Below are 72,089 nucleotides of genomic sequence, written 5' to 3'. Positions count from 1 at the left end.
TGTTTAATCCATTTCTCCAAACTTGTGGTATTCCTATCATTAAATAACCAATAATATCTGCAAACCATTCGAGAAACACATCAATTTGAAACAAAGAAGCATTTGGTGGGTCATCTTCTATTCCTTCTAGCTCTTCTCCTACCATCAATCATGACATATGATCTATAATGTAACATTGAGTTCTTTTCCTTACCATTATCTTGAAATGTTGTGATTGTATCTCCCAAGTCCAAGTTCCAAGGGTGTTAGTCAACTACAATCGTGTTGTTGCTCATTGTAGCATAAGTATTCACAAGCATAGCATAGGTCCTTGAGTTTTATTTTGGTGAGAGGTGAAGCGTGGAAGCAGATCTCATGTATGTTGGGTGAAAAAGAGGGCTTGATCACAACCATGGATGGGTCTCTCCCCTCCATGGGAGTTCAAGGGTTTAAAAGGGGTTGCATTGTTTAAAAAGTAGATAAGGTTGAGAGATCTAACTAGGCATTCTAAGGTTCAGAGAGGGCTCCAGGGTTTTGGAGGAGTTCAATGTTGAGGAATGAAGATATAGTCTCCTTCATGACTTCAAGGCATAAAGGGTTGAGGAGGAGGGAAAAGGGAGGAGGGGGGAGAAGGAACGAGGAGGAGGAGGATGAGAAAGGAGGAGGACGAGGAGGAGGGAGAAGGAAGAAGGAAGGAGGAGGAGGAGGAGGAGGAGGAGGAGGAGGAGGAGGAAGGGAGGAGTAGGAGGAAGGGAGGAGGAGGAAGAAGATTCAGGGGGAGGAGATGGAAGTAAGAAGTATAAGGGTAAGCTTAGACTACAAGGGTAAGGGCATGCTAGAATGCGGAAGTGTAAGGGAGTGTGGACACAATGGAGATCAATCACATGAAAAAACTAGTGAACTTGAACAATGGACCTCAAAGAATGGGAGCTTCATTCCATTGAGAGAGATTTATACACATTGTTCTCTACACAATTCATATAGGTACCTCCAAGGTGGGACCTATTTTATGGAGCGGACCGCTTGGACAGGACTCTCTCCACTTTTTGGGGGGGCCTCTTGGGTCTCTACACTTTGTGGTGGAACCTCTTGAGTCCCCCTACTTTGTATGGGGAACCCTGAGTCCCCCCACTTTGTGGTGGGACCTCTTTTCTAGGGGACCTCTTAGACAAGAGTCCCTCCACTTTTTAGGGGGGCCTCTGGGTCTAAACTTTTTGGTGGGACCTCTTGAGTCCCCCCACTTTGTGGGTGGACCTCTTATGTCCCTTCACTTTTTGGGAAACTTCAAAAAGTTTAGGCTTTTAGTCTTTCTCTCTCGAGTTTTAGTATTTCTCTCTCTAGATCTAATTTTGCAAGTATGATTGGATCTCTCTAGAGAGTACTTTGGCTATCCTCCACCTCTTATATTCATCATACCATCTTTCAAGCTCAAGATATTACAAGCGGAACTTTGCTACTACTCCACACACACAATGATCTCATCTTCATTGCTCAAAATTATGCTTTTGGCCCTTGTTGCTAACTATACTTCTAGCCCTTATTGTCACAGGGTTAATAGTATGATAAAATATGGAAGCTCTGATGAACTTGCTTGTGGAGAGATGGAAACATTTGCCCTTGATCAATGTAAGCCCTTACTATGCCCCATTTTTTTCAAATGCTTGAACTTGTTCCATTTAGTTGAATAGGAGGATGGAGACAAGTATTTGAATGAAGCCTACTAAGAGGAATGAGAAAGTGGATCCACTAGAGGAGGGGATGGTGATGATAGTAGCAACAATGAAGATGTCAAGAGCAATGGCTCAGAGGATGGGAACATCGACATGGACTAGTTTGTTGTATATAGGATATATAGGGAAATTTTGACCACAAATAATGTAATAGGTAAATTTTGTACTTAAGAAATGTAAACAATACAATACAATGGCCACTATAGTGTAATACACATCATTATAGAAAAGGGTAGATTAGGGCTTGGCCACAAGCCCTAGTCAACCGTTAAAATTTTTTGACTACAAATAAAAGCATCAAAACAACTTCAAATGTTGTACCAACATCGATATTAGAGTTGACAAAAAAGGCCTTTAAAAACTATGATATGCATTGATATTAGCATCAATATTACCGTTTCTATTAGCATTAAAAATGCCATGTATCGACAAAAATATTGATGTTTTTTGTGACAAAAAAAATGACAAAAATATTGATGTTTTTTTGCGATGATAATATCGGCACTTTCCTTTTGATGCTAATATTAACCCTTACTACCATGCTTTCCTTTGTTGGGAAAATTTTTTCAAATGTACTTTTCATCTAAAAAAAAGAAGCGAGCTCCCTCCCTCCCCGTCGTGCCCCGTCTACCCCCCCCTCGCTTTCTGCGTGGCCCCTCCCTCTCCCTCCACTAGCAAGCTATGCAACCAGCCGCCCCCTCTCCGCCTCGCTTACAAGCATAGGATCAAGCCCATGCAACCAATGGAGAGCTTGGCATATGGTGGTGGAGCAAGGAAACTTAGGGTGAAAGCTACAAGGTATGTACATATATTTGGACTATTTTGTAATTATGAAGCATTACTTACAAATGAGTCATTTATTTTTCTAATGTGATCATGATCTCTGTAGAAATTTTATGGAGGAGGTTTTTGGAAGAAATTTCTCTGACAAACTTTGTGCTGTAAAGAGTGTAATTAAGAAGAAAGAATTCATTTCTATTCTTAGGGACCCTCGTCGGCATGCATTGTGACATGCAATATTATTATGTAAATTGTAGCTTGTCCAAGGCCAAAACCAACTATGCCACCATAGAAAGGGAGGCACTTTGGATGAACTCTATTAATAAGTTTTGCCACTACCTCCTAGGCACTAAGTTCAAATTCCACATGGACCATTTGTCATTACTGTACCTAGAGAACAAACCGATCTCATAGGTAAATTGGACCGATGGATGTTGTTTCTACAAGGATTTGATTCTATAGTACTGCATACATTATGCTCCACATGTGTGTTAGCAGGTTACCTTTGCCATTTGGAAAATGGAGAAATCCCAATCTATACTAACTTGACTTCTTGCATGCAAATTTTTTCATATTCAAGGTGACATTCTCGTCTTAGTTCCAACATGGTATGATGAAATGTCTCGGTTTGTGAAAACTAGTGGCCCAAATGATTATTTATCTAGAGACCAAAAACGTAATCAGCTAGCTTTGCAAAGCCAAAATTTTTGAATTATAGCAAGATAACTTTATTACATGAGTCCCAACTTAGTACTTATGCACTATGTGCCTCCACATGACAAGGAAGAAGTACTACGAGAAGCACATCAGGGGCTATCCAGAGGACACTCACCAAGGATGTGACAAGTTGAAAGGTCTTGCAAGGCGATCTCTAGTGGCCATTGGGAATGGGTGATGCCTGCAAATTGCTCAACAATGTGATGTTTGCCTCAAAAGAGAAATGGGGGGAGGGTGTCACTTAGCAACATGTAAGATAGCATGTGCAACCAATTGAAGGGATTTTATATTTTTATGGAGAACTACATAAAATATACATTCATAAGGGGTATTTTAATTCAAAAAGTGAAAGTTTCCATACAAAAGGGATACTTTTATTATCTCAAAATTTATAGAAGGGGCGTAGAATAGGTTATAAAATCCTGTAGGTAGGGGTTTTTTGTAATACCACTTGATTGCACCTGCTATATGAAGTTTTATGTAGTGACCTCTCGAGATGTTTGCCAATAGCTAGAACAACCCACAAATCCAACAATCAATGCCATGTAATTCATTTTCACCCCTCAAGTAGTGCCAAAAATGGGGCTTCAACTTTGTTGGCCCATTCAAACTAGCAGTCCAACTTACCAAAAATAGGTACATATTCATGGTAGCTAATTATTGCACAAAGTGGCTCAAAGTGCATGCCATGCACGATAATTTTGCAGCATGAGTAGCCAAATTTCTTAGGACATGATCATGACCAGATTCCAATGTTCCATTGAATTGATCAATGATCAAGGTAGCCATTTTTTTAAATCAAGTAATACATGAACTGGTTAACCACCATATGATCATTCACAAGAAATCAATGACACATTATCCACAAGCAAATGGATAGGTAGAATCTTACAATAAAATCTTGCAAAAACATCATCAATGAATTGGTCAATGCAAATTAAATGGATTGGGATGAGAAGCTCTACTTCTCTTTATGGCCTTTTTGAATGGCACATAAGGTAGCCACTAGAGTAACTATGTTCAAGCTACTCTATGGTGTGGAGGTTATTGTCCCAATGGAGTTCTTGAATTCAAGTCTCCGAATTACCATGTCTAATTGGCTAAGCCTAGACTACCCCTTCCTTAGAGGATGGAGCATTTTCAATAAATGGGAGAAGACCACTATTTAAGCTCTTACATTTCAAATGTCATACAATTACATCGAAAAAAGTGGGTGGAGTGGCACTCTAAGATCTGAATCTTCAAAGAAAAAGATGCAGTTTTATAGCATAGAATGAGATTTGGGAGAGAGACGGCACTAATCCGATAATGAGCTCCAAGTGATCCATTAAGCATGCTTAGGCATTCGACGCTGTAATGTTCATAGCCTAATTACCACAACCTCAATGGTACAAATCCCTTTTGTACAATGGTGGGGCTAGAATCTAGCCCTATTGTCTTGACTTCCACCTCCACAACCTATCCAACCGCTTTCTCTTGTTGTGCTCCTGTTAATGATGGTGTCCTAAATCAATGACCTCGATGATCTAGAGAGATTCTCAAAGTCATCAGTAAGGTAGTTTGAGGGAACACAATTCGGAATGGATACAAATTCACAATTAAATATTTCTCATCCCCTAGCATTTCATGATCGCAGATTGGCAAGGAGACAAGATGAGTTAATATTAAGATATACTTCAGCTTCCAAACCTCCCAAATCCATTGTCTCCAGTAAAATAGCAGCATCCATTCCATATTCTTTGGTAAAATAATGGAATCTTTTAAGTCATTTTGTATTTGAGTCAACAAAGTTCCATTCCACTATGAGTGTCAAGTGTTGGATAGGTTCGAACCCATCAGATCATCACAAGCATTGCTAGCTATGTAGAATTGCAAGAAAGGGCATCTTAGCAAGTACTAGACCTGAGTATCATTAATTTGGGTTACCATTGGAATACCATTTAGCATTGGAATTGCAAGAAAGGGCATCTTAGCAAGTACCATACCTGACGTATCATAATTCTTAGCAAGTACTAGACCTGACGTATCATTAATTTGGTTGCCATTGGAATACCATTTAGGGGTGCAAATGTAATACCCATTTAGAGAGAGAGAGAGAGAGAGAGAGAGAGATCTTAAGAACCTATTGCTCAATTATAAGGGTTCTTGCTCATTCTCAATTTTAAGAATACACTCTGAGATTCTATCAGTCAATGCTCCATAGCTAGAATGTAACAAAATATCTATTGTATCAATTGAGAGTTTTGAACTAGATGAGTAGATGATTATTTGCTATTACATCCAATCACAAAACTATCTTGTTTCTATGTAGAAGAACTCTCTCACATGGCCTAGTGGAAGCAAGTAAGATCATTTTTATCCAATCATGAAACTATTTCAAGGATTCTTTGAATGGTAGTTAGTGGGTGGGATTAGCAAATTAATGGCAAGCTCATTGTGATGTGTAATAGTCCACAGCCTCATCGAATTTTTATCTAGAATTTTTATCTAACAATTGTCATCTCTCCTGCAAACTCCTTGACTACACAATATTGCTAGCATCATCAGATAAATTGTGGCACATGGATGCTATGTTGTGCACTATGTGATTCCATGGATAGGGTCCTTGATGTAGGAGATGTGGCACTATGTCAATCAGCTCCAAAAGATGAATAAGAAACTTACATGCAAGATCTCTCTTAATCTAACAGAGTAAATCAAGACAAAGGAAAAATTTTGATCCAACTTGCTCACGCTCCATGACTTTATAGGAGAATCCCACATAGTACCATTGAATTTGCAAGGTCAATAAGAGGCTTGGATTTTCATGAATGGATTGTCTTTTTTACATTCATACATTGCAATCATCCATACTATAGCAAAGTCAGATTAACGGAGGTGCCATGTCCTTTTGAAGAAGCCAAGGACAACCTAGATTGGAAATTTGCAATGGAGACATAGATGGACCTCATTGAGAGGCATCCAACCTAAGATCTTGACTTGATGTTCAACGTATGTACCCAATAGATAGGAAATAGGTGGGGACATGGGAATGGAGTGCAAGAGGGAATGGGGAGGATTCTGGAAATGGGATTAAGGCTTCAAGAGTCACATTTGGAGGTGGAAGCTCCTCATCTCTTAAAGGGTGAAATTTGCAAGCTCCTTCGTTTAGAGCCTTAGGCTGAGGAAGCTACCAAGATGTAGCTTTGGCTGCGTCCTCTATTTCCATGGGACTGCGTCAACCACTCCCCACCCCCCTACCTCTTTTTTCCATCTACCTACCACAATGGCTTCTCTACCCTCTAGTGTTTTCCCTCCCGAACCCTCCACCCTCCTCCTCCTAACCCTTGGCTCAACACCCCCTTGGATGACTTCTCCAAATGCTTGCATGTTGGCTCCACGATCAACTAATGCTTCTAACCTCGTCTTGCCTTAGGCTGAGGAAGCTACCAAGATGTAACTTTGGTTGCGTCCTCTATTTCCAAGGTGGCACTTACTATGTCAAACCTCCCCTCCCCCCCCCTTTTCCATCCACCTACCACAATGGCTTCTCTACCCTCTATTGTCTTCCCTCCCAAGCCCTCCTCCCACCCCCTCCTCCTAACCCTTGGCTCAACCCCCTCTTGGATGACTTCTCCAAATACTTGCATGTTGGCTCCACGATTGACTAATGCTTCTAACCTCCCTTGGCTTACCTCCGCCTCCTCTGCTTGTGCCTCATCATCTTAGTAGGCCAAGAGATAATCCATGGTTAACCTTGAGCTCCCCAACTTGGACATTGTCCACTTGTACTTGCTCGCCCTCCCTCCTAGTGAGAGCCTCAACTTCCTCCCTATCAATCCCATCAATCCCTTAGCCCCAACCTAGCTCTATGTTTTTCACAAGAAGATGTTAGATATCTCTGCATGGGTTGCACTATCAAGGTGCACAAAACTAACAAGCTAGATTCCCTTCTCCCATGCTCCTCCTCTAACCCTTGGCTTAGCCCCCCCTTGGCTTGACTTTTCCAAATTCTTGGATGTTGGATCCACCATGGACTAATGCTTCCTCTTCCCTTGGCTCACCTCTGCCTTCTCTACTTGTGCCTCATCCATCTCAGGAGGCCAAGAGATAATCCATTGCTAACCTTGAGCTTTCTAACTTGCACACCGTCCACTTGTACTAGCTCTCCCTCCATCCTAGCAAGGACCTCAACTTCCCCCGCTCAACCCCCTTGGCTTAGCCTAGCTCTACTCTAAATTTCAAGAGAAGATGTATATTTTTGGATGGATTGCAATGTCAATGTGCATGAAACTAACAAGCTAGCTTCCCATTACATGTACGAGGTTTGTAAGCAACCTCTTGCTATTTTTCTTGCAAGGCAAATGCCATGGGATCCCCTACCTTACTCATGCCCTACACTTTTGCCCATTAATTACAAAAAGAGAGAGCATGGTCCCTAAATTTGATCGCTACAACACCCATCAAAGAACCGTAAAAAAGAAGTGCCACCTTGTAAAAAATGTCACGGAGTGCTCGTCAATAATCATTGCAAATTTCTTTAACTAGAAGGATGACTTTTAGATTAATTACCCTTCAAAATGGAAGTCTAAGGGCTTGTTTCCACACACGCAAGATGCGATGGCAGTGTGGGCACCCACAGGGGAAGGTGGTTGAGGGGTTTGGAAATGGCTAGTGGCCGTCTAGTTTCCACTGTAGAAATGCAAGTCTGTAGGAGCAAAGTATATAGACTCTTGAATGGGGCTATGAAAGCAGACTGACAGAAGGCATGAGGTCTCCCATTGGCTACACATCGTGATCACCAGAAGTAGCACCCTGGGTGGCAAAATGGATGTAATGAATTTCATCAGATTTGTTCAACCACAGATGCTCAAAAAGCCCATTAGGAAAAGATAGAGCTCATTTTGGTGCCTTTTAGGTTAGACAAAAAATAAAGATCCTCTAATGAGAGAGAGGACATGTCAATGCTACATTGGAAATGCTTTTCAATTTTTTTTAATAGACTATATCTCTCTAGAGACTCCTGACACACTGACATTTTGAAGTTCCCGCTATTGTTTCCTAGTGCATCATAAATGCTATGGGTAGATGCACACTATGGTGTACATACTATATTGGCAAAAATATAGTACTAGGAGTTTAGTACATTTTTGAAAATAATTTATCTCGATTAGTGGACGGCACCAATTCTCAATAATCAAGTGTGTCTAGATTACCATTCAATACACATTCTTATGCAACACGCCACTCACCATCGAACAAATGACATTTTGGCCATGCTGTGATCAAGCTTTCTGTTTTCCAGTTTAAGCTATCACAGGAGGCCACTTATTGTTTTGCAATTGAAGTTATAGCATGCATGTTAGCAAGAAATGAATTGCTCTCTCTCTCTCTCTCTCTCTCTCTCTTTGTGTCTCTGCAAGCCGCTTATTATTTTGCAGTTGAAGCTATAGCGTGCACTAAGAGTGCTCTCAATGGAAGCAAGAACGGAAGAGGGAGAGAGAGAAACAGAGAGCCACACAAGTTTTGGTGGGTACAGAACCACCCTAATCTTCTTTTTCATTCATTTATATATGTATTTGAGTATTGTACATAACCAAGGTAAAGGCACAGTGACCTTTAACCTCCACAACCTCCCACTTAAAGGACAATGTGCCGTTAAGGGAGAACAACCAGTGAGCATACTATCCAATGCCCATCAATACATGACAATACTCAAACCGCTGACTAGGTAGACTCTTTGTTAGCATATCAGCAGGGTTATCATCTATATGAACCTTGACAAGCTCTATGCGCTTGTCCTCAAGTACCTCCCTGATGAAATGGTACCTGACCTCAATGTGTTTGGTCTTTGCATGAAAGACCGGATTCCATGCTAGCTGAATAGCACTCATGGAATCACTATGCAATGTCGGTACACCTGTATGAATCCCCAAATCTCCCACTAGCCGATCAAGCCATATAGCCTCCTTGCAACCCTCTATGGCTGCAACATACTTAGCCTCTGTGGTAGACAAAGCAATGCACTTATGTGCGCGAGACATCCACGACACTGCACCACCTGCAAAGATGAACACATAACCAGAAGTGGATCTCCTACTATCCACATGCCCTGCATAGTCTGAATCTGTGTACCCAAGTACACGCATGTCTCCTCTACCAAAGCAAATGCACATCTCCTTGGTACCCTTCATGTACCTCATGATGCACTTAACTGCCTCCCAATGCCTCTTTCCTGGATTAGCCATATACCGGCTAACAACTCCCACTGCAAATGCAATGTCTGGTCTAGTAGCTATCATAGCATACATAAGACTCCCAACTACTGATGCATAAGGAACCTTGGCCATCATGGCCCTCTCCTCATCTGATTTGGGACTATCTGTGTTACTCAGTTTCACATATGGAGGTAATGGAGTACTCACTGCCTTCCCCCCCTCCATATTGAAATGCTGCAATACTTTTGTAACATACTCTTTTTGTGAAAGCCAAAGGAGTTTCCTACTCCGATCACGCGTGATGCGCATACCAAGAATATGACCTGCAAATCCCAAATCCTTCATATCAAAGGCCTCATGCAACTTGGCCTTTAGTGCATCTAGCTCATAAGTATTCTTGCTAGCCAATAGCATATCATCCACATATAGTGCCAAGATTATCAGGCTATTATCCTTAGCCCTTTTAGTGTAGAAGCAGTGATCAATTTCACTCCTTCTAAAACCCTGGGACCGAATGAAAGCATCAAAATTCTGATACCATTCTCTAGGCGCTTGCTTAAGACCATAGAGACTCTTCTTCAGCTTGCAAACTAAATGCTCTTTGCCCTTTTCTTCAAAGCCTTCCGGCTGCACCATGTAAATTTCCTCATGCAAATCTCCATGCAAGAACTTTGTCTTTACATCCATCTGCATAAGCTCCATATCCTCTACTGCCACTAGTCCAAGCATGCATCTAAGTGTGGTCATCTTCACAACCGGAGAGAATATCTCATCAAAGTCCACACCCTTCTCTTGCTTGAACCCTTTAGCAACCAAACGGGCCTTGTACCTAGGCACATCATCACCTGTGACCTTCATTTTGTAAACCCATTTACATGGCAATGCTTTCTTTCCATGTGGCAAAGAAACCAAGTCCCAAGTCTTATTCTTCATAAGTGAACTCATCTCTGATTGCATAGCATACTCCCACTTGCATTGATCCTCATGCAGCATAGCCTCTCTGTAGCAAGAAGGCTCCCCGCAATCAGTAAGCATCACATAGTCTACCCCTGGAACAAACCTATCCGGTGGTCTAGACACTCTAGATGATCTTCTCAAAGGCATTTCAGCTTGTTGTCCCATTTGCATATCAGCCACATTTGGCTCATTATTTCCACCAATAGATGATTCATCATCTACCCTTGATTGTATACCTGTGGGAGTACTTGGTGGTACCATTTCTTTCACATTTGGTGCATGGACAGCTTGCTTTCTATCAACATATGCAGGTGGATTCACATCCTGGAAAGTAATTCTCCTCATTTCCACATCCCTCATGGGTGCCTTATGCATCTTCTTCTCATTAAAGACCACATCATGGCTGCGTATGATCTTCTTTGCTTCTGGATCCCAGAGACGATAGCCCATCTCTCCACTTTCACCATAACCCAGAAAGATGCATTTCCTAGACTTAGGATCTAGCTTCTTTCGAAGCTCTTTTGGCACATGTGCATATGCCTCACCCCCAAATATATGCAAATGAGAGTAAGAGGGCTTCTTGCCACTCCATGCCTCTTCAGGAATACCACCATCCAAACTCTTACTAGGTGATCTATTGATCACATGTACTGCAGTCTTCATTGCCTCAGCCCAAAACCCACCAGAAAGACTTGCATTGGAAAGCATGCATTGCAACCTTTCTTGAATGGTACGGTTCATCTTTTCTGCAACTGGATTTTGCTCTGGAGTACGAGGGGATGTGAGCTCCCTCTTAATCCCACGTGTATCACAGAAATGCTGAAAGTCATGAGAGAGATACTCTCCACCATTATCAGTTCATAGGCATTTAAGCGTTCTACCTGACTGATTCTCAACCAAGGCCAGCCATTTTTGAAATACTTGGAACACATCACTCTTCTGAGCTATAGCATAAGCCCACACTTTCCTAGTTGCATCATCAATGAATGTCACATAGTATTCAGCCCCGCCTAATGACCGTGTAGGCATGGGACCACATACGTCTGAATGCACCAAATCAAGCTTTTCAAACTCTTTCTTTCCCCTTCTTTTATGGGCTGATTTAGTCTGCTTTCCATAGAGACAATGCTCACAAAATTCAAAGTAAGAGAAACTCAAATGCAGTACATAACCCAAATGGCATAAGAGTTTCATTCCATTCTAGCTCATGTGCCCCAACCTACAATGCCACAAAGAAGTGCTTGGCTGCTCGGTTATTGCAACAACATGGTCAAATACCCCTGATACATGTAAGGGATACAAAGTCCCACACTTGGCACCCCTGGCCAAAAGCATAGAGCCCTTCTGAATTTTCCAACTTTGAAAGCCAAAAGTGGTGTGAAAACCAACATCATCTAGCTGACCCACTGAAATAAGACTCTTGGTCAGCTTAGGCACATGTCTCACATGTTTCAAAACAAATGCAGACCCATTTGCAAAAGAAAACTTTATGTCACCTGCTCCCACTATGTCACATGCATAGTCATTTCCAAGATGCACACAACTTGTCTTTCCACTGTTATAAGTGGAGAACCATTCCCTATGGGGAGTAACATGGAATGAAGCACCAGAATCCAAAATCCAATCCTGGGAATATGCATCATCTGAAGTGGTAAGCAACTCTGCAGATAAACTAGACATGAAGAGAACGTCATTGTCACTATCATGTGTGACTGCATTGATCTCCTCGATCTTAACTTGTCCTTTGTCCTCCCTTGGACTCTCTTCCTTTTGATTTGCACCCCAATTTGCATTCTTTTTCTTATCCTTTTGCTCTCTTTTTAGCTTGTAGCAATCCTTTTTCATATGGCCCTTCTTGCCACAATGGTAACACTCAATGTTTCGTGCCATGGATTTGCTACGAGACTTCCCTCTTTCTTGGGACTTCCCCCTGAACTGTGATCTACCCCTTTGCACATTTAAGGCTGCATCCTGCTTGTTGCCATCCATAGACTTCCATCTAATCTCCTCAGCCAACAAGCTACCCATAACATCATCAAATTTCAGTACTCCACCAGGTGCAGAGTTACTGACAGCTGTACGGAAGGTATCTCATGAGGATGGCAATGAACATAAGAGAAATATTGCCTTAGTCTCTGCATCAAAATTCATTTTTTGAGCCTGAAACTGGCTGAAAATAATATTGAATTCATTCAAGTGAGAAGCAATGGAGACCCCTTTCTTCATCTGCAGCTCCAACAACCTCTTCATGAGGTAAACTTTATTAGAGGCAGTTTCCTTTTCATAAGTGGCACACAGTTTCTTCCACAAATCTTCTGTAGTCTGCTCATTTACTACTGTGAAATAAACTGACTCTGCAAGATGAAGTCTAATAGTAGATTTTGCTAATGCATCCAACTCATTCCAATCATCCTCAGACATATTTGCAGGCTTAGCTTCAATCCTTGCCAAGGGTTTAATCTGCTTCTTTTGAATAAGCACATCCCTTATTTGTTCTTTCCAGAAAGAAAAGTTTGTCCCATCAAACTTTTTAATGCTGAAAAACTCCTTTTCAGACATGGAAGAGGATGCCACGATGCAAATGAAACAAAATCCCAAATGCTAGTACCTGCAAGAGAGAATCACACCAAATACCAGGTGCACCCAAATGTGTATGCCACAATAGAGTGAAATATCACCAAAACTCAAAGCTCAAAGCATCAAAAGATGCATCTGACTCATGTGCATATACTATGCATCCATACGAGCAAATCTAGCCCAAAAGAAAATGCCAATAAGTGCCAAATGACTCAAGCATAAACACCGTCCACTGGCATATGCATTAATAATATCTCATCCAAGAGAGCATAGCACTATCAGTGCATCACCTGCAATGTGTCAAAGCTGTCCCTTAGCATAAAATAGCATCCATGTGCAAAGCGTCCATAAAAAATAGCATCCCACAAGGCAATTTGGGCCTATCAGCGCATCCAATAAGAACCGTAATGCATCCAAATGGCCTATAAATCATCCAGTGCAACCCAATGCATACCACGAATGAGCGCACACTGCTCAAACTGCAACCAGAGTGATCTGCATAAGGTATGCTCAAGAAATCATAGTCCCACGGTAATGACCACTACTGAAAAATAGAACCTGAGATGCCTCAAAACATGGGCGCCATTACATAGTTAAACTCAGCAAGAAAATCTGCAAATATCTCTCTTCTATCGAAACTCCAAAATCCCAACCGATAAGTGAGATATGGGAGTCAACACTTATCCACTGCCATGTGGCATAAATCTAAGGTTTCAAAACCTTAGAATGAAAAATGCATAACAGAGAGACGAAATCAAATACACAGAGATCTATAACTCTGAAAATCCTCCACCAAATCGCGCAAGAACTGACAGGTAGGGGTTTTTGGGCGTCCGGAATGCAATGGGACAGACGGTTTTGGAAACCGTGATCTCAATCACTGGGTCCAACACACGGACTGAAAAACGTTTTTGGAAATAGAGCTGTTTGTAAACTCCACCGGAGTGCGAATGATGAGCAACATAGAAGTTTTAGGACCTCATGAGTCCACCGGAACTGACAGATCTGCAAATGGTTGCTCCAAACTTGAGTTCCAACACCCGGGCAAAAAACGCAGGAACTGACACAGTGAGTCAGAAATCCAATGAAATGATCCCAGATTCAAGAATGAAGGTGTTTCCATGCTCTTGAAGTGAAGTGGACACCAAAAGCAAGCAATAGTTGCCTCTACAAGTCAATACGGAGTCTCTGTCATCGAACAGAACAGGGAAAAGCTCAAAAAATGACTTTGTCTTTGAAAACTCTTAACAGGCTCTCAAAACCACTTCGCAAAGCCAAAGTGACTTTTCCAAAGGTTCCTCCAAGGTCTCTGCACACTCGGATGCAAGTAAAGTCACCCACAAAGCTTCCCACAGAGCTTCTCCTTCCTCCCACAGAGCTGCTGAGCTTCAAGCATTCACGCACGCTCAGCTAGATCACCCAGGCTCTGATACCAGTTGAGAGTGCTCTCAACGAAAGCAAGAACGGAAGAGGGAGAGAGACAAATAGAGAGCCACACAAGTTTTGGTGGGTGCAGAACCACCCTAATCTTCTTTTTCATTCATTTATATATGTATTTGAGTATTGTACATAACCAGGGTAAAGGCACAGTGACCTTTAACCTCCACATGCACATCAACAAGAGGTGAATTGTTCTCTCTCTCTCTCTCTCCCACTACGTTGCTCGTTTTTAACTTTTTCCCCATTCCACCTGGTTGCATACAATCTTTCTTATCTCATATTCATGTAACTTTGTTTGTGGACACTTGAGCAAGCATGTCTCCAAAGAAAAGCTTAAGATCGCCAGGAAAAAAGTCCCCAAAGAAGAGCTTTAGATCACAACGAAGACTAGAGAAGAAGAAGATTTAGTTCCAATCTCCAACAAGAAAAAAGTCCCCAAAGAAGAGCTTTAGATCACAACGAAGACTAGAGAAGAAAATGATCTGGCATGAAGGAAAAGGGGAGGTCGAAGGCCATTTGCATTCTAGCTGGGGTGAATCTTGGCTTCAAATTTTTCCTTAAATCAAAGCCATGGAGATATGGATGCAAGACACATGGGGCACCCAAGACAAAGACAGTCGTCGTGGATACCACATTGGAAGCCTGAAAAAGGATTTATATGACAACTTTATTTCTGTCTAGAGAAGGATATACGAGACAAAATTAGTCTTGAACAACGAGGTTGGCACAGTCCTAGCCCATGCATATATTGTAGCCCAACATGGCATTGAGGTGGATTGGGATGACTTTGCCCACCACTGTGAAAGTAATCTGAGGAGTGGCAGCCAAAACAACACTTGCATGAAGCAGGAACATGCACTGCCAGCAACAACGCCATTGGAAAATATAAAAAAGAAACCTCATGTCAAAGCAGAGTTGGGTGGTTCATTCTGCAAAACATTAAGTTTGGAGAAATAAACACTAAGTTTCAATACATATGCACGTGTGTTTTGTGTGGCCTTGGATTTACAACCGACTCCTTGGATGTTATCTTCGCTCCTTGCTTGCTCACATATCATATGTTGTGTGCTTCATAAGGAGTGTGTGTTGTTTTCTTGCAAGAAGACAACACGCAAATCATATGTTGTGTGCAAGTATACACTTTTTTAAGCATAAGGAGTGCGTGTTGCAGCAATGGGTGATTTTTTTTTGGGTGATGTGTGTAAATTCTAGGTGTTATGTCTATAGATGATTTGGCTACCATTAAGGTGCAAGATGCATCTATTGAAGGGAACTTGAGGAATCCAACTAAGAGCCCTGCAACTGAGAGCCCCATGAATTCAAGTGGCAAACAAATGTCAGAGATGCTTGACAACCTCATCACGGGTCTTGCAGCTGCTGGGTATACTGCCTCTGAGATTGCAAATACTGAATGTCAAGATGACTCTCCCCTAGCTCACTACTAAAAATTTTGACAAAGAATAAGGAACATGACCATATGACGAGACAAGAGTCTCTTGCAAAGAAATCCAAGGGCACATCAGTTGCATCAAAGTCCCCAAAACCCAAATCCCCTATGACAAAATCCCCCAAACCTCATGCATGCAAGAAAATATGAGGTTCATAGTTTCTTGGATTCTAAGAGGTGTCTTTTTGTAAGATCCCCACCTCTAGGAGGTGTGTTTTATAAGAACAATGATAGTGAAAACTCCATGTTTGTCAATCATATTTATAATAAAGTGTCTCTCTCCTATTTATGCATGACTAAAGATCTTTTATTTTTTTGCTTAAGTACTGCAACTTCCTATTTATGCATGTCTCAAGATCTTTTATTTTTGTGCTTAAGTACTGCAGCTTTGTTTGTAGGATGCTTTTCTCCATATAGCTGTACAATAGTTATCTGGCTACCTCCTTTCGTATGCATTGCCATTGATAGGTCAGCAGGGGGTCTTGTATCTTAATATTGTAATAGTACTATTTAGTACTATAATAATACTGCATAGTAACTATAATCGTACTGCTTAGTACTATAATAGTAATGTTTAGTACTGTAATAGTACTGCTTAGTACTGTAATAGTATTGTGATAGTACTATAATACTATAATAGTATTACTAGTTAGTACCCTAATATCACTACTTGGTACTATAACAATAGTACAAACATAGTATTGAAATAGTATAAAATAGTATAATGTTTGTAGTGCTACAGAAGAATTATAGTAGTACTATATTTAGTACTGCATTTAGCACTAAATAAGAACACAATCCTTGTCAATATGGCCCTTTCCCCTAAAGGGGACCCCTCAAGGTCCATATTGACCAGGACTGTGATCTTAGTACTAAAGGGGCATGGGCCATATTGACTAGGGTCATACAAATATCCCTAAATCGGTATACTGAAAGGACTCCAACATAGCCCTTGTCAATATGGCCCTTGAGGGGTCCCCTTTAGGGGCAAGGGCCATATTGACAAGGGCTGGTTAGAGTCCTTATATTTCTTTGATTTAGTAGAGTAAACTGAATCATAAAGAGCTATTTTCATTGTATAGGTGAACAATACAAACTACTACAAAAAGGTGCTATTTCATAGCAAAACAATGCCACGTAGGACTGCCAATTTTTGCATAACAGTTCATTTTTATAGGTTCATGTGTTGCCTTGTACATAACACTGTTAATTCAAAGTCAAAATGCAGACCTCACAATGAGATGTTTGCCAAGATTTATTGGTGCACATCCATCAGCACACCATACAATGCATTGTGGCCTTTAACCTTGTGCTTTACTTGCACCATATCTTGATGGCCATCATGGCATCAGCATACACTATAGTAGGTGGAGCATCATGACATAGATAATAACTACTTCCTCCTGTTGGGAGGTTTTCGTAGTAGACTCAATACACCACTTTGTCTCCAATGTTGAACACATTACCCCAACCATCCTTGACTTGCTCTGATAGGACTGTTTTGGGTTACCTGCATAGCACCACGTAGTGGTCGTCACCATTCATGTTTTCAAAGGCAGCGAGCGCTGCAAAATGGTCACCCATCTCAAGAAAATCTACCAACTTCTCTATATCCATCGAGTACACTATATCATCCTCTATGCCTGCTACTTTATCACTATTGATAGCCTCTAGCCGTGACAAGGTCCACACCCCTGCATGAGATAAATTGGTGCAGCTGTCCCTTTTTTCATCCATGCAGAATGAACAAAAGCATGATAACATTATGAACATTTCAAGCAGTCAAGATTATGCCATTCACTATGCTCATTCTTTGGACATACTACTAATCTCCACATGACATACAAAAGAGTAGATGTTTATATTGACAACATTTCTTCCTCCTTTGGCCTACAAACCTTGCATACACAATCGCATATGGGCCCAAGCAAAGACATCGTGTCTTTTCTCATGGAATTCACTGCTAGTCACAACAAATCCATCCTTGTATGATAAACATAGCAGTAAGTATTCCTTTCCTTTAGTTTTCTAACATAGTATGGCTTAAGATTTAGAAATGCATGGAAGGCAATGTTAACCTCCAGATTGAACTCTTTGAAATTCATGAACTCTGCCTATACATTCAATAACCAATACACGATTAATGCAGTGTAGAGAACTATTGAGGACTATTAAATACACCGTAGAGCCAAACAATACATCATAGCATGCATCAAACCAATGTTTCAAAGAGCCAAAGGGAGAATAGCCAAACAATGCATCATAGGCAATTCATTGAGGACTCTTAAATAGCTTACCTTTGTAAGACTAGAATATTTCTTTGACATAGGGCCTTTAGTATCTCAAGAAACACGACAGCTTTACCTAAGTAGTACTAAATAGTAATAAGGGCCATAGTACTATTTAGTACTAAACAGCAAATGACAATGGTTCTTAGCATTTCAGAGAATATGATAGCAGTTTCTAAATAGTACTAAATAGCATGGCCTTGCTTGATTAGTAGACAAGAGCAAACTAGTACTAAGGGCCATAGTAAGCAATAGTAGACACGAACAAAGTAGTACTAAGGGTTATAGTAAGCAATAGTAAACAAGGACAAAGTAGTACTAAGGGCCATAGTAAGCAGTAGTAGACAAGGACAAACTAGTACTAAGGCTTAGTGCACACAGCAAGTTTGGAGCGAGGTTGATGGTTCATTTGACATTCATCCATGTGAACTAAAGCCCCTTAGCATAAACTACATTGGATGAGTGTGCTGAGAGCTGCAGGGAGCTACAAAATGCCTCTATTTGCATCTGACTAGTTGAAGGGAGCTACACACTTTGTAGGTGGCACATGTTTTGGAGCCAAAGCCAATGCTAGATGGCTAAATATGATTGGATGGGGAAGCAGTGGTGCTCGATTTGGCACCCTCAAATTCTGAGTAGCACAAAATAACACCAGTGGCACTTCAAAACATCCTCAAAATCCGTGTGGAGGTTCAAAACCCACCACCACCGTCAAATTGCTGGCATCGTGTGCACTAGCCCTAAGGGCCATAGTAAGCAATATAAGTTAGTACTAAATAGCATATGAAAATGGTACTTATCATGTGAGAAAAAATGACACTAGTAGTAAATATTTCTAAATAGTACTAAATAGTTCTAAGTAGTTCTAAATAGTATATGTCAATGGTATTGAGCATCTAAGAGGACATGAAAATAGTAACTAAATAGTGGTATGTAGCATATGACTAGAGTCTAGTACTTAGCACTTGAGTGAATATGGCAATAGTATCTTAACTGTTTTAAAAAGTCTAGTATTTAGTACTAAACAGCAAATGACAATGGTAGATGACACTCCACGATAGCCTTGTACTTAGTATTCTTCTGAGTATGACTTTGGCGGAATAATGAAAATTGACAACATCTTGTTGTGTGCTTCGTCCATGATTGAGCACAACACTTAGGATTTTTTGAACTATGACTTTGTGGAAAAATAACACTGGCCACATCTTGTTGTGCTTCGTCCATGATGATTTTCTTTTGTGTGGAAAGATGTGTTGCCAAAAGACAATCTCCTCTTGTTTATGGTACAATTGCCCACCTATCAACATGTACTTCCAAGATTTAAGTGAGATCCTTCGTTTTTTGCCTATGGTTGCATCTCATGGAATGTTACCATAGAGAGACATTGCATGTGATACTCAGCTCAATCACTTACAATGAATCCAACGAACCACACTACAACATTATGATAATCAACTATGATCTATTTATGTGGCTAGTGCATGCTATAACTAAAAACATAAAATTAGAGTTTTTTTTAAAATGAAGCTAGGATGCTTAAAAGAAAATTATGTGGACCCATTGCTCACCCTTCCTCATGATTTTTTTTCCACAAGATTAGGAAGCAAAACTTAGGATTAAGAGATACAACAGAGGCATCATGAATCTTGATTCTTAATCCAAAATATTTGTTGAATAATGATGGTGAAGCATGAAGGTCTCTAGGTTGCCTTTTTCAAGTTATTAAATGCTTTCATCGCTGTGAATAAGGGACCTTGCATCTAGATTAACTAAGGATCCAAAGTTATATACCACACAAGACCCACATATGATGAGCCACGCATGATGCTACAAGGCGTGCCATAGTGCTTGGTATGCAATATACATAATGGATGCCATAGTGCTTACTCTGCAATCTACATCACGATGTGACATGGTTTGATAAACCATTTGCACTTTCTTATTTGATCTTGGTTTGAATTTAACTTTAAGAAGATAGTAAGAAGAAATGCTCTGAAAAGAAATAACTCCTTTCCTATGAATGTGGGCACAAAAGTATCAATTAATATAAAGTGGAAGCATAATGATTGTTTGGATTTGTCACCATGAATTTTGTGAAAACACGTATTGCCCAAAGAGCCAAAGAGCTAAAATGTAGATTTGATTCTTTTGCTTTTTTACCATATGGGATCCTTTCATAAGACAAATAACTTCGTGTCTACGTGATTGATTCTTCTAGAATCCTTGATTCTTTCACCAATTTATATGCCATTATTTTGTTGGACAAGCATAGAGTTTGTCCCGAAATCTTTGGCAAGGCAAGGGGACAAAGAAGTGAAGGACAAGGATGGGAATTTTCGTGGGGCAATACATTTGGAAGGGGACATGAATTTAGCAATGAGTTGATGATGCTCGACCTTTACAAGATTAAGAAGAGGAATTTTTTAATGGGGCGGGAAATCTTAGAGATACAACAATGGGAAAGCTTCTCTTATCATGACAAACCTTCTCTCAAAAAGAGGTGTATGCATGGGTTAATCATGATGTCAGAGATTTGTAACAACAATGCACAACATTTTCTTGATGTGATCTTGGTGTGATTGGGGCATAGATCCAAGATAACATACAATCTTCACCATGGAACAATTAAAATAAGCATATTCTTCTTTAGAAGAATCATATTATTCCACTTCCAATACAATTTTGGTTTCCCTTTCAATGGCAATCTTTTCCCTTTTAGTGATACATTGAGAAGTTTGTCATGACAGACATGCGTTATATTCATTTGTATCATCTCTAAGACCTTCATGAAATCTAGAATGATACATTATCCATCACATCACAATCAAATATGCTCTTTTATTGTCTAAAAGGTGCATACTACTTGAAGATGTCCACTTGCACTAACCTTTTAGTGGTGACCCTTTTTGCTTTTGCAAAAGCCCATCTAATTATGCTTTTGGAAAAAGAATATTTTTTAAATTGCAAGCTCAGAATAGGGCACATGGCATTTGTCAGGTGGGCTGCAAAGCGATAAAGACTTTGAGTATCTATTGAAGCTAATAAAGCCAATGAGACAATTGAATTTTAAGAAAGTGTAGTTTGTGGGCACAATGGTTCACACACACACACACACACACACACACACACACACACACACACACACACACACACACACACGCACGCACGCATACACACACATAGATGATGTGGGTTTCATAAGTGTTATTTGATGAAATAGGTAAACATTTAGTTTTCACGCTTGTGATATCACAAATGGAGAATCCATATTTTATAGACTTCCTTTTGCTTTATGGAAAAAGGGACGACATGTCTACATTGATGCTTTGATGCCTTAAGCGATTCATATGCCATTATTCTCCTAGACAAGCCACAAGATTGTCTTGAAGTCTATGGTGGGGTGAGGGGCTAAATCATACAAAAGGCATGGGAGGGCTGTAATTGAACCTTAAGGGGAGTGTGTAAGCTAGTTGAAGGAAAACATAAGGATGCATTTCATAAGGAAGCGAGCGTCTCAAGGGGGAGAGAAAAATGAAAACCTTACTTGCATACTATAAGAAATCCTAAAAGAGATGTCGAATATGGGCCCCTAGATTGAAAGAATACAAGAAGACTTCTTTCATCCCAAAAGATATGCAAAAGGTGGGCCCTAGATTGGAAAAAACCGATTAACTACTTGGAAGAGAAGAGGGGTGAAAAGAAACGCCCAAAAATATGACTAAGCATGGAAGGTGGAGATAAAAATGGAAAATTCTCCCTCATGTGATGAGAAACTTATCCTAACAGAGATGTATAATATATGCTGCTAGATTGAATGATAAAATTTCATACCAGAAGAGATACATAGGCCCTAGATTGCTTGGAAGAGAAGAGAAGAGGAGTGAATAGAAATGCCCCAAACATGGGTAAGCATAGAAGGGGCGGTTGGTGGGGAAAGCTTGCGTGGTCATATGTAGGATGGGTTGGACGACCAAGGGAGGTGATGGCGAGAAGAACTTATGCAATCTGGTGTTGTTTAGTAGGTTGAACTACACATGGCCAAGGCTGTGGGTGTCAAAGATGAAGACGAGGGTCACACGAAGTCTAATCATAGTTGTTTGATCAAGGACACTTATTTTTAAAAAAATGAGAGTTGGTGCCTTTCTATGTGGACATGGACACCACATGGGCGATGAAGAATGCAGTGCATACATGTCATGCCCGCCATAATCTGCAATACCTGCGCACGATAGTGTCCATTTGTATTCTTTGGATACATCGCTTCATTTTCCATTGCTGTTGATAATCTTGCCATCTTTCATTCAATCAAGGGCAGCTATTTCTAGAAAAATGAGATACGAACATTTGTTCGTGAATGTGGACACAACAAGAGTTGCGAAGAATGCACTTTGTACCAACAGTCACACATCTGTACTCCACATGCACTAACATGTCCCTTGTGTCATTCTTGCAATGCTGATTTGTCATTGCTGTGTTGTTGCCATTACCACCCCTTGCCATGCATCATAGGCCGAGTACGAATGGGGGTGGATGTGTAAAAGCCAAAGGAGCATTGATTGACGGGATTGGTTCATAGACATCACTGGGGGACCCTCGGCCCAGGCACCGGCCATCCTCCTTGTATTTAATCAAAAGAACTGGCACAGTGCAGTGATTATAGAATGTCCAATAACAGCCAACGGTTTGCAGGCGCAACAACATGGCGCAACAACATGGCCTCTGCCATGTGTGAACATCACTCAATAGTTTTGGCTGCCACCCTCGTTTGAACCAAGCTATAGGCTGGGCTCACACCACTTGCCGCCATCCTCCAAAAGGTGGTGTGAAGGGATGATGTCTTAGATGGCCCGGACACTAACACAAGATTTGTGTCCGTCCCATGAAGACTGCCCCACTCCATGGCCAATTCCTCTAACTACTACATGTTTGGTCCATCCGTCAATGGCTCTAAGTAGTGAGAGGTCGATACACATTATTGGATTGAATTTGATCCATAATGATAACCTTGCAACCGACTACTTTATCACCTGGTTGAAAATGACCAGCAGATTGCCAACCATTGACCATAAAAGAAGCACCAGTTTGTGCGGTTGATAGATGTGCGAGACAAGACTCCAGACAATTGTGGAGGAAACATGGACCATTAGATCCATGTGCATCTAACGATTGAAAGGTGTCACTATTCGGATCTCCAATTTGATCATACTGCTGAGAAACACCATTGCTCGTGGACCAATCGATCAGGTTTCAAATTGTGCGATTGATAATAATCTCTAAATTCACGTCATTAGAAAGCTCAACGTGTCGCACGGTGCAGGCAATGTGTTTTGCTATTGCCTGGAGTTGTGAGAACGACCGGAAATCATCGCCAATGGCGGGTTTCAGCTACCTCCTAGAGGCGATTACGTACTGCCGCCTGATCTACACGAGCGGGCGGGTGGTGTGAACCCAGCCCAAGTCCCCTCTCCCGGAGTATCTTTTTCCAAGCGTCTCGAGGGCCTTTTGCGACTCGACTGGATCTCTATAAGTTCGAGAAGTTTGCACCAGCAAGAAAGATGTGGGTTAAACCCGGGTTCCTCCCAAGAGCCGTCTACCGGAGGCGATTCCAGGCAGGCGGGCGGGCAGGCGGGCGGGTGGTGTGAACCGAGCCTTTCGAGGTCCTTCTTCTTGGAGCGCCATCGCTGGATCTCTCGGCCATAGCGCCATACTTTCCAGACCTTTGATCCACCATGGTTTCATCCGACCACAACACGTTCAAAAATCCGTTCTCCCATCAAACATCCGTTCCGAAACCATCCAAATTTCTGTTCCTGGCCTCCAACGCAGTGCAGGAATCCACGCATGCCGTGAAAATCTGTGCCGAAAACAGCGACGATCCGTTAAAAATATGTTTCTAGGAAGCGATCTGGATACGGCATTTCTCCGTCGCAGTCGGAAGAGCTTCATCTCTTTGGAAGCGGCGAATCCTTCCCTGTTGTTTTTTCCCTTCCACATCGCAATCAGGGACGCACATTTTTGCTGTCTCGCATTCCTTGCAGCTCCATTTTAGGTCGATCGGCAGACCTGCGAAATTGTGGATTGCTGCTTGCATTTGTTTTGCAAAGCCGGTAGCTTCTGAAGATTTGCGTTCTAGAGCTCGCATTGGCTCGAATCACTTCTCCTTGCACAATTCCACAATACCTCCGGGTCGGTAATCGGTCACTTTTCGAAGTTTGTGCCAATTCTGCGGGCACTTTCACATAAAATAGTCATTTGGTCGATCGGTGGTGGCTTGCATAGCATCGCCCAATTCGGCCCTGTTGTGGAGGCTTGTCCAGCAGATTTCTAGACAGTTTCCCTTTATCGAATCTCGCTTTTGGAGCCTACTTCTTTGTCGTTCACCGTTTGACGCCCAGGATGCAGTCTTAACAGAAGCGATTCTTAGAGTAGGGAAGAGACATCGCCAGCTCACGCCAAAACCAAATATTTGCAAATGTCTCTTGCAACGGAAGAGCGCGGCGACGCCTGTCTAGTCTCTAGTAATGGAGAGCTGATGACTCCGCAGAGGGATGCAGTCGACACTGATTCTCGAGAATCTACTCGGATGGCGTCGCTGGTTGCCCGAACAGGACGCCATCAACAGCGCTACGAATGTGGGTACCGGTTGGTTGCAGGGTGAGAAACTAAATCCCTTTCCATATACTGTCCCGAACTGTGATTTTTAGTTTATTTCAGGAGAAGACATCGTCTGCACCTGTGTAGCTGTTTGCATAACTGCATGCTTCTGCATACTTTGCAGTCACTTTTTTTTCTTCACAAGGAGTTTAGGATTTAGGGTATAGCTTAATTCTTACCATCTGTTGCAAACGTGAACAGTTGTGTACCTTTCAGATATAGATCTGACTGTGCCTGTAACGGTAACGTACAACAAATGCTAGAAGTACTTATGGTTACCACGCAGGGAGGGCCAGGTCTGCTATTTCCCAAGGTTTTTCTTGGACTCTTAACTTCTACGCCTTAAAAGTTTTCGTCTTTGGTATGCGAAAGTGTACCAAATTGGTAAAGTTTTTAAATCATTCCTGCTGTACAGACATATGCTTTGCTGGCCCAGCATGAGAAAATTCTATTATCTTTAATCTTTGATCCTATTTCCACTGACATTGCCCAAAAAGCTGCGAAATCGTGAAAAGATTAAAAACTATTCTTGTTTTGCACGATCATTCCATTTGAAACTATTACTCCTGTTACTATTTTTGTGCCTGGATCTTCTTGAAATGGTTAAGGAGCTGGTCTCGTAGGGGTTTATAAGCACGTTTAAAAGTAGGGTTTCGTTTGATGCACTTACCATTGCTGACGGATTGCTGTAATTATCAATTTGTCAAAAATGCAGCGGAGAAATGTCTTCCATGTTTTATGAATTCTCATATTTAACACTTTTTTGTGACTTCTATTTTAGGGGGGTTGGGAGACCGATGAAACTGTTGAGGAAGCTGCTTGCCGGGAAGCCCTTGAGGAAGCGGGTGTTCGTGGGCAACTTAAGGTGATTTTCATCTTTGAAGGAAACGATAAGCATGGCATGTAAAGCTGAAAGGGGCAAGGAGGGAGAGTAGAAGAAGGGAAGGAAGAGAGAGAGAGAGAGAGAGAGAGAGAGAGAGAGAGGGGGGGGGGGGGGGTAGACTGAAAGGAGCATGCAGGAAGTCGAAATAGATTGAGTCTTCCCCAAACCCTTCTATTAGCCCAGCAGCTAATTTCCCCCCCTTCTGTGCTAATACCGCTAAACTTATGATAACTTGCCCCTTCATTACAGTCATTTCTGAGTGTCAAGGCAGAAGTGCCTCAGATACTTCTCCAACCATTTGTTCTCTGTGTTAGAGTGACCGTCAGTCTCAGATGCTATGCTGTACTGAGAGTTTCTGGTGTCCCCTGCTACAAATAATTCCTGCCAAAATGACCATAAACTTGGCATCTCTGTCACTGACAACCTCGAGAGGAAATCCATGATGCAATCTTGGCAACCTGAGATGCTGAATACTGTGTCTTGGTGGGAATGAGATGGGCTTGTTTGGTAAGCCTGTTGACATAGCATATATGCTGTGCCGTCCCCTATCTGTAGAGATAAAATCCATGGCTGTGTGTCCATTTGGTGGGGAGGGGCTGCAATAAAGCCGCTAGGAGCTTGATATCCTCTTTGTGCTTTCAAGGCTAGCATTTAGTAACATAATATACTACATCTCTCCAAAGGCCCTGCCAATAGAAACTCTGCTTTATCCTTTGGTAGGGTCCATATGTCCTGCCATAGGGGAAGAACGCGTTTCCCTCAACAAAAACATCCATACATTGTGAGTCTACAAGCAACTAAATTTTGCTTGGAACCACAATAAGCCATTCTGCGATTTTAATTCAGGATGATCTTGATATGATGGGTCTTGCAGATGAAAATATCGCTGCTGCCCTCAAATTCTGCATGTACTCTTCTTTTCTTTTTTTTTAAAAATTACTTGTTTTTTTAAAAGTTTTTCCTTTGTTCTTTTGCTTGTTCTATAAAAGAATTTAATTTGTAAAATAGGACATATTCTAGTCTTATGAAGGTCTATATATACCTTCTTGAATGCCATATATCCAATCCTACTAGATGTGGAGATAGCAGACTGTGCGAGCCATTGGCAACCATGTTTACTTTACTTTCCTATATGCAATGTCAAATTCATATGATTGCATTGAAGCCAACCGCCTCTTTTACTTCTCAACTCGAGTGTGTCGGCATATTTCGCACTTATCATTGCATAGAGGGATATTGAATATAGCTTTGATTGGGCATCCCAATACTGCCCCTCCTCATCCATTGGAGTCTTACCTTCACCATAATTCCATGCGTGGAATGGCATAGCAATTTGGTGCTTAAATGAGCAACTCTGGAAGTGTGACAGACTTTTAACCCCCTCATTCTTCTTCTTCCACATCTAACCTCCATGGGTTGGACTACAACAATTCTCTCATGATCTTGGATCCTATGGGTGTTCAGGTTGCCTTGAAAACAGTGGACAGCTACTGGCTTCCTTGGGAGACGTGAAGAAAAATAGTGCACTGTAGCGGGAGATAGGCTATCCTCACTCTCTCTCTTGCTCAATACTAACTGCAACCTGCTAAATGATGCACTTAATACACAAAGTGCCAAACCCAACTAGCTACCTTCAGATGCGACATTAGTCCTTAGTCCTAATGTTGAGGTACTGCCAGTTCCACGCATGATCAACTTGGGCATGCATGTTGATGTGGGGTCACTTGGCTGCGCTGCGCCCAAAAGGGTATGCCCAAACACATGGGTTGGGCTATGATGAAACATTTAGCCCGGTGGCAAAGATGACCACCATATAGATTGTGATTACTTTTGCAAGCATGCATGGGTGGAAGCTATATCAAATGGATTTCAAAAATGCTTTCTTGAATGGTACACTTCATGCTGTGGATGTGAGTGAGAGAACCAGAGGGAGAGAAAAGTAGTGGACCTCCGAGGAGGAATATATAACTGAATGTATGAATGCCCAAAGGGCTGAATACAACTGTATGGAGGGGTTGAAACCCTCAACTGGAAAAGACTAAGCTAACTAGAGAAGGTGAATCCTCACTAGATCCTTGGAGAGGGTGAGGCACCCTGCTGGTCTGCTGCAGGGAAGCCTGGCTACTGCTGCTCTAAAAGCTTGAAGGCCTGAAGAAGGGATGAGAAATGAAGGCCAAGGTGGCTGCTTTTATAAGCCCCCTTGGGCCTCACTGACCGACCAGCAGGCTGCTGGCCCACCGACCAGTCTGCTCCTGTTCATAGACCTGCTGCTGCTGCCGATGTGGTAGCCGAGTTGCTGACATCATCGCTGATGTGGTGCCCTGCTGACGTGGTGCCTGGTAATGACGTGGTGCTTGTATGGTCTGCTGAGCTGGCTGCTGCTTGCGTGGCAATCCATGTTGCAGCCACCTCACGTGGCTGCTGTGTGCTGACTGGACAGCTCACGTGGCAGTCCAGCATGCCATGGGCTGAGCATGCCCATGACATGCACAGCTGTAGGCTGCCTCGACAGAGGTGAAGAAAGGCTGTATACAGTTGCAGGCTGCTTTGAGGGACGTGGAGAAAGATTGTACAATTGCAGGCTGCCTCAAGGGAAGTGAAGAAAGACTATCCAGTTGTAGGCTGCCACCATTTGCCTCACAATACCATATAGATTGAAACTCCATGTAAGCCTCTATCTATAACTTTCCCTCTACGTTCATTGGCTTCCCTTGACTATTGGTGGGCTGCATGGAGACTAGGTCCATGGGGTGACAAGTGGTGCCATGAGTCATGGGTGGCCCTCTTATGCCACCTCACAGGCTGCCACGTCATCATGCCACGTCATCATGACTACCAACATCGTGCCATGTGTCATGACGGCCACAGCATCGTGCCACGTGTATGGTGGTTGTGTCATATGCTATAATTTTGGATCAAGGTTGTTTCCAACCACACTATTTGCTTGGCCATTAAGTTCAGTTTGTGTGTTCAATACTATGCTGATTTCATCCTCAGGTGTCTGGCAATTAACTCTATTCAAAGGGGTTAATTGAGGATTAATTAATTTTGGATCAAGGTTGTTTCCAACCACACTATTTGCTTGGCCATTAGTTTCAGTTTGTGTGGTCAAAACTATGCTGATTTCATCCTCAGGTGTCTGGCAATTAACTCTATTCAAAGGGGTTAATTGAGGATTAATTGAGTTTAGTTGGCCTTCTCACATAACTGATTAGGCATATTTAGTTTGTTGTTTTGTCTTGTATCCCTTCGACTCTTTCATGTTGACAGGCCCACATCCAAGGCTATTGCAAAGAGTCTCTTTAATAGTTGTTGGGTCGGTGTACATTCTATGTATTTGATAGGTCCGTGTTTGAGTACTCTGGTGGGTGTGGTCTTTACGTTTCTCTCATAGAGATATGCTTCAATTTGTGTCCCATAAATCTTTCACTGGGATCCACCTTGAAATGCCTAACCGTAGCCAATTACTACATATCTGAATAGTAAGAAAAAACGTATGCATCCTTTTGGCTGAACTTGAATTTATAAACTGAAGATAAGCAATAAATAAATTACTAAGCAAGCGGATACACTTTGTTAAGAGACGTAACATTCCCTCCGTTGTTTATTTAGTTGACCCATGGTTAACATGTCGGACTGCATACCGTTCGATATTAGTGCGGTACTAAGTGAACTAAAAAATCTTGAGTGTACGTTCGATACAAAACAAAAAAGGAAATATTCCAATGCATTTCAGCCAGCAGTTTCAGCAGCATAGCTCCCCTCCCTCAATCACAGATAAGGGGAGTATTCCGCTCAGTTTTGTATGCCGATTTGGCAACCATGTGCAATGGTAGTCAGGGCATTTACGCCATCAGTATGAATAAAGCACTGTACTATAGCTAGGAAGATCTCTGGTGTCTCATGCTAGTTCTCTTTCTATATTTCATCTATGTGTCCGCTCAGCTAGTCCCCACATGTTACAACCACACCCACCCAATTACCAAACACCGGACCAATCATGCATAGAATGTATACCGAGTAGCCTTGGGTGTGTGTAACAGGGCGATAGCCTAACTTACTTTCTCCCCTGCTCACTACTATCTGAACTGAAAGAATGATGTACTCAAAACACAAGTGGAACTGTGGAGTGAGTGTGAGAATCAGAGGGAGAGAATATAGTTGGGCTTCCGAAGCGGGAAAAGAATAACTGAACAATCTCTGGCCCAGAGGGATGAATACAATCGTAAAGAAAAAGTACTGCATGGGAGAACTCTCACTGCAAAAGAGATTAGAAACTGCTGTATAGATGAAGGGCAGACCCTATCTGCTGCTGCATCAGACTGAACCGGGCTGAAGACTACTTGTAGAATGGTTGGAGGAGGCTGTTGGACTGCTGCAGACTCTCCTGCCCTGATCCAGATCCCTAAAGCTGCTGCCGGCTGAAGGCTAGAGGATTGGAAGATTGGATGATTAATGAGAGCCAAGGGGGCTCTGCCTTTAATAGGCCCCTTTGGGCCCTGAAACAAGCCGACCGTGCTAGTAGGTCACCCGACCTGACCCCTGCTCCAGACCGACTGAGCAGAATGGCCCTGCTGCTGTTGTAACACCCGACTGCCATGTGGCTCTGTTGACGTGGTGCCCTGCCCATAGGCTGACGTGGCACTGCTATAATGTCCGGGCTGATGTGGAACTGCTGTGCTGTGCATGTGGCAGTCCATGTGGTTGTCTGCATAGTCTGTTGACGTGGCTGTCTGTGTGGCAGCCTACATGGCTGCTGCTGATGTAGCTGCTTGCATGGCAGCCAGCATGTCCACGGGCTGTGGATGCCCGTGACAGTGTGGGCCTGTGAACATGGAGTCGAAAGGATACAAGACAGACAATAAACTTAATAGGTTTCATAGGCTATGTGAAGGCCAACCAAACGAAATTAATCCTAGATTAGCCCCTTTGAATAGACCTAAGGATAAAATCAGAGTATTATTGACCACCCCAAACTGAATTTAATGGTTAGGCACATAGAGTGGTTGGAAACAACCTTAATCCAAAATTATGTATGATACATGGCATGATGATGTGGCAGCCATGATATGAGGCATGATGATATGGCAACCATGATAACACAGCTTGATGATTTGGCAGCCTGTCAGGTGGCATAGGACATGATGTAGGGCCAACCATGACTCGTTGCACCACTTGTCACCCGGACCCAATCTCCATGCAGCCCACTTATATTCAAGGGAAGGCACCACCAATTTTTAAATGGGAAGAAATACCCACTTACACCCATGACCTACTCCGAAAGCTATGAAAGGAGAGGTGCCCCTTCACTTGTTCATCTCCCTCCCTTCACAAAGTTGGTACAGCTCTTCCCCCATGCAGTCCTAGTTCCACGAGCCTGGGTGCAAAGTGCGGACTTTGAGAAAAGGCAAAGGGGGGAATACATGTCAAAGTCATTCAAGGAATTCTTGAAGGAAAGAGGATTATGCATCAGTGTATTACACACCTCAGCAAAATGGTGTTGCTGAGAGAGAACGGGCAGATGCATGATCAAATGGAAGAGATTGCCACACAGATTTCGGTTGGAGGTAATAATGTGTGGAGCACATGTTTTGAATAGATTCGCCACCAAGGCCTTGCCAATCGAGTCTCCCTTTGAGGCTTGGTACAATGGAAAAGCCAAGGTGGTTACGTTAAGGTGTCTGGGTGTGTAGCCTATGCACATATGGTTAGTCAGTTGAGAAGCGAGCTAGATAATAGGGTAGTCAAATGCATTTTTGTTGGCTACAGTAGTGACAGCAAGGCTTATCATCTCTACAATAATCAGACAAGAATGATTCTTGTTGGTAGAGATGTGATCTGCAGCATAGAGGCAGTTAGGGTTGCTTCCACTGGCAGTTGAAGGCACTTCAGAGCAGCCAGGAGAAAATCAGAATATTCAGCCTGCAGATGTGTCCTTTGGATGCTCCAAATCAGCTCCTGGATCAGCCTATCGCATATGAGGATGTGCAGGAGGTTGTCAAAGAAGAGAGGGGCTGCTTTACAGGAAGCTAGAACAGTCCCTAGATGGCTGTTATAGACTCTGCAGGACAGCAGACTTTCAGCCCCTCTCCAATAGGACGAGGGCTGGTTCAGGAGTGACAGGTGGAGCAAACTTTGTTGATTCAGCTTGGATGAGTTCAGTGTATGAAGAACTAAGCAGTGTTGACGATGCTCAAGACAATGAGCATTGGATGAGAGCCATGCAGGTAGAATTTGAGTAGATCTCCTCGTGTCTTGATTCTCGTCCCCAATCAGAGTCACTCCAACCTCGGAGCCTGACTCGGTTCTTCAATTCCCTCGAGTGTCATAATAGAGTCCAAAGTCCTTCCTATCCTGCAAATACTGCGAGATCCGCAATCTTGTGTACCAATGAGTCTTCAAAGGTGTTTGCATAAATGAGCTCAACAGCCCCACTGGCAATCCAGTGTTCAGCAAGTAGATGAATGAACCAACAAGATTCTGTTACAAGAGGCATCAACTTCTCACAAAGATAATGTATACTTGGTATTTGGGTCTATCGGAGATGACAGGCTTGTAGTTCTCCATCTCAAAGGCCTCCAACAACTCATGAACATACTGTTTCTGAGAAACAAAGAACACCCTCTGGGTCTGTGAAATCTCCAATCCCAAAAAGAAATGGAGTAAGCCTAAATTTGTCATCTCAAACTTCTCAGACAAACCACTTCTGTACCTGAACAGAACGCTGAGCCTCCTGCTGTTGTGCGGTGGCTCCTCTCCAACCTCGGAAACATCCTCTGTTACTGGCTGAGGCTAGTTGTCAAGAACAAGGGCCCGAGACTGATCCTCAAAGTCATCTGGCTCACCAAGAGCTGTGGCTCTCTACAATGAAAGCTGGAACATGCTCTTCAAAGACATCTTTGCTGACCACAACCTCCTAAAGATCCAGCTCATATAACTAGCAGCCATTGGAAAGAGAGTTATATCCCAAAAAAACAAGCTTCTGGGACTTGGAGTCAAGCTCCCCTCTCTGCTTCTTTGGAATGTGTACATAGGCATCACTCCCAAAACCATGGAAATGGGACAACTAAAAATGGAGTCACCTTTGGAACAACAGTGGTTGGAGGTTGGTTGAGGATATGGACAGCTGCAGCTGCCTTTCCCCAAAGTGGACAAGAAAGGTTGTGATACTCCAACATCGTCCTCTCCATCTCCACTACAGTCCGCGGTTTTTTCATTGAACTACTCCATTCTCTGAAGGAGACCTGGTGTTGGCCAGCTCTCACTTGATGCATTCTCTGCACAGAATCTCACAAAAGCATTGGAAGAGAACTGTCCTCTTTTGACCATGAAACCAGTGAATAATCACACTTCTAAATTTGTACGAGTGGATATATTCTAGTTGTACAAAGGTATATACATTTACTCTTACTTCAGCATTGCTTCTGATTAGATATACAATATTGTTTCCAGTAAAACTCAAGAGTGCTAGCCTTCGTCATGGCTGAGTTTGCCCTTCACCGCCAGAGTGCCGACAGAAACTCAGTACGAAGACTTTGTATAAATGGATGCTCAAGTATGTGTGGGTGTGTGGATTGTATGTGTGAGAGCATATTTTTATACTATGGTCTACACCCACTGTTGGGCGCTGATGACATCAGTGGGGATGTCATAGTAGCTAGTCCCTGCTATGCATGATGGAGTTCATGGTTTTCAACCTTGTGAGTGACTAACATGAGATTGAAACTGCACTATGTTGTGTTTTTAGAGGATGAGTTTGGGAATGTTCCTGGGTTCATCTAGGTATATGTGACTCAAAAAGCATATTAATGGCAGAGGGAATTTTGATAGAGAGAGGTCTTTTTTGGTTTAACTCGGTTAGAATTTGTCACACCGAATGGTTGTCACACTGGTATTTATTGATGAGTGTATGAAAGTAAGCATGTGAGGAGGCACAATTGTGTCTGAAAAGCATGTTGTGGGTTGCTGTGGCTACTTGAAACTATGTGACATTATCATTGCTGAAATGAAATGCAATAGCAAGTTCTAACTAGGTTTTCTGGGGAATCTGCAGGGAATCTTAGGATCATGGGATTTTAAGAGCAAGCGACAGCAGGGAGATTGTAGCCCTGAAGGACTATGCCGTGCTTATATGTTTGCTCTAGCTGTGACGGAGCAGTTGGACTCCTGGCCTGAACAGCATGCTCGGCAACGGAAATGGGTCAGTATGGGATGCTTGAATTTGAAAGTGACTAAGATATTAGAAGACTCAACCTTTGCAATATGAATAGAGATCATGTTGTTGTTCATACTTTCGCCTCCTGTTATGGGTATGTGTTCTGCAAAGGTGGTAATTTGGTGACATAGGCAGTCTAATGGGACAGCAAATCTAGTCAAGTTTTACAGTCTCAAAGCCCTCGCATGCGTGGGATTTTCCCCTCAATATCAACAGGATTGGATAAGTGGCTTGTAATTTTTCTTTATTTAGATTTCTAAGGCCTTCTCATGCCAGCAGCTTCTGATACATACATGCATGATTCCAGATCACAGCTGCTGAGGCAATTGAACAGTGCCGGTATGAATGGATGAGGAGAGTTCTCGAGAAGTGCATTTCATATTTTAGTGGAGGACAATTGGACGTTCTTGCTTCTGGTGATGCAAATGACACTCCAAGGACGAACTCTACTCTTTCTACTTATCTTCCAATTCAAGGTCAATTATATTGATCTGTATCTTGCGTTCAAGTGGCGAACTCGTATTTAAACTCTCAGGGATAATTAAATTTATGAAGGCTACCAGGCCTTAAGTTGGGCATACTCAGCTGTCCAAAGCTCTACACATTTTCCAATGCAGATGGAAGTCCTTTTAGAAATTGGGCTAGTGCATTGGAATCAAAATTTTGGCTTGACTATAAGCAATGTAAACTGGGCTCTTTACCTTTATGTGGAAGCCCATAAATGGAATGAGTGTACATTTTGCAATTCCTCACTGTGGATGTAATGGGAATGCAGTGTTCCCAAGGATGAGTGTGAACAGTGGCAAAGCATCATTGTAGGTCAACTGAATTTATCCTTGCAAACGATATCAGTCTGACTTTTCCTCTAAATTGTCAAAGCCTTGAGATACTTTTTTTTTTGGTATGGGGGGGGGTGTGTGTTCTGCATACAAATTCATGCACCTGCTTTTGCCTTGTTAGAATTTATTGGTTTACTTTCCTTTGCTTCCTCCCACCCTTTTCAGCGCCTTTGTTTACCATGTTTACTCTCTTGAGGATTATTTCCTAAAAGCGTTTTGCATTCTTAATGCATATCTTTCCCAGACTTCGGAAATCCAAGTTCGTGCTCACATTTTTGGAAGTATGTGATGGGAGAACTGGGGAATCAGCCTGATCATTGCTTGTTGTCCCCTCATGACATTGTTGTCAAATCCAGATTTTGGTAATTCTTTCTGCTGTGGTGCTTTTTGCAAAACATCTACAGTCCTTTACCTTGATAGAGTTCTTTCTCATGGAGAGATAATGACTAACTGAACAGCTTTATTTGAATATGATAGATGGGTTGCAATTTGTAGGGCTATCCTTTTTTATTGCTTATTTTCTTTGCGAGTCAAAATTGTTGCAGTTGAATGAGTTTAAGCTAGGGACTTTGGGACACCGAGAGGCTGGGGAAACTGCAACGTGGTTTTTTAAATTCAAGCTGTGGTAGCTTGGTGTATTTTGTGCTCAACACAGCTAGGGATAAGTTGGCTTGACAGAATTTTAAACATATTCCAACTAGAATCTGAGTGAAATGTTTAGTTGGAAAAACTGATGAGGTTCTGCAAGGTCGGAGAGATCCAGTTCTCATGTCTTACTTGTTTGAGCCTTAAGCTCTAGAGAATCTGTCCTTGGCCTTAAAACTGGCATACAAATGAATCCAAGAAATCAGTGGGGGCATGAGAATGTATTTGTCAATTATGGGTATTGTAAATATGATTTAGACTAAAACACTCATGAAATTGCAACTACTTCAAGATTGAATATCTCATAAATTACAATCCTTGAGGGTTACAAAAAAACTACTATGAAACAACACTATATTGAGACATTGCATACCATAACAATATGTAAAAGGAAATCTACAATCTGGCAGCCATGGAAGTACACACTGACATGCTAGCTCGCTAACATTGTGGGGCAGCTGTAGAATCCCTAAAAGGCTACTGTGCCACCTCCAGATATTGCAAGATGAAACAATTCAGAAGGTAGCCACTCAATGTTCTAGAAGACTGCATGAACTTGATCATCCAATAGCAAACCCTCTCGTAGTGATGTTTGATTAGAATCCTTGAGATTCACCAATCCTTAGTAGTCCCTCGTTGAATCACAGAGGAGTTGAATATTCAGTCAATGAACATATAGCATGTTATCCACGTAGGACTAAAACCCTGAAAGACACTACTATCTACATAGGAAGGAGTCCTTAAACATCACACTTAGCCCTACTTGGCTTGTTGCATGCGTATCTTACAATGTGAAACCTCACCAAAACACTAGTTAATTGTCTATTGATATCAACTACTCTACTTTATTGATAATAATCCAAAACAGATGCACCATAGTAGCTCATAACTAAAACAACCCTACAATCTTATCAATTATCAGAATATTCATCACTAAAGCATAGTGTTCTTTTAAAAGGCAAAATTTAGAAAATTAGGCGCTTACTTGGGTTTGGGACAAAAAGTTGGGTGATCATGGCATTCAATTTTTTTTGGAAAAATGTATGTTGATCAGGAAAATCTACCAAACTTTGACAACCTATATCTTTTGATTGACAAATCCAAATGGGTATGTAGCATATCATATCAAATGGCAAGGCATGACTTAGATATTTAACATGTTTGTTGCACCATTTAATAATGTTACATGCATCAAAATAAGCATTTTATGAATTCATGGCTAATTTTCTTCACGTAGTTTAGAGCATGCTTGCCCATTTTAGGCTATCATTTCTCGAGATTGAGGATAGTAGGAGCCCAATTAGGTGCTCCTTTTCCAAGGGGGGTCTTTGAAAAAAAAACGTTGCTAAAAAAAACACAAAATCATTATAGAAAAAGCTTATTTTCAATGTATTGACCTATTGAGACCTGCGGTAGTGAGTTGGGTAGCATCAAAGAAGCTATTTGAATTGAAATGAAGAACTTTACACTTGTATTAAAGCAAGAGCCCATCTCTCTGAAGATGGTCGATGAAGATTGGTAAACCTATACTGAGAAGCAACCATCCAAGAACTTGGCCATGCTTTGAACTAGACTTTGTACATTATCAATATAAGATGTAAGCAAAACACAAATTCGTTTAATAAAGGAAGATTTAAGATAAGACACCTTAAGAATAGTTGCAAGATCCATTAAAATGTAGTTGAGGAGCTTTACTTGGGCCATATGATGTTTAAGGACCTATCTTTTGTTCCCACAATACCTCCATTCTCAAACTTGAAAAAAGAAAAGTACTGAGGAACAATTCTACAAACTTAGGAAGGTAAGCCTATGAAGAGGAATTTACCGCTAGCTCAAAATCACATTTTGGGGAATAGAAGGAGAGGTGGGGGCGATGGAGAGGGTGTAGACTTTGTAGTGAGGATATATGGGAACCCCCCCTTCTCGCATGCTCTCCTCAAGCATCCTTTCTCATTTTCGTCCTTCGCACCTCATCCTATTCATGCCTCCCCCCCCAAGATGTGGTTTGTGCCACATCTTGAACCCCCCCCCCCCCCAAGCGACTTGTCTCTGCCAAACTTAAATGGTGCATTTCAATACTAAACTTGTTCTAGAGAATCTCCACCTTGTGTTGTATCTCATGGTTATAATTAGCATTCCAGAATACCTCTTTCGTACCTTACATGATATACATCATTTGTTGCCTTGGTAGGCATAGTAGTGTGGAGATGAGCTATCCAGTGTTTGAAATTCACCAAATTTTGGTGTGTACTAGGTGACTATGAAGTAAGGCGACCATGTTGGGGAAAAAGTCCAAAACAAGAGAAAAAATAAAAAATTCTAAATGCCATGTTGTTGGTGATATACTTGTACCCGTGTGGTAAAGTTAATAGTAGTGATGGTTAATTTAGTTGTGACTTTAAGTACTAGAGCATTTAGCGTCAGTACAATAAATAGTACCATTGGTAAGAGTCCTACTGCTGGTAAGAGTCCTACTGTTGCCAGTAGTATGCCCATTATATTGATGGTAGTATGCTATTTACTAATAGCAATATTACCGCCTTAACTATAAAAATATGTCGTCGGTTCATTACAATCACTTTTGATTTGAGAGGTAATTTCTCCTCTCCTATCTTAAGCCCCATATCAAGGCCTGGCCTACAAATAGTCTCCGGCCCCTATGCTTACAATGCATAAGAAATAGATTGGACCACTCTTAGGGTACAGGTGCTGGGCTCTCTCAAAGAGAGAGGCGGTTTTGTGTTTGTTTTTTAGTTGCATGCATGTTGTTTTTTTTAAATTTTGCATGCATTTAGTCCAAATGTAAAATCAAAACATACATGCAGCATATATCATATTGCATGCTTGTATTGCACTCAATATGCATGCATTGTACACAATCGACATTGCATTGCATGGATGCATTCAATACATTGATGCATGCATGTATTCAGCATCATGTTGAATGCATTGCACTTACATTCTTGAGTGTTAAATTTTTCTTGTACCTTCTCGATTGCATGTTACATTCAAAATTTGCTTGAATTTATGGATGCAGAATACTCATAATTCCTTGCTTGCACCCTTCCTTTCCTTGAACCTTCACATAGCACCGTTCAAGATGTCAAGAGACAAGCCACCTTGTGATGACAAAGCCAGAAAAATAGGAAATATACCTATGACATGAGAAGAGGAGCGTGAAGAATAGGTTTGTGCCCAATGTGAAATCCATGTGTGCTATGAAGGATGCAAAGGATTGCCACTGCACCTCTTCAGCACTTGCCATACATTATCAAACATATCTTGTAGTGGCAAATCCTAATGGCTCACAGTGGAAGGACATCAAAATGTTGGTGTCCAAGGAAGAGGTGTTAACCATCCGGTCGATAGATGCAAAGGGAGAGAATTCTAAAGGTGAGGGAAGCCAAATAAGGCGAAGGCGCTTGGTGTCCGATTCTCAGCCTATTCAACAACATGGCAAATGGAAGATGAATGTTTGTAGGCACCCAAAGATTTGAGTAGGAGCACACAATATTTACATCAGTGTATATGTCAAAGAGCCTCCCCATGGGATGTCCCTCTCCAGTTTGCAAAAATGCCATTTTGACACTTTGTGAAATGACTCCTAGTAGATCTCTCCTCATACATTGACAAACGTGTAAGGCCTTGCACAAATGTTGCAATAACGCAAGAGATGCTCTCTGATTCAGATGCATTGGTGTGAGAATGAGAGACGATGGAAGAGTAGAGTTGGAGACTTCATGATGAAAACAAAGTGCCTTTTGAGGAGAATCTGTAGTTGTGAGCACAATGATAGATGAAGCGACACGAAACTTGGTCACGACTCTCTAGGCACAATTAGCAAGCTTAATCGAATTGAACATGCAATTAAGGCAAGAGTGCATGGAGCATAGAGACACACTACAAGGGGTGTATCCACATGGTATAGAGAGTACAATATGTTGCCACCTTACAAACCAACCATGCCCAATGCAAAATCTTCTCAAAGGTAGTGAAGATGCACTTTTATGTCCTATTCATTAAGTAGTTTTTGATGCATTTCTAGATTCTACATCACACCTTACAAGCATAGGTTTAAGCTTATCTACTTGTTATTATCCATGCAAGTAGGCAGGCTATGTCCACTTTGTCAGGTGGAGTTTCCAAGTTCTTTGTATATGGTTTTCATGATTGGCAATTCGATGCCCCATAATAGGGCCAATGCATGATTGGGTGTAGCCACTTTTTGTGTAGTTCAAGGAATATATTGCATATGGTTAACTTGCTCGATTCGTAACTTATGCATTTCTTAAAGGAATTTGACAAACTTGGTGTTTAAGCTAATATACAAATTTTGAACTTGAATCTGAGATCAAAAAATTATGCAATTGGCATCTTGAAAAGATCATTAAACTATTGCACCTGCTATAATGCCTAGTTGTATTGGATATCCAAAAATTTTTCAAAACATCAAATAATTATTCTACGTGTAGACTCTAGACTGGGGAACACAAAAATGACTAGCATCCAAGTTGGCTTGGAATTAAAGGATAAATAATATATATGGAAACAATTGTTTATTTAAAAGTGCACTACTTGAGCTTTCTACAAACCAAAGAAGGAAATGAATTGAGAACCTTTACTATAGTTTAGGAGGTCACACAACTCTTTGAGTGCAAGCTCAATAACTTTTTCTCATTTGACCAGAAAGACAAACCCTTTGTAAAAATATACTCTAGACTTATGGATCTAGTGCATGATGGTCTTAAAACTTTGATATTTGGTGAAATTTGTAACATAGTTATTTATCTTTTTGCGTTGGTTCATTTTAGAGTCACTACCTTGTAGTGAGGCCCATAAGCATGTCAAAGGTGGTTCCATTTCTTAATCCATAGCTTCAAACTCGCTAGTGAGCCATTTTGCCGCCTTCTTTCTTCATCCATTTTGGGCTTCTTTGCAATTGTTTAGTAGACACAAGTTGGTGATGTGTATAGATGAAGGTGGCAAAACACGGCCTCTAATTTTCTCTAAAATTTGACAGCTCGTGTTTTCATTAAATTTACTTCTACCGTGGAGGTCACCTGTGTCCTAACCTGTCACCTTGTCAATTGAACATTCTCCCAAAATCCATTTTCTCCTAGAATCCAATTCTCTTGAATCCATGTCCTTGGATTTTTCCCCTCCTTGCTTCTTTTTTAAAATTGTTTCCCATGCTCCTCAGGGGCATTTGCCCCCATGGCTCTCCATGCTCCTCAGGCTCTCTTGGAAGTTGGAATGTGCACAATTTTTTATTCCCATTGTGAAGCTTTCAGACGAGTCCTTGTTTCTCTTCATAAGCTAGCTCGTCTAATAATAGAAATCATTTCTCATTTCTTCATTTAGTTTCTTTATTTAAAATAAGAAACCACATGACATAGTTTGTCATGGATTACAAGAGCACTAAACAAAGGCTGTGACATACAAAAGTTGATATACTCGGTCAAGGTATGAGGAGGTTGTTGAAGAACATGGAAACCGATGATACAATATCCAAATGGCAATGGAAAACACAATTGCAATGAATGCAGAGGGAGAGACAATGGCAAAATGCCTCCTTATTAAGTAGCTAGCCTTGGAGTCAGCATGATGTACCCATTTGAGTAGTGCCATTAAAACGAGGAACAGGAGATGTGGTTTCGAGGCAATAACATCAGGTTAGTTGGGGACTAGTAGGCTCATGTCCTCAGAAGCTTTACCCTACACCTCGACAATGTGGAAGGGGTGCATAACTTAGATTATCTAGCCACAAAGGAAAGTGAGCAAGTCATTGCTATAGTGACATTGTAAGTCATTGCTATAGTGACATTGTTCTGGCACAGTAACATTAGAGTTTCTCCAAATAAGAAGGACGTTTGTAGGATGTAGAGGAGACAAAAGTAGTACAAGGAGCACTACACATGCGTGACATAGCACAGGCTAGTAGTCGAACTTGGAATGCTAAAATTTGGCCATGTTTTTTTCTCACAAACTGGTTAATTTTCATTTGCATCATATGAAATTTTGGTGAGAGAGAGAGAGAGAGAGAGAGAGAGAGAGAGAGAGTATTATTTTTCAAGACCAACAGTTGAAATAACAACCATATGCTAGTTCTAGTTGGAGATCTATGTAAGTGTGAGCATTGATATAGCCAAGAAGCTTGACTGTCTATAGTGATCATGCACCATGGCATTTAATAGGCTTAATTGGAACGTCGACACTTATAATATAATAATGGTGAAAATTGGCCATCGTGCTAGCTCTAGCTTAACATAATGGTAGTTGGAAAAATGATGGAGCGGAGAGCACCATCTAGGTAACATGATGGTGTAGTGAGGTTTTTTTATCTTTTTTGCAAAGAAAGGAACCTTCTATTAATGCTTGAAAAACTTCATTAAAAATAACAGCGCTGAAGTATGGAAAAAAAATGATAAAAGTTGAAAGAAGAAATGATCCTGTTCCAGCGAAACCCAACTCACTATCTAGAGAATCTCTGGTACAGGGCTAACAACCAGGTGGGGGTACTATACAACCAGAGAATCCCTCGAGAAGCTGTGTAGAAACTTATGCGCCTCATGACAGTCCCTAGATCCTAAGGTCCCACGCTCCCAGGTGGAGTGTAGGGTGTAAATGATATCCTGCCAGATGGTGACCAAGGTAGCCGAGGGTGGAACCGGATGCTTGCCCATCACCAAACTACAATGAGCAACCCAAATGTTCCATGCCATGATAGTGGCTACTACCTTCCACACACTATCCTCCGAAGGGGAATGAGGATCCGGGCTAGCAGGAGGGACTGCCTCATGGAGCTCTATCCTTTGAATGCTCTAACCCTATATCCGATAATCTGGAGAGACCTCATCAATCTAGAATATGTGACCCCCCTCAATCAACTAGGCCACCATCCCCTAGGTGTAGTCCCTCTAAAGGCTCTACATGTGGGTCATAATCTCGAGGGCTTCCATCAAAATCCTCATTATGCTATGACAGCTCTAAACGTAGTGAGGGATCATCTCCAAAGCTCCAGCAGAGTAGCAGTGACACCGCCCGTTCATCCGCATCTACTCCAACGATGGGCCTATGGGCAAGCCTGTATGGGTAGGCAACTAGAAGAAGTAGGAGATCTTCCTTGGCCGCAAACTAGAGCATAGGCGCATCCAAAACCTAGAACGGACCTCTTGGGCACACTTTGGGCCACCCAATGCCTCTCCCTCAAAGGGGTCCATGTCAAAGAGTCCATCTGAAGCCTCCTGCCAATCCATGTGGTATAGGGAAAAAAGGGCACCTCGTCCACCTGCTTGGTGAGGCCAACCCTGGAAGGCCAAAACCACTCTCCCAAATCCCACTAGACCTCCCTCAGGGGCCTACCTTCCCAAGGCCAGAGGCACCATCTCGAGGCATCTTGCTGTAGATGCTGGGAGGATTGATGTGCCACTCCTTCCCCAATCGGCGGCCCACAACTTTGATCATCTGCCAATGAATCCCATCCAAACTCCTGTCCATCTCTAGTTCTCTCTCAATGAGTGCTTAAAGTAGCCCTCTAGGCCCTACATGGAAGAAACCAGGCTGCTTGCTGCCTCACTGGATCATCATCCTTAAGGGGACCCCAATCCGACAAAATTGACCCAACCATCTGCTACATGTGGAGTTCCTCGCACCAAGACTCAAGGATGGCAAGATGAATCTCCCTCATCCATTGCCTTGGCCCTCGCATATGTGCTATGGCTCCAAGTATCGCCTCTGCCTCCATGGGTAATCTACTCCATCTACCAAAGGAGCAAGCCAAGTCGTTGTCCCACTGCGCCCTTCGAATTTGATTCCATTGTCTACACATACGTCTATCCTGATCCCTAATCTCTGGGTGCCAAATGAGGGGTTGATGCTCGAACTCCTCTCAGCCAACAGGGTTGAGCAGGCCCCCTGCTAATCTCTTCCAGACCCCATGTCGGCTCCTCATCATGGGGGAACCCTTCCACATAAGGGGGGCCTTTGAGAAGATCTATTTGTGTGATTGTTGTCACTGCCCCCTAGTGCGTGGGGTGATCCTGAGAAGCCCTTGCTCTGTAAAAGGATCTTCTAGGGCTTTGCACTAGGGGTGAGGCCACACACAACCAAATTTCCCAAGAGGGCTCTACTTTGTGTCTCCACATCAATGATACCCAAGCCTTCCAATGCTTAAGGCACGATCATCGTCTACCAAGCTACCCGTGGTTTGGTGTTCCTCATGCCATTTGATCTTGCCCAAAAGAAATTCCAAACCAAACGTGGAGCTGTCCAATGCACCCTCTGTGAAAGCACCAACGCAGTGTACCAGGCCATGGCAAGAAGGACCTGGTTTGTTACTAAGGGACGGGCCGCTAGGGAGAGTTTGGCCAAGCTCCAGTAGAGAAGCTTGTGTCGAACACTCTTAAGAATCAGGCGATCTATTTCTTTGCTATAATATCGATACCCACCTGGCACCCAATGTATCTCGCTGTCTGGCCCCGCGATATCCAGCAGAAGCCAAAGGCACTCCCCCACTCTTGAATCTCCTATGTCTCCTCAGAGCCTGTGAAGAAACTGATGGATTTTGTCCAATTGATCCGTGCAACCGAGGCCTCACAATAACTAGCTAGGGCTCCTTGGACTCTCTCCAAGCTCACTATGGTGCCCTCTACATAAAGGCTATGTCATTTGCAAAGTTGGAATCTAATAGCTCCTCCTCTTGTTTGATTGGGAGCCTCAACCTTGTGAGGCTTGCCATCAGCGATTTCCAGTAGTAGCCCAATGCCTCCACCAAAAAGGAAAAGAAAGGGAGCTAGGGGACAAACCTAGCAGACTGAGCGAGAGAGAGAAAAGGCATTGCCCATGTGTCCATCGATAAGCATCTGACTAGAGCTCCCTACATAGAGTGCAGAGAATCCTCTAATCCATCTGTCTAAGAAACCTAGCCTTTGCATAGTGCCCTCCAGGAAAGACCACTCCACCCAATTGTAAGCCTTCTGAAAATCCAAGAGAAGGATGGCCAAAGGCTGTGACTTCTCCCTGGTGCAATCCAATGCCTCCTAGAATGTGAAAATGTTGTCTCCCCAATGCTACACTCTTGTACAAAGCTAGTTTGTGTGATGTCGGTGAGATGAGGCGGCAACTACAAGCTCAAGACCTTAGCAAGGATCTTGTATGTAGTGTCAAGCAGGGTGATCGGTCTCCACTACGGGATGTCTGACCTATCTCCCCATTTTGGGATCAAACAAATCAGGGACTGAGGAAGGGAACCTATGTCAAAGATCTCCTAGTAGGTTGAGTGAAAATGGGTGGAAATGGTCTCCCAGAAGTTATGAAAGATATCCGGGGTCAAGCCATATTTGCCAAGACCGTGGTAGGGCCTTGAGGGCTTCCCAGAACTCCTCATCTATGAAAGGCTCCTCCAGTCTTCTGTGAGACTATTGTCAGAACATAGTCCCAAACTAACTCACGGGCTACAAGGCAAGCTGGAGTCACACTCTCTGCCTAAAAAAGATCCTACAATCAAGAACTCACATTGCATACTTTCCTTCCAGTCTGTCTATTACAATATCATAGTTGGTATTTCAATTACAACTCCAAACCATTAAGACTCTTGACCATTCCAATACTAAAGTGGGGTTACTTATTCTACCCCTTAACACCTGGCACACTCGGTGGGATAGGAATTTAGACTAAATTGTTGACTTTAACTTACCACAAGATTTTAGATCTCTACTTTTAGAAAGTAGTGAACTCTTGTATCTGATGTAACACCCCATCAAACCAAGACTATGTAGTTATCTGCTAACATAGCTTGGTGTAGTACCAAGATACTGATTCCATACACAGCTGTCCACTTCTCCCTAAGTAAACCCCAAAATTTCCAATAACAAAATGGTGCCTATTGTTTACAAAAAGAGTAAGACTCTATATCACTTGGACATTTTTCTATAAACTATTGAGACAGACTAAAAATTTGACAAAATGAAATGCTAACAATGAGTTAAGAAATAATTCAGAAGCTAGTAGTTGTTCTAGCAAACTAGGCTACCTTCAAATAATCATGTTGAGTGATTTCATTCCCTTGATCAGCTTCATCACCTTTGATATCAGAGTCTGCATAATTACCAGTTTAAAAGCTGGTAGTTCCAGAGCTGTGTTAGTAGGGCATCCTTCATCCACAAACCGTGGTCTTCATTTGTCAATGTGAGTTTTTTGAACTAAAATGTCAAGAGAATTATCAATGCCTGTAAGATTAAATTCTATATCATCATCATCAATCTCATGGATTTCCACATTCCTATCTCTGATTTTCTCTATTTTTGTCATCAGAAGGGTATCTGCTCTACTTCCTTTTCTGTCATAGACTCTGTTACCATATCTTGTTTTGCTACAACCCCTGCTTTTTCCAAATCGGTTGTAAAATAGGAAAAGACTTAACCGGAGAAAACCTACATCAGTAAAGGTGATTTGCCCTTCATCATTGTCTTCAAGAATATCTTCTCTGTCCAATGGATTCTCTTGTGCCATTGGTGATGGTGGTTCTCTTCCTGTACTGGAGGTGTTCACTCCTGGCCTTCCAACTTTTGGTTCTCTACAATGTCCCATGTTGGTAGAGTTCCTGAAGTTTCTACTCCTCAGCCTCTTGTTCAACTCAGTGACTTGGTCTCCTCAGTTATCTGGTCAACAACAACACTCTCTCCAAAAACCACTTGCATTGGAGAGAGTGTTGTTGTTGACATAATTGGGCCCTAAACTGAAACTAATTGATGCCATAAAGTGCATCATAAAAGCTACCCTCTACCAATTGCAGGGCAACTATACACGATGAGTAGAGATGAAATACTATGTAGGGTAGAGATAAAATACTAAAAGTATGTGTTATGCCCCATGAAATCATTCCAAAAATTGGAGAATCCCATGAAAGGATAGCAAGATGTCACTTTTTTGGTGAAGCAACGGTAAGGAAAATCCTAAGGTAGGATATTGGTGGCCAAAACTTTGGGTAGATGCCTATGACTATGTGAAAGCTGTGATGAATAATCAAATCTCAATACAAATACTTCAACACCCTAACAATAGTTGTTACAAAAAAACCATTTGAAAAATGGGGGGATCAATTTTGTGGATCCATACATCTAGCTACAAAGGAAACGTAGCCATGCTACATCATTGTGGCCATAAACTAGTTTACCAAGTGGGATGAAGCTAAAGCTATAAAAAAAGCACATGCCATAAGCATAGCAAAGTCCCTGTATGAGAATTTGATTATAAGATTTTACATTGCATCAGATAGAGACATAGATTTCATCAACGAGTAAATCAAGGAGCTTTTAATTGGATTTCTAGTTATCCATAGAAAAAGCATAGCCTGCTATCCCCAAGGTAATGGACAAGTAGAGTCCATGAGCATAATACTATGCATTTTCCTCACCAAGATAGTGGGACCAACGTGTTTGACTGGTCAAAATAGCTACATGAAGCCGTATGCCCATATTGAACCATACTCAAAGTCATCACAAGATTTACACCTTTCCAATTGATGTACAAAGTAGAGGTAGTTGGTTCCATTGGAATTCATCATACCAAGCCTACACATAGTAGTGCAAGAACGCATGGGAGATCATGAGTCCCTTCAAGAAAGGCTCTATAAATTGGAGAAGTATATAGAAACAAGGTTAGTAGCCTACCATGCAATGACATCAAAAAAACCAAGAAGAAAGCTCAAGATAAAGATATCAAGAAAGGTGACCTAGTTGTACTCCACAATGCCAAAATACATAAGGGAAAGCAAAATGTCTAGGTCTAGATTGTTATAAGTAAAAAAGATGATTCCAATTGGAGCTACACTACTCGGGACACTTGATGGATTCTAGTTCACTTCAATAGTCAATAAAAGCAAACTAAAGCAATACTACATCAACACGCAAGCCTTCTACAACAAAATTGAAGATTTGGGGGTCTTAGATATTCCTTAGTTAGCATTATATTGTATCATAATCACACTCAATTGCATATGTACATAGACACTATAGGTAGTCCCAATCATACCTAGGGCCCAAAGGTGACGACCGGGTCCTAGCTACCCTATGAACTTCCTAGTGAAATAGGTATATAGGAGGAATTTTGACCTCACTAATCATGTACATTGCATAGAGAACTCACATGCTTTAAGCACCACGTACAAATTGCACAAATAAAGGCCCCAAGAGAAACTTGATTTTCTCCACACCCACGCCATCTTCATCACAAAAAATAGTAAAATACATCAGACACTCACAAAAGAAACATGCACTATTGGCACATGGCATTGTTGGCACAAGGCACTATAAAAAAGAACTAATTATCTTTAGAAATAAAATCATATTTGGTCAACAACACTCTCTTCAAAAACCACTTGCATTGGAGAGAACACACTCCTTGAACTCTTTAACTGTGACTTTGTCTGGATATCTGCTAGGAGCCTTAGTTGGGGCATTAGGAATCAATGGCAACTTAAAAACATGGGACTATCATTGGTAATTCTGGTGTAAGCAAGCCTTCTGTATTCTTGAGATGATCAATTGACTCTGGGCCTCCATATTCATAGCCCAATCCCACCATGGCAAATGATAATATTCATGCAAACCCATCTTATGTAGCCATGTGACATTTTGGGGACTGGCTGTATCTAAATTGTGCTTAAATCCTAAAAATCACACCTAGTAATATCTACTCTCCACACTGCTTTATCATCTACGTTTGCACTCACCTGACTTCATAGTAACCACCATGATGCATGGGGTCCTTTCCTTTTGTGTGCTGATGGGTTGAAGGAAGTTGCCATTACTTGTAGACTAGATGAACTATTGACACTGCCTTCTCCTATTGTATGCTCTTCAGCTACAGCTTTAAGAGTAGTATGCATGCTGAGGAACTAACGGGGATAGCAAAGATGATTTTCTGACAGCTAAAACACATGAAGGATGATGAGAAATTTGGAAAGACTATTGTGAGTGAAGCAAAATGCTGATTCTTGCATGTGTTGGAATGCTTGCAAGTGGGAAGTGTCACTATCGTCACTTCCTTGCACGATTTCCTCTTAAAGGCCCAATGTACTTGATCGTAGGATTTTTGAAAGTCTGATCGTACTTTTTCTTCAATCCGACAAATGGATTCAATCGGAACCCATCAACTTTCATTTATATATTACCATCCATGTCAGCTAGTCAGAATGTGCCTTGGCCTAGATCCTTCACAATTTTGAATGGTCCATCATATCTCAACTTCAATTCTTCAGGAAACTTTCCCAAATTTCTATTAAACATCAGCACCCAATCTCCTTCCTTGAACAATTTAAATTTCATATTTCTATCAACCCAAACTTTTCTTCACTCTTGGATGACTTGTTCAATTCGAACTTCTTTCAATTGATTCAATTGCTATCATCAAAATTACATTGACTCCTTCGGACTTAGCTTTTCTACTGAGGCCCATAAACTGGTGGCCACCAATTCCATGGGCACTATTTCCTCAACCCCATAAACCAGCTTGAAGGGTGTCATTCTTGTGCTCACCTTAAATGATGTTTGGAATGCCCACAATGTTGAATCTAGTTTTGTATCCCACTCCGTTTTGTTTTTTGAAATTTTGTGAACAATCATGTGAACTTTTGTCAAATTTTTAATAGCTCTATTTAGTAAGTTTCCTCTCTGGTACGATACCAACTCTATCAAACATCTGAATCATGTAATGATATTATGATACAAGAACTTTGTAGTGCTGTCCACGATGAATTGTCACGCAAAGCTTGTACTTCACCCACTTAATGAAATAATCTATGGTTGGCTACCAAAATGTATTTGTTCCCAATGTATTTTGCAACTGGTTTAAATGCTCCCACTAAATCTAGATCCCATTTTTGAAATGGCTCCAATGGTAAATTTGGATTTAGTGGCAGATTGTCATCATCTGATGGTCGTTTATCCCTTTGGCAATACCAGCATTCCTTTGCAAATTCATGTGAATACTTTGATTACTATCGGCCACCACAATCCAACTTGAAAAATCTTTTTTGATGTGACATCACCTGCAAAATGACCACCCGATGTCCCTTGATGGGCTTCTTGCAAAGCTGCGTGCTGCTCATGGTCCGAAACACATCATCTGAGTATCTGATCTATTCCCCTTTTGTACATTGCCCCTGCAATAATCATGAATGGTCTACTTTTGAGAGCCATTTTGCACTTTTGATCTCTTGTGAAATTTCAGGGAACACTCCGTCTATTAGAAATTGCAACATTGTGTCATACCAATCTGTTCCACGAATGGCTTCCACTTGGAACAAAGATGAATCTAGGAGATCATCCAAAATTCCTTGTCTTGGGTGTTCTCCAGACTCCAATCTGTTAGGTAATCAATAATAAGGTGCTGTCTTCCCAGAGTATGCACTATTATGTAATTGAATTCTTGTAAGAGTAAGATCCATCTTGATACCCTTCTAGATGGTTGTGGTTTGTTGGCCAAATATAGTAGTGCCTAGTGGTCAATGTAGGTGGTCAATGTAGAAAACCACAATATTAGTCAAAAGATAGTGCCAAAATTTCCACAAAGCATATATCATGTCCAATCCTTCCCTTTTAGTAATTGAATAGTTCCGTTCAATTGGTGACAAGGTATGGCTAGCATAGTAAACTGGTTGGAAGCACCCTCTTTTCAAGGCTTACATTAATAGCACCCCTATGGCAATGTCCGATGCATCCACAAAAACACGAAATTCCCAGGTCCAGTTAGGTGGATGCTAGCTCTTTTCCACGTCTTCCATAGGAAGAGCAGGGTATTCTCAGTATGCAGGGTTCCAAGGCTTTTTGTCACCTATAGATATATCGGTGTTGTTGTTTGTAGTATAAGAGCTTAGGACCTCAAGTCGTATTCCAATGAGAGACATAGGCTTAAGTGTAGTAAGCAAACATAGTGCATGCATGTGTGAAAGGAACGTGCATCATCATGGTTGGGGTAATGAGGGCTTTCACCTTCATTGGGGGTTGAAGGGTTTAGGAGGATTTTAAGGGTTAGGGGGAGGTTCATGGTTTAAAAGGAGGTTCCAAGGTTCAGAGAGAGGTTCTAGAGTTTAGAAGAGGTTCAAGGGTTAGAGGGAGGATCCAAGGTTCAGGGTAGAGTACATGGTGGAGAACTCATCTCCCTCATAGGTCAAGGGTTGAGGAACTAAGGGTTTAGGGGGAGCATAGGAGTGGGAGAGGAAGAAGGTGTAAGAGCATGGGAGGAGGAGGAGAGAGAGGAGAAGGGAGGAGGAAGGAGGAGGAGAAGATTCAAGAGAGAGGAGAAGGGAGGAGGAGGGAGGAGGAGGGTGAGGAGGAGAAGGGAGGAGGAGGAGGAGGAGGAGGAGGAGGGAGGAGGAGAGGGAGAGGATGTGTTGCAAGGTTGGAGGAGAGGGGAGGAGGAGTTGCAAGGTTAGGACATGCTTTTGGACGTGGAGTGCAAGGAAGCATGGACACTTGGACACAATTGCTTGGAATACCAAAGTAGAACTCAACACAATGCCCCAAAGAGTGTGGGCTTCATTCCGTTATGGGGTATTTATACAAGTTGGAGAGCTTCATTTAGGAGTTGCATGTTGAACTCGCATGTAGAACATGCATGTAGGAATCGCATGTAGGACTTGCATGTAGGACTTGCATATAGAACATGCATGTAGGAGTTGCAAATAGAACTTGCATGTTGAGGATTCCTAAGAGAGATTATTCCTAGCCTTATGCAAGTACAAGAGAAGCTTTGCCGCTACTCTACACACACATCTTGTGCTACCTAAGTTCATGTTGGCACAGAGACAACAGTGGAATAAGAAGAGCTGCTACTATCAACATTTTCTTCATTAAGTCAAATGCTTTTTGTTGCTCTTCTCTCTAATAAATTGTTCATTTGGCTTAACCAATTTTGATAGTGGTTGACATATAGGACAAATACTTGAGAAATCTATTGTGCCATTTACTATTGCTACATATACAAACACACACACATATTAATGCCTTTTTCCTTAGACAAATTTATCCATAACAGCACCCATCCGATAAGTACTTTTCGAATAACACACCTAGGAGCGTGTTTTTTTATAGCTGTACATGAGACAATGAGGTAAAAATGGTGTTTAGTGCTTGATCGACCATACAAAGCATATCTAGTGGGCATATCTAGTGGGCATAATAATTTACACAAGCTTTAACCTAGGTGGTATTGAGTTGCATGTAAATTGGTTTACCCATCCGATAAGTACTTGTTTGGATAACACACCTAAGAGTGTGTTTTTTATTAGATGTGCATCACACTCGAGGAAAAAGGGTTCAATTTGTGGTCAACCATGCAAAGTGTATCTGATGGACACCATACTTTACCTACATCTGAATATAGGTAATATTTACTTGTGTGCAAAGAGGCGTGCCCATCGACATAAGAACTTCTTCGGATAACACACCTAAGAGCATGTTTTTTTACAGTTGTGCATAACAATGGGGGGAAATAGTATATAAAGCATGATCAACAATGGAAAGCATATCTGATGCACATGAAAACTTTGCAAGCACATCAAAGTACCTGATATTGAGGACCGTGCAAAGTGGCACACCTATCCAATAAGTACATGCTCGAATAGGAACTTCTATTGCAAGAATTTTGGACGATTTTTTCTCCAAGTATGCCCTAATTTCGAAAATTACCAACACCTACAATTCAAGATAGTTAGTAAAAGAAGTCCCAAATCTCTATATAAATTAAAAGTGGAATAGGATGAGAGTAGGACATGATAAGCAAAGAGCATGATGAATGTGTAGAGCATGTTTTGCATGAAGTTGAGAAATATACAATTTCATGCTAGTGGAAAAACAAGCAGCTCAAGAACTTTGAGCTCAATGCAACCATCTGGAGAGCCCTAACAAGTCCAATCTTACTTGTTGCAATTATACTCAAAGTTATTGGTGCTGCACTCGTGTGTGGAGTGATAATGTTTGCATAAGACTTATACTTCTCCCATATTTAAGGGGAGGGGGGGGGGGGGGACTTCAAATTTAGGGATTTTAAGTACATCCTAGAATGATGAAATTTATAGAAATTTGAGTGTAGATTACATTAATTTTTATTAAAAAGGAGCAAGGGAATGTGAACACATGATTTCCCACCATGAGGGGACGTGGTAGGTATGCCATCCTAGAATCTCTCCTCTCCGCTGTCATCTCACTCCTCACTCTCACCCTGTTGCTCACCTCCACATTCACACTCATTGCTCGAGTCTCCAACCTATGGGTTTGACTCGAGGGACATTCACATTGTTTTAGGACTTTGATATTGTTGTAACTTTGATCTACTTGATGGTTTTGTTGTTTGGTTATAAGTTGGAGCCATAGTCCTTTCTCGTGTGGTTTGTCTTGACTCTTAACTCAAAGCCGTTTTGGGAAAAATATTTTTTTGTAAGCATAATGAGACCTTGAAAAAATATTTACGATACGCAACCAAGTTTTCTTTTTTATTATGTATTAAACATTGGGCATCTAAAGTCCCTCTAATGGTGTCATTAATTAGTTCTCTCTATGTCACCTAACATGGCTTATCTCCATCTAATTTTGGAATTTAATATTAAATTGGACAATGCCCAACAACATGCACCAATGTCTAAATACTCATGTTGCATATAAGCCAATGAGGGTAAATTGAAATCAAAGTGTGAAGTTTACTACAAGGAGCTTCTTAGTGAAGATAAGGCACCATAGAAAGAAACTACGTAATGCAATAGTATGGTTCAACTTTTAGGGTTTTTCTATGTGCTTAGGGTGTCCTAATGGAAGATACAGTGGTAAAAATCATCAAACTTAGGAGACGTCGTTTTTTAAAGTTCTCAAAAAGATTCATCACTATTATCGTCAGTATCTTATCATTAGTTTAGAGTACTAACACTTCTGCACCAATATTATCATCGATAGTCTTATCATCAGTTTAGGGTACTAACATTTCTCCCCTCAAATATTCCCACCAAATCACTCACTAATACTCCTCCCATCCTCAAATCTTATCTGTATTTTTAAAAAACAAAGGAATGTGGTCCCTTCTTAAATCCATCTTGAAGGTTTACACAAGGTGAATTATCTATCATTCACTAGGCTTGCCTGTGTATGGGTGAAATGCCTAAGAGAGCGCATAAAATTGGAGGCCCAAGGGAAGGAGATTAAGAGTGTGCAAAGAGGAGTAAATGAGAATGGCCCAAAAGTCATACAAGGGGGCCCCAAATCATCAATACTCTACAAGTGCACCAAACACAAATTAACACCTAAGAGAGCATAAATAATAACAATGATTTTATTTTTCCAATCTCTACATACGGGAGGCCAAAGATTCACAACTAAGACTTGTAAGCATTTTTTTGGCCATGGTCGAAGCCTTTTTTTCTTTGTTTGCTTTGAGCTTTGGGATTTCTTCTTTCAGATAGCTTCTTCACCATCCAACACCCTTGAAAAATCTTCCCTCCTTGAAGGAAGGTATGTATGGTAGTGAGTTTGGTGGCAAAGTCGAATTAAACATTTGGAGTACTTTGGTAATATTTCTTTACTCCAAAACTTCGTGGATTTTTACGTTGATACACCATATGCTTCAAAATGCTCGAGCCAAATCTGCTTGTGTATTTAAATCCATTACCGAATAGAATCTATTCAGGTAGACGACAGATTAGAGGTTAGCGACTTCTCCAAATTGCATTCAGCTCTTTAGCTCCATTTCTTCCTAGAAAACTCCTCACTTTCAAACCCACGAGGCATTCATGATCAAGATTTTCCATCATCGGGATTCTGGACAACCATGTGACCATGGAATGAAGGTAAAGCATAACTCATGTTTAATTGATGGGAAATTGTGTCATCTGATATTCGATTCTTGGATGTATGGAAAATTTGTGCTATGGTCAGGAAATTGATGACGCGGGTGGTGAAGAATGGCAGGGGCTTCACTAGCATAGAAGCAAATGAGGGAAAGTGTGGCGATGGTGTATGCAGGCAAAGTAGGGGCAAGACTCTTTACGTCACAACAATCAAGGTAAGAATCAGATCAACAGAATTTAGGATGGATGAGAAATTTTGCAATATGCTGTCTTGATTGATGATGAAGTTGGTTTCTTTGGAATGACATCCTACTCTAACGTGCACATGGTTGGAGTGCTTAAAGTGGTGCCATTGAAATTATACTTGCCCAGAGGACTCAAGTAAGTGGGTGCTTACGTTCATGTAGATTATTTCCAAGGATGAACAATACAGTAGAGGAAACAAAATGTATCCTTTGATGTGGATTCTCTTTTGGTGATTTACTTTACTTTTGCAAGGAACTAGCAGAGACAATCATTAACATTTGAATCTCAAAATTTGTGATAGTGCTTTGATATCATCCATAATCATTTTGAGGGCATTTGTATCAAGAGGATTTTTACACATACAAGTTTAACATTGCAATGTGTTGATTCAGCCATGAGCTTGTCACTTTTTCCCTTTTTGTATGTACAATGGTATCTACATACCATTTAATATAGTCTACGTATGTCACATGCTTTGTTTGAAGACTGGGTTTTATAATAGAATGTGGAGAATGGTCTCTTAATAGCCAAGTACAAGGGTATACATAGCATTTGTATAGATGATGTGGTACCAACACATAAATAAAGACTTTGTCAATTGAATGAAGTCAAAGAGACTAGGACAAGGGAACTGTCCTTATGGCTCGTAACTAGAAGGTATTCCACCCTTTTGTGTCAAATACAGATCATGGAAGTAATAGAAGTTTCTATTAGGGATAAATTGACATGGAGGAAAATATACCTTGGGGAATGTATAGACAAAAACTGCAGAGAGCATAGGTATCCCTTATTGTGGAAAATAAAGAGGGTTTAAGCTTTGCACCAGCATGTTTTGCTCTCCTATTTATCTGTTTTATAGCACATTCTAGGATGCAGTAATGGTAATTTCTTATACCAAACTTGTCATGTGCACGGATTGGTATCCGACGTGTACTCAAGACTGTACACAAGACTAGCTCAGGTAGCCTAGGGAGGCTTAGGGCTAGGCAGGCTTGATTCTCGGGTTGAGTGGCAAGGGTACGAACCAGTTAGAGGTCTTCACTATTTTTGGCACTTGGGGCCCGAGTCTATATAAGGGGCCCAAAGGTTCAGTTCTCAGAGAGCCAATGGGAGCAAGCGTTCCCAAGTGCTAGGTTTGATCCTGACTCGTAGACACATGCATCTACATCATAGCATAGCCCAAGGCCCAACAGCAGATCCCAGGCTTCACAGTGCCACCTGGTGGTATGGGACATCAGGCTGGTTAGGATCTGGTTGGAAGTTCATGCCAGTAGCTCAGCTCATGGCTCGGAGGGGACATCTCATGATTCGGGATCACATCTCGTAGATGTCATGGTTGGGTGGTGAGCAGCCTGCTCAATTTCCTCACGTTGGTGTGTTCTTGTGTTTGCCTATAGATCAAAGGTTTCAGGAGTGCTGGGGACGTGTCAGTTGGTATCAGAGCCAGTTTCTGTTGGAATACTGAAAGGAAAGAGTAGAGTGGACACAAAATCAGAATACTTGCTTATGGAATGAAGAAGAAAGAGGTCCTTAAGTAGGCACCTCATACAAGGTCACTAACATCACTGATGACCTCAAAGCTCCACAATCATCTCCTCAATCTGCTCCTAGATTTACTCAATCATCCTATGTGGCTTTTCCACCACCTAACTGTGCTTGTGGGCACCTAACTGTGCCTCTAGCACTCACACATAGAAACATAAGGTGTGCTTGAGGCATACACCTTGAGATATCCCAACAAACCCCCCCTCAAGGAAATGCCTCAGGCTATGTCAAGGATACATCTAGTCTCATAGTTTCTCATGCCATCTCATGGTGGTCAAGGATTAATCTATGGCTAGGTTCTCATGCTAGCAAGGGTTCCCTTGGGTGTAAGGTAATAAACAGAAAGGGATACAAACAGACCTTCCAATGGTTATCTCCCCTGCATGTACATGCACACAATGTCTGCAGGAGGTACCATGGAACAAAACATACACATGGCCTACATCATAAGGTGACCAGAGGTGTTTACAAAACACACAACACACAATAGTTTATTTTCATTCATTTTGGAGGACTATCCAGGCTGAGTACCTTGACATAAAAAGAGAGATCTAGAGCATACATAGAGATGATTTAAAATGCATAATCTTCAAAGGATGCCTCATCTTGTGGAGGCTCATTCACTGTAAGTAGATTTGCATTTTCTGTCTTTGCTTTGGCTTTGCAAAACTTCTTACTATGGTTGTTTTTGCCACAGTGCTTGCATGGATTAACTTTGAAGCAGTCCTTTGAAAGGTGATTTGTCTTTCCACAGTGATTGCAAGGAGTATACTTGCCCTTCTGGAATTTCATAACATAAGCAGTGTCATTGCCTTTCCTTAACTCCATATGCCTTTCTTCTTCTTGGAGAGCTGAGATAATGCCTTCAAGGTTAGGATTGGGAAGATTCTTCAAAGTGCTAACAATGTGATCAAAACTTTCAGGCATACTCTTAAGTAACACTGCCATAGCATCATCAGGGGTGATAGGAGAGTTGATAGAAGCTAATTGAGTCATAAGACTCCGCATATAGTTGACATGAGCAGCTAAAGTAGTATCACTTGCCATCTTTAATTCAAAGAAAGAGATTTTAAGTGATAGTTTAGATATGTGAGAGCTTGCACCAAAAATCAAGTCTAGCTTCTGCCAAGCTTCCAATGGAGACTCCAAGTCAGAGATATGATGTATGTAATCATCACCCAAAGCTAAAGCAATTATACCATATGCTTTTTCTTCTCTTGCTGGATCCCTTGCTGGTCATGTCGGAGTTGAAGATTGTCCAGCATTTGAGGCCATAGAAGAAGCGGTAGGAGTAGGTTTGACAAGTCCCCATAAGTTCTCCCGCATCAATGCAAATTTTACCTTCATTTGCCATGTATGGAAGCCCTTTCCATTGAACTTCTCAAGATTATATAAGGTAGCCATGAGAGGGTCTAACCCAGATATTGGGCAGTGTCTATCTCTCTTACAAGGCAAAAATAACTGAAATACTTCCAAAGTATGAGCACTTGATGTAGCAAATAGTAGTGACTAGATTTCAAACAATGATGCTTCTTTTACATGCTTCATAGAAGTGGATGAAATAAACACTTTCCAATCACAACCAGGTCTAGCAAGTCAAAACAAAACTAAAGCAACACTTGTAGTGAAGTTATTGAAAACTTCAAAAGACCAGAAATGCTAGAGTAGCATTTTATGTAGCATCATTTTCAAAAGCATGTCAAAACTGTCAAAACTAGAGAGCTGAACTTGGAGGGCTCATAGCACACTCTTCAAAGCAAAAGAAAGGGGGCTTTCTGAGGCAAAAGAAAGCTGGTATACCACAGTAGATCCTCTGGGAAGAAGAGGCGAAAATATGCGTCAGGTCGCCTTCACCTTCTTGAACAAAGTCGACTGATTTTTCTCTGTTTTCTCCTTCAATATGCAGCCATTGCTGCTCAGATTTCGGCACAAGGTAGTGACAAAACATGCGTGCCTCAGGATCTATGGAGCGTTCTAAGGTGGATGGAACCTATGTGTAAACATGATGAAGAGAGTGCTCATGACATGTATCTCAAGTCAATTAGGTTCCAAGATAGATTAGCTTGGACTCATAAAGAGAATCTTGAGATAGTGCAAAGTGCTTGATTGATATTCCTTCAAATGAACCTCCCTTTTATAGGTGAGGGTACTTACATCCATTTGCTTGCTCACATGTGGGATATCTCCTCCATGCCATGTGGCAGCTTATCCTTTGCTCATACCTTTGCTCTACAAGTGCTCATGGCACCACAACTCTCAACACCTCCCCTTGGTGCCATGATCCTTTGGCTACTGCAAGGTGGTCAGATGTGAGTTACAAATCCATCACCTCCCCTTAGTGCATGCATGCTACTTAAGGTGGTCAAGTGTGGCTTCTACATGTCAATACCTCCCCTGGGTGCTTTCATAGCTACTCTCAGGTGGTCAGGTTTGATTACAAAATATATCGGCAAGGTTGGCAAGGTTTTTGCTTTCTCAATACATTTTGTTCATATCATTCTGCTCATGGCTTGATGATGACTCCACGTAGTTGACTTGTTGATTCTTCAATCTTCAATCTTCTTCCTTGTTTAGCTTCATGCATGATGCTTTGTTCTTCCATGTGCCTTAATGCTTTGTGTGGATGCCATGCTTCATGCTATGGTCATCTCATGCACTTGTGCTTTTGGCTTGCTTTTTACATCGATGTTTGCATTCATGCTTTGATTTACCATTTGTTGCAAAGGTCTTACCAATTGATTTCTTTCAATATTGGCAGTGTCTAATTGCATACAATGATTCTGACATGACAGGCGCGTAGAGCTCGAAAAGACGATCACTTTTCCCTTTTGAAGCGTGTCCAAATTTTTCTTGGATTGCAAGTTACGCCTTGTTGAAGGTTTTGTGAAGAAGAGGGCCTTTGATGATGTGGCACAGGGATTCACATGCAGCTTGTAGGATTGTGCTTAGGTGGCACTTACTAACCCTGAATCTAAACCTAACCATGGTTTAGTGTGAGTTACTTGACCATGGTTTCTTTTGGGTTGCTTGACCCTTGACCAAGGTTTGAACTAACCCTAGTGACTAGAGACTCAACCGTAGTTACATCTTATCATGTGCCACGTGCAATTTTTCTGGCACCTTACAAAGAAACCTTTGATCCTGCAAAGATCTTGGGCGACGATGGCGTCACGGTTTCGGAGGCCTGTGGTGTGCTAGAAGGTCGCAGGGAGCTTGGAGCTGCTCATAGTCGGAGACGCGAGGGCTTTGTAAGCTGGCACTAGATGTGTTGGTGCTTGCTAGAGCATTTGAAGCTTTGTAGTGCTGCGAAAGGCTGTTTGGAGTGGCGCTGAGGTGGAGTCGTTGTTGTTGTCATTTGTTTGGCTGTATTGCCTTTTGTTGACAGAGGACCTTAGTTGCCCATGGAATGCCAAAACCAAACACAGGTGGAGGAGTGGGCTGGGCGTCTGTGCAATGTCTAGATCGGGCCTTGTATCGCTGCTTGAACTTCTCCTCCGATCCTCAAGCTGACGTTCCTGCGGCTCATGCATGCTAGTCAGCTGGCAGCACCGCTCCCTTTCTCCGGCTTGCTATGTCTCCCAAGAGGGTGCTGTTGCACAGGCTAGTTGGAGAGGTTGTGGACGAAGGTTGTGCTGCAGCTTTGGAGTCGGGCTTGAGAGCAGGCCGTGATGCCGTTTGGAGCTGCAAGTCAGTGCTGAAGCGTGGCGTGGAGAGACTTGTCCATTGAAGCTCATGGACTGTGGAGAGTCCTATGTTTGCAGGTCACCCGTGAGGTTGGACGTCATTGGTCGAAAGTGAAAGGCCTGAGTGCTGGACGTAAGGGAGGTCGTTTGTAGGCTAGAGACAGTCCCGGCCGCAACGATATCCTGAGGCGACTCTTCCCTTCTCACTTCATACTCATGGAGTTTCCTCGAGTCTTTGCCTGAAGTTTTTGCTTTCCCAAGAGATAGGAAGCCGTGACTCAGGTTGAGCCGACCTTATAAGGTATTCGAAACAGGAGGCCTTTGCTTGAAGTTGATATCCATTGATGAAGGTCCGAGGCTATAGCTAGTTTTGGAGCAGGGACCTTGCTTGGTGAATCTCTTTGACTAGTCGAGGACCTACTCTCAATCACCAATACTCAAACAATCTCCAAGACACTATGAAACTTGAACATGGAATGGAACCAAGGATCTCTCTCACAATCTAGAAAGCGTCACTATATCTCTCGCAAAGGAAAGAGTATATGAACGGAAATATTGTAAAGAAACCTATGGAATGGAAATTTTTTTGACAAAGAACACTCAAGAACAACACTCTCAATCTAAAACTAAAACTAACCTAGGAGAAAAACATGAGCTCCTAAGGCATGCCTACAACTAATCTAGCAGACTAGACCTAAGCTCTGATACCATGACAAAACATGCGTGCCTCAGGATCTATGGAGCGTTCTAAGGTGGATGGAACCTATGTGTAAACATGATGAAGAGAGTGCTCATGACATGTATCTCAAGTCAATTAGGTTCCAAGATAGATTAGCTTGGACTCATAAAGAGAATCTTGAGATAGTGCAAAGTGCTTGATTGATATTCCTTCAAATGAACCTCCCTTTTATAGGTGAGGGTACTTACATCCATTTGCTTGCTCACATGTGGGATATCTCCTCCATGCCATGTGGCAGCTTATCCTTTGCTCATACCTTTGCTCTACAAGTGCTCATGGCACCACAACTCTCAACAGGTAGCTCTAGGTATGGAGAAGCTTGACCTGAAAGGAATTAGACAAAGACGGAGCAGGCGCAGAGAAAACGTAGGAAGAAGAATCGACGACTTTTGTGCAATGGCGACCAGCAGCGCGTGTTATTCTTCAATTGCTTACAGCCCAAAATTTGCCCCAACAAGAGGCTCCAGCTGAAAGGGCGTGGGAAACGGGTGAGAATCGGAGGAGAACAAGCTCAAGCAAATTTTTGGAAGAAGAGGGAGAGATGGTGAAGAAGAAGAAGAGGAAGAAGATGATGATGTGGCAAAAATGGGCTCAAGGGGGATCAAATGGCTCTGATACCATGTTGGAATGCTGAAAGGAAATAGTAGAGTGGACACAAAATCAGAATACTTGCTTATGGAATGAAGAAGAAAGAGGTCCTTAAGTAGGCACCTCATACAAGGTCACTGACATCACTGATGACCTCAAAGCTCCACAATCATCTCCTCAATCTGCTCCTAGATTCACTCAATCATCCTATGTGGCTTTTCCACCACCTAACTGTGCTTGTGGGCACCTAACTGTGCCTCTAGCACTCACACATAGAAACATAAGGTGTGCCTGAGGCATACACCTTGAGATATCCCAACAGTTTCCAACTACCCTCACATGACTATTGACGTACAGAGCTACATTCTCAAAATTCATAAGACCTACTCATTAAGTTTGACCTCACCATTCCAAGCCAAATTCTTTACACTCCAAAATCTCGTCCCAAGAAAAATGTGTTGTACTATGAAGAGTGCTTTGTTATAACTAGGCCCTAAGAAGGACATTGCATTTGCTAAGCATGAAAACATAGATTCAACATTCTCTGTGATCTTTGAGTGAGGTTTTCTCTTCAATCTTCGTGCATGCTGGTGAAGGGAGAGGGCAATGTAGGTGTTATGGGTGAGTGCACTAGTAAAGATCTTGAGGTGAGGGCGAGTCGAATGACTGAGGGTTGTGAGGTTCATGATAGGGGCAACTCCTTTGAGGGTAAGGAGGATAGTCCTGAGAGGAGTAGCCCTAAGTATCCATCTTATGCTGACACTCTAGAATGCAATTTTCACAGAGGTTCTCCCCTCTGTAGGATGACGAGGTCCTTTGCATGCTACGTGAGAAGGTCAACTGGAGAAACCAAAAAGTAGATTGGAAAGGTTGGCTAGATGACACCCAGTGGTTTGTGACATCCCTCTTGACGTGGTTAAGCCTAAGTTGGAAAAGCTTGTGTGGTGGCCTGTCTCTTTTTTACGGGTTGGGTGCCTTTGATGGCTGGACTGGCGGACCTCTTTGTGTTTGAGTGTGATATCCTTGCAAGTGTGTTTGCTACAAATTTTATCCTTACAAGTGTGCTTGAGTGTGATATCCCTGTAAGTGTGTCTGCTACAAATTTTATCAGTAGGGGGTTTCTTCTATTGCGATTTGTGTCACAGGCTTTCCGTAGTCAGTTTTGTTGAGTAAGACGTTGAGGTTTTTTGGAGCTATGGTGCTTCCAACACCTTGGAGTCTGCAATTCATCCTAGATGAGTTGGAGTACAAAGAGTGCCTTATGTGGGTTGAGTTCCCCAATCTGCCATCATGGCTAGGGGGGCCCTAGAATGGGTGGTTGCTGCTTTGGGTAGGATTTTGTACAATCCGTCAATTGCTCGATTTGAGTTTAGTCATAGGCGGGCTTGGACCCTGTGGGGTTGCAACCAAGAGACTCTTGATCTAGTGTAGATTCGTTTGCTTGATGGTATCCTTCTTCAAATTAAGGTTTTCTTTGATCCTTTTCCTAATTCTTACTATATCTATAAGGAAACGTCTCACTTAGCTCAAAATTATCCTTCTTTTGTCATCAGAGCTCAGGTATGGCACCAAGGAATGTTGTTCAAGACCTTTCAAAGTCTCCTCTAGCATCAGTTTGTCACTAGAGAGATGGTGCACATGCCATCCAAGGATCTCAACTCATGTCTAACTCTCAAGGTAAGGATGATCAATAAAAGTTACTGGATAAGATTGAGGGGACTGCGAAGGACTCAATATGGAAATTTGTGGGTAGAAAAGAGCAAGCTCAGGAGGTTCGAGATGGAGCTTTGTCTTTTGAAAGTTGTAAACAATAATGTAAGAGCTATAGTGACTGTTAGGTTGATGGTTGTGTTAGTGCTTCTCACACTGATCAGGCGTCGAATGGTGCTAAAGCGGGTCCTATTCCTAATGAAAACCTCTTGGATGCCAATCACAAAAAAAGGTTGCCAAAAGACAAGGGTAGTGTACTAGGCCCTTTGGCAAAAGTGTCCACGAAGGGGAATATGCAAGCATCCAAGAGCATGTTGAAAAAACTCAAAGATATGGCCAATAGTCCTAGTGGGGGTAAAGAAAACTGATTCCATTTTCTCAGAGATGCCTGTAAGGTCTTTAAGTAGTCATGTGAGTAATAGTTTGAAGATGGTGGTTGTGCTTTCTTGGAACTTGTGGGGCGACTATGACAAAGCTAAGCATTACTGAGCTTTTATAGATCTAGTAAGAAGGAGAAAGCCTAATGTGGTCCTGTTGCAAGAACTTAAATGTGGCATGAATTGATCCTCGCTATTTCTCCCTGCGTAAGATGGGTTTTTGTGTGCTTGTGAATTTTTTGTGTCATGGGAAAGGTGGTCCTATTGTCTTGGTGGTGACTCAGTCTTTAATTCAGTGAAGGAGCTTTTTAATGGTAAGGAAGGATCTTATATCGAGTTGCAGGTGATAGTAGGTTCCTTCATTTTTAATGTTCTCAATGTATATGCACCAAATAGTATGTCAGAGAGATGTGAGTGTTGGAGGAAACTTAAGCAATATTACCATATCCATTGGTCACACAAACATATGCTAGATCACAATGATGTAAATTTTTAACACTCATGCATGATGTATCGTATGAATTGAGAAGATATATGCATTTCAGACAAAGAAGATGATACCCATAATTTTCAAGTACAATTATCTTACTCTTATTAATGCCTATGCCACTAATGCATATTTTTAGCCCTCATGATTGATGAAAGGTAAGAAATGTTGAAATATCCATAACCAGCCATGGAAATCATATCTAATACAAATATGACTTTGCAATAAAAAGTATATTACTCTCATTAAGGCATGTTCAAAGTATCATACCCATCAAACACACACATATGCTAGAAGTATGCATATTTTAAATGCTCATGCACGATTCATTGTAAGAATTATGCAAATACGCATTCCCAACCATGAAAGAGTTTCCAAATATACATAATATTTTGTAAGAACAATGATATTATTCTCATTAAGTGTCCTACAAAGTTTACCCATCAGACACACACACATATGCTAGAGGCACACCGATGCATATTTTTAACCCAAAGAATTCAAAGGTTTTGTTAAAGCAAGATTTTTTAAGTTTGAAGATGCATTAGGGACTATCCAGAGGACACTCACCAGGGCTGTGACAAGTTGAAAGGTCTTGCAAGATGATCTCTAGCAGCCATTGGAGATGGGAGATGCTTGCAAATATGCTCAACAATGTGATTTTTGCCTCACAAGAGAGGGGGGGGGGGTGTCACTAAGCAACATGTAAGATAACGTGTGCAACCAACTAAAGGGATTTTATACTTTTAGGGAGAACTACATAAAATATACATTCATAAGGGGTATTATAATTCCAAAAGTGAAAGTTTCCATACAAAAGGGATACTTTTATCATCTCAAAATTTATAGAAGTGGTTTAGAATAGGTTATGAAATCCCATAGGTAAGGGGTGCTTGTAATACCACTTGATTGCACCTGCTATATAAAGTCTTATGTAGTGACCCCTCGACATATGAGACTTTTCATAGGTATTCATGAGAGTAAATTACTTTTTTTTCCCAAGTTTTATGTGGATTGGGTATCCTTTTCATGGTTGAGCACGCATCTTTCCACAATTCATCTAAAGAGAGTCTCTATTATAACCCAATTTTTGTTTGTAGGCTTCATGATGTCTACCTGATGACTATATTAACCTCTGAGGGCTCTATGTAGAATCCCTAATGCCTTTTCATTTCAATTATCCCATTTCACTACCTCCTTGAGGGAGTCTTGCACAGTTCTTCCTAAAGGCATTTTCTCAATGCCAGAGACTATTAATCACACCACTTTCTCCATCAAATAGAGGTAGGTTCCCAACTGCTAGGATGGAAATTAGCACCAGCTTGCCATGCAAAGGTGCTACATAAAATATCCCCATGCAAGCTCCATGTGGCAAAATAATCAACTAAAGCCCTATCCAAAAGCTTTCCTTATCACCAACAAGAGCAACATTGTGAAAAACATCCTTCACAACTCATGGGGAGTGTTTGCCTCTCATGTTATGACATTTGGCTTAAAGAATGCTCCAACAACATCTTAGAGAACGGTTCAATTTTGTTTTGATAAATATATGATTTCATTCGTGAGGATCTCAAATTGAGACTACACTTGAATCATATGAGTTTATGCTTGATCAAGTGTTGGGAAGCACAACTATCTCTAAATCCATCCAAATGCAACTCTACAGTGCAAATCAAAATGCAAGTCTCCCTCTACCATATGACAATATGGTAAAAATACTATGGGTCAATGGTGACATATCTCTTGCAAAAATGATTTCTACTTTGTTTGATGATGAACGGTGCCGACCAAATACTAGTTCCTATGGCTTGCAACAAGCCTATGGTTCTAAAGGTTCAAATGGTAGTGGGAAGTTCTTGTATAAGGATAATTGGATCAAGTTCACCTATGGATACTATAGCAAGCAAGGCCATAGGGAAGAATTTTGCTTTTAATAAAGACATGATGCTTAAAAGAGGAACATAGATGCCACTCATCCTATTGAAGAAGGTAATGAAGTCCTAGATGCATACTTCAAAGCTTTTGCTTTTTGAAGTCTGCTTTGGCTCAATAGAGTCTACTAAATAAATTGGTTGTTGTAAGCTCACAATACCTAGTAGGATTGAGGAATTTCATTTTGTAAGTCCTAATTCGTTTGGTGTAATATGTTTCGAGTTTCCAATTGAACTTTAATGAGCAATAATCATTTCATGTAGAATACTGTTAATTTCCTCACTTTGAATTATGAGAGAATCAATTGTATTTTCCAATTCAAATTTAACGAGCGATGCTTATTTCATGCAGAATATTGTTAATTTCCTCACTTTGATTTGTGAGAGAATCAATAGTATTTGCTCAGGTTTTATAGTCTACATTTTACTCTTGTTCATGAGCTTTTAGAGCAGATTTTTGATGTTGTTTATGGTCCCCTATCCACAGTTTAAGGGGGTGTTTGTTGGAAATGAGCAAAACTTTTGGATAGGGTCCTTAATCAAGTCTTCTTCCTTGTGGATCTTGCATGAGGATGTTTTATGTAGCATCTTTGCATGGCGATCTAAAAGGAGATGCTCAAATTTGGCTCCTTGTATGGTAGGATCACACTACAACTTTTTACCTCATTTTTGTCAACTTTTTAGATGAAAATTACATTTGAAAATTTTTTCCCAACAAAGGAAACCATGGTAGTCAGTGTTCATATTAGCATCAAAACAAAAGCACCGATATTCTCATCGCAAAAGACATCAATATTTTTGTTGATATATGGCATTTTTTATGCTAATAGAAACAATAATATCGACGCTCATATCAATGCATATCAGAGTCTTTAAAGGCCTTTTTTGACACCTATATCGAGGCTAATATTGATGCTTACTCAATTTTCGATGCGAATGTCGACTCTAATATTGATGCTAGTAAAACATTCGAAGCTACTTTGATGATTTTATTTGTAGTCAAAAATTTGTAAGGCTTGATTAGGGTGACCAAGCCCTAATCTACCCTTTTCTTTTTCTTTTTTGGGCAAAGAAAAAAGTTGATTATATTATAATCATATGATTTGTAAAATGATGTCAAATTTTGACAAAATTTTCTCCTCTAGAGAGGAATTTCTACCTTGCATACAAGAAAACCACTGACTAAAAGTGGGAAACAGCAAAATTGGTAACTAAAATAAAGAGGAGCTTGAGCTTAGTTTGATAGTTTTGAACAATAGATTATGATCAAGTGTTGATCTGCTTGTTGAAGGATGACAGTGACTCATATCCTGAACCCAGGATGCCTCTTTATCCTTCCAAAAAAGAGAAGGTATGCTGCAGAAGACTTTATGCTAAAAAAGTATGCCTTTGATCTAACAATATTTGTTGTTGATGTTTTGGCAACCACCAAGGCTGCAGCAGTCCTGGTAGCCAATATTAATGCAGTGACCATGGGAGCAGAGGAGCACTACCATAGACAAAGTAAGTGCCAGAAGAGGCTCTCTAAACAGTGGGTTCTATTTTGATTGGGAAGAGAGATGGAAGGAGTTGTGCTTGCATATCCACCCCTGAGTTGGAGCATCTCCCTACATCCTAGATGTGTTCTTCTAGCTCTGCCTGGAGTTGTGATACCTGTTTCTCATGCTGAGGTCTTAGCGACAAGTGTGCATGATCAAAAACTATAGGCTGATCCATGCTAACATCTAAAACATCTGCATCATATAATCCCTCAAGGCCAATGAGGCTCAAGTTTGCATCATAGACTAGTACATACCATGTGGCAATGAATGGTGGAAGTAGGTTCTCTTTCCACTCATAGATATCGTCCAGAGTTGTTTCATCAACTGCGTAATTTGAAGAGCTCCATGCAGGAGGCGGTCTAGTGCTCTGTGTAAGAGGCTTACTTGTGTATTGACAAGAGTGTCTACCCATGAGAACACTGTATAGAGCTACCACTGGGGGGCTTACGTTGAGTAGTCAAAACCAATTCATGTGCAAAGATGTGTATGCCAAGGATCAAGCCTGTAATAAGGTGATAACAACTGCATGTCGGGATAGACAAGAGGTTGTACAAGGCTGATGTATGTTTCCCTCTAAATCAAAAGATACAGCCCCCAGAAGGATAGGCAAAACTTTGATCCCAAGAAGGCCCAAAAATGATGATGTGGCCTGTGGTGAGGTGGCAGGCTGAGGTCACATGCTAAATTCATTGTGTGCCTATGGAGAGGGTATAATGCCTAGCAAGGGTTATGACATGTGGCAACTGAGGTGGATGTTGACTGGGCAACTTACATGGCAAGATGATTGGATGTGCTGATTGGGCACTGATGACATGGCACATGTGGATAAGGTTGCCACATGGCACAATGGTAACCAACCAACCTAATTCATGGTTGGCTGAACCTAACCATGGTTAACCATGAATAAACCATAGTTAGGGTTAATCAGCCTTGTCCACTTCTTGACCAAGGTTACCCTTACCTGGTTAGTTTGACCGAGGTCTATAGAGTGCCATGTGTAGATAAGGTTACGTGATGGAATCTCGTAGATTCCATCAAAATCTATCAAAGATTCCATTCTCTCTATTGATTTTGCTACTTGGAGTGTTGCACTGTAATTGTTGGTTGTAGGATGCAAAGCGCTTGCTGGAGCTCAGCAGCTATGGCACTGGAGGCTAGACTGAGTGCCTAGAGTCATCCTTCATTGAGGCGTTTGGAGTGCAAGGAGCTTCATAAGACCTAGCTAAAGAGAAGGAGAGGTGGCTAGCGCCTCGTTGCAAGGACCCGTGGGTGGAGGATTGGAAGCCATGGTCATCAATGGAGTCATCATACATGCTAATGGAAGAGTTGTGCTAAGCCATTGTGGAGATCCAAGCCACTTGTATGGCAGAGCTTCTAGGTGATGTAGTTTGAAGATGCCAATCATGGTGGTCGCCTTTGTAATGAGCTAAAGTTAGCGCTACAGGAGCTTGGAGGGTGCTCGTTGGGGATCGATACTTAGATGCCAATATCTTTGATTAGAATGCTAACTCATGGACAAGAAGTGCATGAGGTGGCCTTTGGCCTACAAACCAAAATTTGTTGTGGGATCATTAGCACTGTGTCTTTGAAACTTGGAAAGAGAAGATAAACACGAGTATGGTGACCTTGTACATAGTGCTTTAAATACTTCATGTTGGCTTATCAATTACGTAACATCGAGGACAAATCTAGATCTTCATCTATAAATAAATTAAGATTTTCATCCTTATGCTGAATAGATTCTTGGAAGTACACCTAATAGATCCACTTAAAGTCTCAAATCTTCCACCATGCCTCATGTTGCAATTAGACAATTGTGGCTCAAAGAACAAAAATAGATATGTTTTGCATACCTATCTTTACTAGTGGTGGCAAGGTAGGTTTTCTTAATGATAGAGATAAGTTTCTTAATTCTTGGTCATAGCCATGAAGACATTGGTGCATTTTTTGTCATTTTTTAAAGCAATTGAGAACAAGTCATTCAGTCACTCTATCACATCTTATGAAACCTTCAACAAGTATACAAGCTCAAGGCATGCCCCTTTTCTAATGACAAAAATAGTGCTCAAGTGGTCAATGGTATAAAGGACTATATAAAATATTTGGACTTGCATTGGATTAAGAAAGGCTTAGTAGACCCTTATTCTATACACATAACACTAGTGATAGAATATTGGGAAAACATGATCAAGGCACCATAAACTACAGTAACAAGGTAAAGTTAGAGTTCATGTATAGGATTTTGTCCACAGAAAACATGTGCAGGAGAACAAAACACCAATAACAAAAAAGAAGGTTTCATGGGCTTAAAGGTGCTATAAGACCACTTCTATGGTCCATAATGTAGCAAGCCCAAAGATATGTTCCCAACCATTGGTAGATGTAAAAAAGGATGAATTTGTTCTTGTGAGGCCAAGAAATCATATATATCTAATTTGATTGTGTGTAGCCAAGTCAAACATTGAACCCAACACTACCTCTGAATAATACACCATGGTATTGATACAATATTGGTCTCTATGCTCACTAAGAAGACTACAAATAGGAAATAAGTGTATAAAAATTGTTGGGAGAAGTTTTGGATGTGCAATGACAAGGATCCTAATTGTTGGGACCAAGCAGAATCGATAAAATGAAGTTGGATACCAAAATGAGGAAACAAGCCCAAGAAGACCAAAATTCCAAAATGTAATTGGACACCAAAATGCCGTAAGAAGCCTAAGAAGACAAAAAATCCACCAACTATGCATGAGAAAGCAGAAGCAAGCCTAGTAGGCATCGATGAAGTAATCAACAAGAGTGTGGATTGAGAAAAAATTCAATGGTCTTAAGCTGTTGTGGCCTTTAATATTTGGCATATCAAGAAATTAAGCTCATTGTTTATTTTTTTGTAATGTGGCTAAATGTGCAACACTTTGACATTGTTCTAATGAATGAAAAGCTTAGCCTAGGGCCACTGTTCCAAAAACATGGTGTATCTTGATACTAGCTATAATATGTTGAGAGGCCAACAAAGTTTAACTCTAGATTTAATGCACTACATTTCCCCAAAATTAATGAAACATATCACATATTTCTCCAATAAAATGAAGTTGGTGAGATAAAAAAAGATATATGCATCTTAAAGAAACACTGGACACATTCTCTAGAATAATAAAACCAAATATGTACCATTAATGAAACAAGAGATTCTCAAAATTAATGAGATTAATGTGCTTGATGAATATGCCCCAAAAATATGAGAAGAATATGAGGAAGGGATCCTAAAATGGGAGACTGTAAGGTTATCCCTACCCATGTCATTTTCCCAAAATTACTAATATGGTGCTAACTGTGTCTAGCTGTAACTCATCCCTAGGCATTATAGTGTCTTATAGGTTCTTCTTTATTGTTGATATTTCATAATATAAAGAGGAAACTTACTCTGTTGCACACCCTAAATTCATTTTTACCATATAAACATATTAATCACTACTATGTGTGGAGTAATGTAGCACTTGCATGTGGAATTCATCTCATGGTTTCAGCACACAAATTGTTAGTGAACCACAAACATGTAAAAGAATTCATTTTTAAATTCAAATTCACATAAAGATTAAAAGAATTACAATAATAGAAGGGGCTTTTCAATTCAAATATAGGGAAAAAACCGTTAGTTCATAATTAAAGAGGGGTGGCTTCATTGGAGGAGAAATGTTAGCTATGGTGTTTTTAAATACCATTTGAATGCATGTGATATCAACATGGGATTTCTTAGCACTGCAACCACCCAAGGAATTTATAGTAGTAAATTTTGTAGTAATGATGAATGATGGCACATGAAACCTATCTGATGATCCATTCAAAGTTGATAGGAGAGAACTCAAGGATGTAGGAGTGATAGGTGCTTGTAGGAAATGAGCCTCTTCTGATAAGGAAGAACCTTTGTTTGCTTTAGTTAGATGTGAATGTTTCTAATCTCTTTTGTGATATGCATTGTCAATATGACTGTTTATGATTTTTTATACGCAATCCAACTTTTTAAGTGCTGGATTGAATGAACAAGAGACATGCACTTGAGGCAAAATGAATGTTTCTAAAAGATACCTAGAATGAGTGCAAGAATATAAAGATATTATACACTTGAGGCTAAACAATCATGCATTGGGATAGAAATCTTATTAGGGAGAGAAAAGTCCCCTTGGTAGCGTAGCACCTAGTTCATATGGACCATATTAAAAATAGTCTACAAATCCCCCCTAGAGTGTTAATGTGAGCATATATAGGGATCAGGTGACTTATCAATCCATAAAGGGAAATGAGCCCACAGTCTATGAAGAACTTCAAATCTCTCACAAGAAAGTGCCTTCATGAACAAACCTGCCACATTGTCATGTGTAGGCACATAGACCAAGTTGATCTCCTCTAAATAGAGTGTCACGCTAACATAATGCTATTGCAACTCAATGTTCTTAGTGCGAGCATGAAACATTGGGGTCCTGAAAACCCAAAGCTCACGTTGTCTCTTTGTAAAATCGGAGTGCAAATGGTTGTCTCAAACCCAAATCAGCAAATTATGTTTTAAGTTAAGTTCACATTCAAACATAGTTGTGAGATCTACCCTATACTCATCCTCACAACTACGTATGAACATTTCAAGTTGCTTCTTATTGACCCAAGATATGCATGAGTGACCAAGGTAAAAGAAAAATATAGTGGTGGAAACCCATATGTGATAACATCTAGCCCAATTGGAGTCACTAAAGGCATGCAATTTTTTACTTACCTTTGCCTAGGATAAAACAATCCAAGTTGTTGAGTCCCTTGCAAATATCAAGAAGTTCCTTTAGTAGTTGGCCAATTCCTAGTAGCTAGGCTATGCATAAATCTTCTCAACTTTGAAATGCCAAGCTAAACCTTGTATTGCATCTGATATTAATCACCATGTGCATAGCCTACTGATACAATGTCTCGTCAAAAGGTCACCCTAGATCTTGAAGGCTAAGTCTCATCAAAAGGTTTCCCTAGATCTTAAAGAGTAAGTTTGGCATGTAACTCCACTAGTGTAGCAATAAGCTTGTAC

The 72,089-nt window shown here is 41.2% G+C and overlaps 1 protein-coding gene across 1 annotated transcript; it reads left to right on the top strand.

Moving 5' to 3' along the window:
* Positions 1-23,784: 23,784 nt before the first annotated feature.
* On the top strand, positions 23,785-34,739 carry LOC147887112 (nudix hydrolase 16, mitochondrial-like). Its single transcript, XM_087394511.1, has 5 exons — positions 23,785-24,766; positions 24,968-25,079; positions 25,548-25,631; positions 33,703-33,849; positions 34,172-34,739. Exons 1-5 carry the CDS (start codon positions 24,585-24,587, stop codon positions 34,352-34,354), a joined length of 708 nt encoding a protein of 235 aa, XP_087250637.1. The 5' UTR covers positions 23,785-24,584; the 3' UTR covers positions 34,355-34,739.
* Positions 34,740-72,089: the final 37,350 nt, after the last annotated feature.

The sequence above is a fragment of the Dipteris shenzhenensis genome, chromosome 23 (assembly GCF_047967505.1).
Source record: "Dipteris shenzhenensis isolate YYH24624 ecotype China chromosome 23, Dip_SZ_1.0, whole genome shotgun sequence".
Classification (NCBI taxonomy): Eukaryota; Viridiplantae; Streptophyta; class Polypodiopsida; order Gleicheniales; family Dipteridaceae; genus Dipteris; species Dipteris shenzhenensis.
This window is presented reverse-complemented; position numbering and strand designations above follow the sequence as displayed.

Bases quoted from the DNA above. Each gene is read 5' to 3' on its own strand.
- LOC147887112 (XM_087394511.1), top strand. From the start codon at position 24,585: ATGTCTCTTGCAACGGAAGAGCGCGGCGACGCCTGTCTAGTCTCTAGT. The intron at 25,080-25,547 runs GTTTTTCTTGGA...CTTCTATTTTAG, and splicing joins CAGGTCTGCTATTTCCCAAG to GGGGGTTGGGAGACCGATGA. The intron at 33,850-34,171 runs GTCAGTATGGGA...GCATGATTCCAG, and splicing joins ATGCTCGGCAACGGAAATGG to ATCACAGCTGCTGAGGCAAT.